General features: G+C 45.5%; 2 protein-coding genes across 3 annotated transcripts; one reads left to right on the top strand and one right to left on the bottom strand.

The window, feature by feature from the left end:
* Positions 1–41,891: 41,891 nt before the first annotated feature.
* LOC123427429 (mechanosensitive ion channel protein 1, mitochondrial-like) lies at positions 41,892–48,930 on the top strand. 2 transcript variants are annotated; one of them, XM_045111474.1, is made up of 8 exons: positions 41,892–42,053; positions 43,391–44,153; positions 44,601–44,872; positions 45,449–45,549; positions 46,330–46,437; positions 47,384–47,605; positions 48,211–48,343; positions 48,555–48,930. In XM_045111474.1, exons 2-7 carry the CDS (start codon positions 43,411–43,413, stop codon positions 48,313–48,315), a joined length of 1,551 nt encoding a protein of 516 aa, XP_044967409.1. In that variant the 5' UTR covers positions 41,892–42,053; positions 43,391–43,410; the 3' UTR covers positions 48,316–48,343; positions 48,555–48,930. The 2 variants fall into 2 exon arrangements, with proteins under 2 accessions (XP_044967409.1, XP_044967410.1); XM_045111475.1 differs by having other exon boundaries at positions 41,895–42,053; positions 43,396–44,153.
* A 1,878-nt stretch (positions 48,931–50,808) lies between these two features.
* On the bottom strand, positions 50,809–53,147 carry LOC123427428. Its single transcript, XM_045111473.1, has 2 exons — positions 51,389–53,147; positions 50,809–51,046 (listed from the first exon to the last, which is right to left on the bottom strand). The coding sequence occupies exons 1-2, from the start codon at positions 52,817–52,819 to the stop codon at positions 50,927–50,929; spliced, it is 1,551 nt and encodes a 516-aa protein (XP_044967408.1). The 5' UTR covers positions 52,820–53,147; the 3' UTR covers positions 50,809–50,926.
* Between the last annotated feature and the right edge of the window lie 18,942 nt (positions 53,148–72,089).

Here is a 72,089-nt window from a genome sequence, read left to right as displayed (position 1 = left end):
TTTGCAAGGTTTACATGAAGAGGGAGAATGCTGACAACTGGAATTCTGGCCTGAAAGTGGAGCAAAGTTGAGATACCTATTCTGCGCAACTCCAAACGCCGTAAAAATCAACGAGGATTTTTTTCCGGATTTATAAAAAATACTCGGTCGAATAAGTTCCAGAGGGGCGCCACGGGTTGGCCACAAGCCTGCACGACGCGACCACCCCCCAGGCCGCGCCATGAGGGCTTGTGGGCACCCGCTGGCCCACTTGCCCCCCTCTTCTGCTATATGAAGGGTTTTGTCGAGGAAAAAATCAAGGATGAGCTTTTTCGTGGTTTCACCGCGGCCACGAGGCGGAACTTGAGCAAAACCGATCTAGAGCTCCGGCAGGACGATCCTGCCGGGGAAACTTCCCTCCCGGAGGGGGAAATCGTCGCCATCGTCATCACCAACACTCCTCTCATCGGAGGGAACTCGTCATCATCAACATCTTCATCAGCACCATCTCATCTCCAAACACTAGTTCATCTCTTGTAACAAATCTCCGTCTCGCGACTCCGATTGGTACTTGTTAGGTTGCTACTGTTGGAATTATGCCCTAGAGGCAATAATAAATATAGTTATTATTATAATTCCTGTATCAAGATAATCGTTTATTATCCATGCTATAATTGTATTGAATGAAGACTTATATACATGTGTGGATACATAGACAAAACACTGTCCCTAGCAAGCATCTAGTTGGCTCGCTAGTTGATCAAAGATAGTCAGGGTCTTCTGATTATGTACAAGGTGTTGTTGCTTGATAACTGGATCACGTCATTAGGATAATCACGTGATGAACTAGACCCAAACTAATAGACGTAGCATGTTGATCGTGTCATTTTGTTGCTACTGTTTTCTTCGTGTCAAGTATTTGTTCCTATGACCATGAGATCATATAACTCACTGACACCGGAGGAATGCTTTGTGTGTATCAAACGTCGCAACGTAACAGGGTGACTATAAAGATGCTCTACAGGTATATCCGAAGGTGTTCCTTGAGTTAGTATGGATCGAGACTGGGATTTGTCACTCCGTGTGACGGAGAGGTATCTCGGGGCCCACTCGGTAATACAACATCACACACAAGCCTTGCAAGCAATGTGACTTAGTGTAAGTTGCGGGATCTTGTATTACGGAACGAGTAAAGAGACTTGCCGGTAAACGAGATTGAAATAGGTATGCGGATAGTGACGATCGAATCTCGGGCAAGTAACATACCGAAGGACAAAGGGAATGACATACGGGATTATATGAATCCTTGGCACTGAGGTTCAAACGATAAGATCTTCGTAGAATATGTGGGATCCAAGATGGGCATCTAGGTCCCGCTATTGGATATTGACCGAGGAGTCACTTGGGTCATGTCTACATAGTTCTTGAACCCGCAGGGTCTGCACACTTAAGGTTCGACGTTGTTTTATGCGTATTTGAGTTATATGGTTGGTTACCGAATGTTGTTCGGAGTCCCGGATGAGATCACGGACGTCACGAGGGTTTCCGGAATGGTCCGTAAACGAAGATTGATATATAGGATGACCTCATTTGATTACCGGAAGGTTTTCGGAGTTACCGGGAATGTACCGGGAATGACGAATGGGTTCCGGGTGTTCACCGGGGGGGGGGGGGGGGCAACCCACCCCGGGGAAGCCCATAGGCCTTGGGGGTGGCGCACCAGCCCTTGGTGGGCTGGTGGGACAGCCCAAGAAGGCCCTATGCTCCAAGGATAGAAAATCAAAGAGAAAGAAAAAAAAGGAGGTGGGAAAGGAGAGAAGGACTCCACTTTCCAATCCTAGTTGGACTAGGATTGGAGGAGGACTCCTCCTCCCTTGGTGGCGCAGCCCTTGGGGCTCCTTGAGCCTCAAGGCAAGCCTCCCCTCCCTCCTCCTATATATATGGAGCAATTAGGGCTGATTTGACACAACTTTTCCAAGGCAGCCCGACCACATAACTCCGCGGTTTTTCCTCTAGATCGCGTTTCTGCCGAGCTCGGGCGGAGCCCTGCCGAGATTAGATCACCACCAACCTCCGGAGCGCCGTCATGCTGCCGGAGAACTCATCTACCTCTCCGTCTCTCTTGCTAGATCAAGAAGGCCGAGATCATCGTCGAGCTGTACGTGTGCTGAACGTGGAGGTGCTATCCGTTCGGCACTAGATAGTGGAACGGATCGCGGGACGGTTCGTGGGATGGTTCGCGGGGCGGATCGAGGGACGTGAGGACGTTCCAGTACATCATACGCATTCACTAACCCTTCTGCTGTGCGATCTACAAGGGTACGTAGATCGGAAATCCCCTCTCGTAGATGGACATCACCATGATAGGTCTCCGTGCACGTAGGAAAATTTTGGTTTCCCATGCGACGTTCCCCAGCAGTGGCATCATGAGCTAGGTTCATGCGTAGATGTAATCTCGAGTAGAACACAAAAGTTTTTGTGGGCGGTGATGTGTGTCTTGCTGCCCTCCTTAATATTTTCTTGATTCCGCGGTATTGTTGTATTGAAGCGGCTTGGACCGACATTACTCGTACGCTTACGAGAGACTGGTTTCATCGCTACGAGTAACTCCGTTGCTCAAAGATGACTGGCAAGTGTCGGTTTCTCCAACTTTAGTTGAATCGGATTTGACCGAGGAGGTCCTTGGATGAGGTTAAATAGAAATTCATATATCTCTGTTGTGGTGTTTGCGTAAGTAAGATGCTATCCTACTAGATACCCATGGTCACCACGTAAAACATGCAACAACAAAATTAGAGGACGTCTAACTTGTTTTTGCAGGGTATGCTTGTGATATGATATGGCCAACGATGTGATGTGAAATATTGGATGTATGAGATGATCATGTTGTAATAGATAATATCGACTTGCACGTCGATGGTACGGCAACCGGCATGAGCCATAGGGTTGTCTTTAAACTAACGTTTGTGCTTGTAGATGCGTTTACTATTTTGCTAGGATGTAGCTTTAGTAGTAATAGCATGAGTAGCACGACAACCCCGATGGCGACACGTTGATGGAGATCATGGTGTGGCGCCGGTGACAAGAAGATCGTGCCGGTGATTTGGTGATGGAGATCAAGGAGCACGTAATGATGGCCATATCATGTCACTTATGAATTGCATGTGATGTTAATCCTTTTATGCACCTTATTTTGCTTAGAACAACGGTAGCATTATGAGGTGATCTCTCACTAAAATTTCAAGACGAAATTGTGTTCTCCTCGACTGTGCACCGTTGCTACAGTTTGTCGTTTCGAGACACCACGTGATGATCGGGTGTGATAGACTCAACGTTCACATACAACGGGTGCAAAACAGTTGCACACGCGGAACACTTGGGTTAAGCTTGACGAGCCTAGCATGTGCAGATATGGCCTCGGAACACATGAGACCGAAAGGTCGATCATGAATCATATAGATGATATGATTAGCATAGGGATGCTTACCACTGAAACGATACTGAACTCACGTGATGATCGGACTTGAGCTAGTGTAAGTGGGTCATGAACCACTCAAATGACTAGAGAGATGTACTTTTTGAGTGGGAGTTTAGCAAGTAATTTGATTAAGTTAAACTCTAATTATCTTGAACATAGTCTAAGTCCACTTTGAATATATTTGTGTTGTAGATCATGGCTCACGCGACAGTCACCCTGAATTTTAATACGTTCCTAGAGAAAGCTAAGTTGAAAGATGATGGAAGCAACTTTGTAGACTGGGCTCGTAATCTTAAGTTGATCCTACAAGTTGGGAAGAAGGATTATGTCCTTGATGCTGCGCTAGGAGATGAACCACCCGCTACGGCTGACCAAGATGTTAAGAACGCTTGGTTAACACGTAAGGAGGACTACTCAATAGTTCAATGTGCGGTCTTGTATGGCTTAGAGCCGGGACTTCCACGTCGCTTTGAACGTCATGGAGCATATGAGATGTTCCAGGAGTTGAAGTTTATCTTTCAGAAGAACGCCCAGATCGAGAGGTATGAGACCTCCGATAAATTCTATGCTTGCAAGATGGAGGAGAATTCGTCTGTCAGTGAACATGTGCTCAAAATGTCTGGGTGCTGAAACCGTCTAGCCGAGCTGGGGATTGAAGTCCCGCAAGAGGCTATCACTGACAGAATTCTTCAATCACTGCCGCCAAGCTATAAGGGCTTTGTGTTGAACTACAACATGCAAGGGATGAACAAGTCACCCGGCGAGTTGTTTGCGATGCTGAAAGTCGCAGAGTCTGAACTTCGTAAAGAACATCTAGTGTTGATGGTGAATAAGACCACTAGTTTCAAGAGAAACGGCAAAGGCAAGAAGGGTAATTCAAAGAAGAGCGGCAAGCCTGTTGCCAATCCGACGAAGAAACCCAAAGCTAGACCTAAGCCTGAAACAGAGTGCTACTGTTGCAAGGGTATGGGTCACTCAAAGCGCAACTGCCCCAAGTATCTGGCTGATAAGAAGGCGGCCAAAGAAAAATCAGGTATATTTGATATACATGTTATTGATGTGTACTTAACCAGCTCTCGTAGTAGTGCCTGGGTATTCGATACCGGTTCTGTTTCTCATATTTGCAACTCGAAATGGGAACTTCGGAATATCCAAAGGCTGGCGAAAGATGAAGTGACGATGCGCGTAGGAAATGGTTCCAAGGTTGATGCAATCGCCGTCGGCACAGTTTCACTTCAGTTACCATCAGGATTAGTTATGAACTTGAATAATTGTTATTTAGTGCCTGTGTTGAGCATGAACATTATATCTGGATCTTGTTTATTGCGAGACGGTTACTCTTTTAAGTCAGAGAATAATGGTTGTTCTATTTCTATGAGTAACATCTTTTATGGTCATGCACCCAATGTGAGAGGATTGTTCATATTGAATCTTGATAGTGATAATACACATATACATAACATTTAACCAAAAGAGTTAGAGTTAACAATGATGGCACCATATTTTTGTGGCACTGCCGCTTAGGTCATATTGGTGTAAAGCGCATGAAGAAACTCCATGCCGATGGACTTTTGGAGTCACTTGACTTTGATTCACTTGACACGTGCGAACCATGCCTCATGGGCAAGATGACTAAAACTCCGTTCTCCGGAACAATGGAGCGTGCCAGTGACTTGTTGGAAATCATACATACCGATGTGTGCGGTCCGATGAGCGTAGAGGCACGCGGCGGATGTCGTTATTTTCTCACCTTCACTGACGATTTGAGTAGATATGGTTATGTCTACTTAATGAAGCACAAGTCTGAAACATTTGAAAAGTTCAAGCAATTTCAGAGTGAAGTTGAAAATCATCATAACAAGAAGATCAAGTTCCTACGGTCTGATCGTGGGGGTGAATATCTGAGTTTCAAGTTTGATGCTCACTTAAGACAATGTGGAATTGTTTTACAGTTGACACCGCCTAGAACACCACAGCGTAATGGTGTGTCCGAAAGTCGTAATCGTACTTTATTAGAGATGGTGCGATCTTTGATGTCTCTTACCGATTTGCCGTTATCGTTTTGGGGTTATGCATTAGACACGGCTGCATTCACTTTAAATAGGGCACCATCAAAATCCGTTGAGATGACACCATACGAACTGTGGTATGGCAAAAGGCCAAAGTTGTCGTTTCTTAAAGTTTGGGGATGTGATGCTTATGTCAAAAAGCTTCAGCCTGAAAAGCTGGAACCCAAAGCGGAAAAGTGCATCTTCATAGGTTACCCAAAAGAGACAGTTGGGTACACCTTCTATCTCAAATCCGAGGGCAAAGTGTTTGTTGCTAAAAATGGAGCTTTTCTCGAGAGAGTTGAGTGGGAGGAAGATAGAACTTGATGAGGTTATCGAACCTCTCATCCCTCTGGATGGTGGTGCAGGGCAAGGGGAAACCCCTGTCGCTGCGACGCCGGTTGAGGAGGAAGTTAATGATGATGATCATGAAACTCCGGTTCAAGTTCCTATCGAACCACGCAGGTCGACGAGACCACGTGCTACTCCAGAGTGGTACGGTAATCCCGTTTTGTCAATCATGTTGTTAGACAATAATGAACCTGCAAATTATGAAGAAGCAATGGTGGGCCCAGATTCCAACAAATGGCTGGAGGCCATGAAGTCCGAGATAGGATCCATGTATGAAAACAAAGTGTGGACTTTGGAAGTACTACCTGAGGGCCGCAAGGTTATTCAGAACAAATGGATCTTTAAGAAGAAGACGGACGCTGGCGGCAATGTGACCGTTTATAAAGCTCGACTTGTGGCAAAGGGTTTTTCCCAAGTTCAAGGAGTTCACTACGATGAGACATTCTCACCCGTAGCGGTGCTTAAGCCCGTCAGAATCATGTTAGCAATAGCTGCATTTTTCGATTATGAAATCTGGCAGATGGATGTCAAAATGGCGTTCCTTAACGGTTTCTTTAAGGAAGAGTTGTATATGATGCAACCCGAAGGTTTTGTCGATCCTAAAAATGCTAACAAGGTGTGCGAGCTCCAGCGATCCATTTATGGACTGGTGCAAGCATCTCGGAGTTGGAACAAATGCTTTGATGAGGTGATCAAAGCATTTGGGTTTATACAAATAGTTGGAGAATCTTGTATTTACAAGAAAGTGAGTGGGAGCTCTGTGGCGTTTCTAATATTATATGTGGATGACATATTGCTGATTGGAAACAACGTAGAGTTTTTGGAGAGCATAAAGGATTACTTGAATAAAAGTTTCTCTATGAAGGACCTAGGAGAAGCTGCTTACATTCTAGGCATTAAGATCTACAGGGATAGATCGAAACGCCTGATAGGACTTTCACAAAGCACATACCTTGATAAAGTTTTGAAGAGGTTCAAAATGGAACAGTCCAAGAAAGGGTTCTTGCCGATTTTACAAGGTACGAGATTGAGTAAGACTCAGTGCCCAGCAACTGATAAGGATAGAGAGCATATGAGCACCGTCCCCTATGCTTCAGCCATAGGTTCTATCATGTATGCAATGTTGTGCACCAGACCGGACGTTAGCCTGGCCATAAGTATGGCAGGCAGGTTCGAGAGTAATCCAGGAGTGGATCACTGAATGACGGTCAAGAATATCCTAAAGTACCTGAAAAGGACTAAGGAGATGTTTCTCGTGTATGGAGGTGACGAAGAGCTCGCCGTAAAGGGTTACGTCAATGCAAGCTTTGACACAGATCCGGACGACTCTAAGTCGCAGACCAGATACGTATTTATTCTTAATGGGGGTGCGGTAAGCTGGTGCAGTTCCAAGCAAAGCGTCATAGCAGATTCTACATGTGAAGCGGAGTACATGGCTGCCTCGGAGGCGGCTAAGGAGGGTGTCTGGATGAAGCAGTTCATGCCAGATCTTGGAGTGGTGCCAAGCGCACTGAATCCAATAACCTTGTTCTGTGGCAACACGGGTGCCATTGCCTTAGCAAAGGAACCACAGTTTCACAAGAAGACCAGACACATCAAACGACACTTCAACCTCATCCGCGACTACGTCGAAGGGGAGGACGTAAATATATGCAAAGTGCACACGGATCTGAATGTAGCAGACCCGCTGACTAAACCTCTTCCACGGGCAAAGCATGATCAACACCAGAACTGTATGGGTGTTAGATTTATTACAATGTAATTCGCATGATGATGTGAGGGCTAGATTATTGACTCTAGTGCAAGTGGGAGACTGTTGGAATTATGCCCTAGAGGCAATAATCAATATAGTTATTATTATAATTCCTGTATCAAGATAATCGTTTATTATCCATGCTATAATTGTATTGAATGAAGACTTATATACATGTGTGGATACATAGACAAAACACTGTCCCTAGCAAGCCTCTAGTTGGTTAGCCAGTTGATCAAAGATAGTCAGGGTCTTCTGATTATGTACAAGGTGTTGTTGATTGATAACTGGATCACGTCATTAGGAGAATCACATGATGGACTAGACCCAAACTAATAGACCTAGCATGTTGATCGTGTCATTTTGTTGCTACTGTTTTCTGCGTGTCAAGTATTTGTTCCTATGACCATGAGATCATATAACTCACTAACACCGGAGGAATGCTTTGTGTGTATCAAACGTCGCAACGTAACTGGGTGACTATAAAGATGCTCTACAGGTATATCCGAAGGTGTTCGTTGAGTTAGTATGGATCGAGACTAGGGTTTGTCACTCCGTGTGACGGAGAGGTATCTCGGGGCCCACTCGGTAATACAACATCACACACAAGCCTTGCAAGCAATGTGACCTAGTGTAAGTTGCGGGATCTTGTATTACGGAATGAGTAAAGAGACTTGCCGGTAAACGAGATTGAAATAGGTATGCGGATACTGACGATCGAATCTTGGCCAAGTAACATACCGAAGGACAAAGGGAATGACAAACGGGATTATATGAATCCTTGGCACTGAGGTTCAAACGATAAGATCTTCGTAGAATATGTGGGATCCAATATGGGCATCCAGGTCCCGCTATTGGATATTGACCGAGGAGTCACTCGGGTCATGTCTACATAGTTCTCGAACCCGCAGGGTTTGCACACTTAAGGTTCGACGTTGTTTTATGCATATTTGAGTTATATGGTTGGTTACCGAATGTTGTTCGGAGTCCCGGATGAGATCACGGAAGTCACGAGGGTTTCCGGAATGGTCCGGAAACGAAGATTGATATATAGGATGACCTCATTTGATTACCGGAAGGTTTTCGGAGTTACCGGGAATGTACCGGGAATGACGAATGGGTTCCGGGTGTTCACCGGGGGGGGGCAACCCACCCCGGGGAAGCCCATAGGCCTTCGGGGTGACGCACCAGCCCTTGGTGGGCTGGTGGGACAGCCCAAGAAGGCCCTATGTGCCAAGGATAGAAAATCAAAGAGAAAGAAAAAAAAGGAGGTGGGAAAGGAGAGAAGGACTCCACTTTCCAATCCTAGTTGGAGTAGGATTGTAGGAGGACTCCTCCTCCCTTGGTGGCGCAGCCCTTGGGGCTCCTTGAGCCTCAAGGCAAGCCTCCCCTCCCTCCTCCTATATATATGGAGCAATTAGGGCTGATTTGACACAACTTTTCCAAGGCAGCCCGACCACATAACTCCACGGTTTTTCCTCTAGATCGCGTTTCTGCGGAGCTTGGGCGGAGCCCTGCCGAGATTAGATCACCACCAACCTCCAGAGCGCCGTCACGCTGCCGGAGAACTCATCTACCTCTCCGTCTCTCTTGCTGGATCAAGAAGGCCGAGATCATCGTCGAGCTGTACGTGTGTTGAACGCGGAGGTGCTGTTCGTTCGACACTAGATCGTGGGACGGATCGCGGGACGGTTCGTGGGACGGTTCGCGGGGCGGATCGAGGGACGTGAGGACGTTCCACTACATCAACCGCGTTCACTAACGCTTCTGCTGTGCGATCTACAATGGTTCGTAGATCAGAAATCCCCTCTCGTAGATGGACATCACCATTATAAGCCTCCGTGCGCGTAGGAAAATTTTTGTTTCTCATGCGACGTTCCCCAACAACTACTAGTGTTGATTACTCTTTGTAGTTGATGCTAGTTGGATTACTTGGTGGAAGAGGTTATGTTCAGATCCTTGATGCTACTCATTACCTCTCTGGTCATGGATATGATTATGCTTTGTGAGTAGTTACTTTTGTTCCTGAGGACATGGGATAAGTCATGCTAATAGTAGTCATGTGAATTTGGTATTCGTTCGGTAATTTGATATGTTGTATGTTGTTTTTCCTCTATTGGTATTATGTGAATGTCGACTAGATAACACTTCACCATTATTTGGGCCTAGAGGAAGGCATTGGGAAGTAGTAAGTAGATGATGGGTTTCTAGAGTGACAGAAGCTTAAACCCTAGTTTATGCGTTGCTTCGTAAGAGGCTGATTTGGATCCACTAGTTTAATGCTATGGTTAGACTTTGTCTTAATTCTTCTTTCATAGTTGCGGATGCTTGCGAGAGGGGTTAATCATAAGTGGAATGCTTGTCCAAATAAGGGCAGTACCCAAGCGCTGGTCCACCCACATATCAAACTATCAAAGTAACGAACACGAATCATATGAACATGATGAAACTAGCATGACAGAAATTCCCGTGTGTCCTCGGGAGCGTTTTTCCTCCTATAAGACTTTATCCAGGCTTGTCCCTTGATACAAAAGGGATTGGGCCACTTTTCTGCACCATTGCTACTTTTGTTACTTGTTGCTTGCTACGAATCATCTCACCACACAATCACTTGTTACCGACAATTTCAGTGCTTGCAGATATTTCCTTGCTGAAAACCACTTGTCAGATCCTTCTGCTCCTCGTTGGGTTCGACACTCTTACTTATAGAAAGGACTATGATTGATCCCCTATACTTGTGGGTCATCAAGACTCTTTTCTAGCGTCGTTGTCGGGGAATGAAGCGCCTTTGGTAAGTGGAACTTGGTAAGGAAACATTCATATAGTGTGCTGAAATTTATTGTCACTTGTCACTATGGATACTAATCCTTTGAGGGGCTTGTTCGGGGTATCTTCACCTCGAATGGAAGCACAAATAGTTGCTCCTCAACCTGCTACACCTACTGAAAATATTTGCTTTGAATTTCCTTCGGGTATGCTTGAGAAACTGCTGGCTAATCCTTTTACACGAGATGGAACATCACATCCAGACTTGCATCTAATCTATGTAGATGAAGTTTGTGGTTTATTTAAGCTTGCAGGTTTTCCCGAGGATGAGGTCAAAAAGAAGGTCTTTCCTTTATCTTTGAAAGATAAGGCGTTGACATGGTATAGGCTATGTGATAATACTGGATCATGGGACTACAATCGGTTGAAATTGGAATTTCATCAAAAGTTTTATCCTATGCATTTAGTACATCGTGATCGAAATTATATTAACAATTTTTGGCCTCGTGACAGAGAAAGCATCGCTCAAGCTTGGGGGAGGCTTAAATCAATGCTATATTCATGCCCCAATCATGAGCTCTCGAGAGAAATTATCATTCAAAACTTCTATGCTCGGCTTTCTCATGAAGATCGCACCATGCTTGACACTTGTTGTACCGGTTCTTTTATGAAGAGAGATATTGACTTCAAATGGAATTTATTGGAGAGAATTAAACGCAACTCTGAAGATTGGGAGCTTGAAGAAGGTAAGGAGTCAGGTATGAATTTCACGTTTGATTGTGTTAAATCCTTTGTTGAGACAAATACCTTTAGTGAATTTAGCGCTAAGTATGGACTTGACTCTGAGATAGTAGCTTCATTGTGTGAATCCTTTGATGCTCATATTGATCTCCCCAAAGAGAAGTGGTTTAAATATCATCCTCCTTTAGAAGTCAATGTAGTTAAACGCACTCCATTGAAGAGAAAGTCATTGCCTATAATGATCCTGTTGTTCCCAGTGCTTACATTGAGAAACCACCTTTCCCTGTTAGGATAAAGGATCATTCTAAAGCTTCAACTGTGATACGTAGAGGCTATATTAGAACACCTACACCCCCTGAGAAAATTAGAGTCGAACCTAGCATTGCTATTATCAAAGATCTTCTGTCCGACGATGTTGAGAGACATAATATTCACTTCTGTGAAGATGCAGCTAGAATTGCTAAACCTCACGTTAGAGACAAACATAGGCCTGTTGTTGGCATGCCTGTGGTTTCTGTTAAGATAGGAGGTCATTGTTATCATGGTTTATGTGACGTGGGCGCTAGTGTTATTGCAGTACCTCAATCCTTATACGATGAAATCAAAGACGAGATTGCACCTGTTGAGATAGAACCTATAGATGTCACTATTCAGCTTGCCAATAGAGATACTATCTGCCATGTGGGAATTGTTAGGGATGTTGAAGTCTTGTGTGGTAAAACGAAGTATCCTGCTGATTTCCTCGTTCTTGCTACCGCACAAGATAGCTTTTGTCCCATCATATTTGGCAGACCCTTCCTCAATACTGCCAATGCTCATATTGATTGTGAGAAGCAAACTGTCACTATTGGCTTTGAAGGGGTGTCACATGAGTTCAATTTCTCTAAGTTTGGTAGACAACTTCATGAAAAGCAGTTGCCTAGTAGGGATGAAACTATTGCCTTAGCTTCTATTGTTGTGCCTCCTACTGATCCCTTAGAGCAATACTTGCTTGAGCATGAAAATGATATGCATATGGATGAAAGGGATGAGATAGATAGGGTTGTCTTAGAACAATATCCTATCCTTAAGAATAATCTGCCTGTTGAACTGCTTGGGGATCCACCCCCACCAAAGGGTGATCCTGTGTTCGATCTTAAACAGTTGCCTGATACTCTTAAGTATGCCTATCTGATGAAAAGGAGATATATCATGTCATTATTAGTGCTAGCCTCTTAGAGCATGAAGAAAAGAACTTACTAAAAACTCTGAGGAAGCACCGTGCTGCTATTGAATATACTCTTGATGATCTTAAGGGAATTAGTCCCACTCTATGCCAGCACAATATTAAAATTGATCCTAACTTCAAACCAGTTATTGATCATCAAAGGAGATTAAATCCTAAGATGAAAGAAGTAGTGAGAAAAGAAATACTAAAGATCCTGGAAGCAGGTATCATTTATCCTGTTGCTCACAGCGATTGGGTGAGTCTAGTGCATTGCGTTCCTAAAAAGGGAGGCATTACCGTTGTCCCTAATGATAAGGATGAATTGATCCCACTGAGGATTATTACTAGCTATAGGATGGTGATTGATTTTAGGAAATTGCATAAAGCCACTAGAAAGATCATTACCCTTTGCCTTTTATCGACCAAATGCTAGAAAGATTGTCTAAATACACACAATTTTGCTTTCTAGACGGTTATTCTGGTTTCTCCCAAATACCAGTTGCACAATCTGATCAGGAGAAGACCACTTTCACCTGCCCTTTCGGTACCTTTGCTAATAGACGTATGCCTTTTGGCTTATGTAATGCACCTGCCACCTTTCAAAGATGTATGATGACTATATTCTCTGACTTTTGTGAAAAGATTGTTGAGGTTTTCATGGATGACTTCTCCGTTTACGGGTCTTCCTTTGATGATTGCCTCAGCAACCTTGATCGAGTCTTGCAGAGATGTAAAGACACCAATCTTGTCTTAAATTAGGAGAAGTGCCACTTTATGGTTAATGAAGGCATCGTCTTAGGACATCAATTTTTTGAAAGAGGTATTGAAGTCGATAAGGCTAAGGTTGATGCAATCGAGAAAATGCCATACCCCACAGATATCAACAGTATAAGAAGTTACCTTGGTCATGCTGGTTTCTATAGAAGGTTCATTAAAGACTTCTCTAAGATTTCTAGGCCTCTTACCAATCTCTTGAAAAAGGATATTCCTTTTATTTTTGACGATGATTGTGAGGAAGCCTTCGAAATACTTAAGAGGTCTTTGATAACTGCACCTATTGTTCAACCACCTGATTGGAACTTACCTTTTGAGATCATGTGTGATGCTAGTGATTATGCTGTTGGTGCTGTTCTAGGGCAAAGAGTCGATAAGAAGTTGAATGTTATTCACTACGCTAGTAAAATTCTAGACAGTGCCCAGAGAAACTATGCCACTACGGAAAAGGAATTTTTAGTAGTCGTGTTTGCATGTGAAAAGTTCAAGTCTTACATAGTTGATTCCAAAGTCACTATTCACACTGATCACGCTGCTATTAAGTACCTCATGGAGAAGAAGGACGCTAAACCTAGACTTATCAAATGGGTTCTCTTGCTACAAGAGTTTGATTTGCACGTTGTCGACAGAAAGGGTGCTGATAACCCCGTAGCAGATAACTTGTCTAGGTTGGAGAACGTTCTTGATGACCCACAACCTATTGATGATAGCTTTCCCGACGAGCAATTGAGTGTCATCAATGTTTCACGTAGTGCACCGTGGTATGCTGATTATGCAAACTATATCGTTCCCAAATATATACCACCTAGTTTCACGTACCAGCAAAAGAAGAAATTCTTCTTTGACTTGAGACATTACTTTTGGGATGATCATCACCTTTATAAGGAATGAGTAGATGGTGTTATTAGACGTTGTGTACCTGAACATGAACAGGGACATATCCTACAAAAGTGTCACTCCGAGGCCTACGGAGGACACCATGCGGGAGATAGAACTGCACACAAGGTATTGCAATCAGGTTTCTATTGGCCCACTCTCTTCAAGGATGCCCGTAAGTTTTTCTTGTCTTGTGACGAATGTCAAAGAATAGGTAATATTAGCAAACGTCAGGAAATGCCTATGAACTATTCACTTGTCATTGAACCATTTGATGTTTGGGGCTTTGATTATATGGGACCTTTGCCAAAATCCAACGGGTATACTCACATCTGAGTTGTTGTTGATTACGTCACTAAGTGGGTAGAAGTTATCCCCACTAGTAGTGCTGATCACAACACCTCTATCAAGATGCTCAAAGAAGTTATCTTCCTTAGATTTGGAGTCCCTAGATATCTAATGACCGATGGTGGTTCACACTTCATTCATGGTGCTTTCCGTAAAACGCTTGCTAAGTACGATGTCAACCATAGAATTGTGTCTCCCTATCACCCTCAGTCCAGTGGTCAAGTAGAGCTAAGTAATAGAGAGATCAAACTGATTCTGCAAAAGACTGTCAACAGGTCTAGAAATAATTGGTCTAAGAAGCTCGATGATGCACTGTGGGCTTATAGAACTGCCTTAAGAATCCCATGGGCATGTCTCCGTACAAAATGGTGTACGGTAAAGCATGTCATTTACCTCTTGAGCTAGAGCATAAAGCTTATTGGGCAATAAAATAGCTCAACTTTGATTTCAAACTTGTCGGTGAGAAGAGGTTATTTGATATTAGCTCGCTTGATGAATGGAGAACTCAGGCATATGAGAATGCCAAGTTGTTCAAAGAGAAGGTTAAGAGGTGGCATGATAAGAGGATACAAAAGCGTGAGTTCAATGTAGGTGATTATGTTTTGCTATATAACTCTCGTTTAAGATTCTTTGCAGGCAAGCTTCTCTCTAAATGGGAAGGTCCCTATGTTGTTGAGGAAATATATCGTTCTGGTGCTATCAAGATAAAAAACACGGAAGGTAATTGTCCGAGAGTTGTAAATGGGCACAGAATCAAGCATTATATCTTAGGTACTCCCATAAATGTTGAAAGCAATATTATCAATACCATAACTCCGGAAGAATACCTAAGGGATATTTATCAGCCTGTTTCAGACTCCGAAAACGAAGAGGTATGTGATTCGGTAAGAATACAGAGTCCAAAACTTTTCCAGTAGGAAATTTTCTCTATTTTGGAATATTTGAAAAAATACAAAAATTGGAAGTAGTCCGGAAAGTGCACGAGGAGGCGACAAGCTTGCACGGCACGGGCCCACCCCCTGGCCGCGCCGTGAGGGCTTGTGGCGACCTCGTGCGCCTCTCGGACTCCGTTTTCATGCTGGGTACTCCTTCTGGTCTGGAAAAAATCATTATATAATACTTCCGTTTGGTCTGACCCCTACATCACGCAGATTTCCTCTGTTTTTTGTTTCGAGACTGTTTTCTGCCGCAGATGTAGGTCAAGATGTCGTCCCAGGAATGTGGGGGGGAGAACAACCTCCGTCAAATCTATGGAGAAGTACATGCTGATCTGAAAAGGATGGAGGTCATGGAGGCTAATGAGAGGCTACCTAAAGAAACCAAGAGCAAAGCTAAGGAGAAGGATCAGCCATGGGACGAAGTGCAATCTATGCTCAACAAGGAAGAAGTTGAAGAAATGGATTTCCTCCAACCCTACCTCCACCTACCGTCTCCATCTTTGATTAAACTCTTAAGGTTTTGTGAAACAAATCGTGCTCGCAATACTTGTCTCACTCGTGAAGTTGTTTTGCTGGAAAAACATATCGCAGATCTCCAAGGTATAAATCAAAGTTTAATGGCCCTCTTGGAGTCAAAGATTGCAACAACTCCACCTTCACCACCAAAGGAAGACAACTGAGCATTGGTATGGGCAATCCCCTTGGCTTGTGCCAAGCTTGGGGGAGTTGCCCCGGTATCGTATCACCATCACATCTTTTGCCTTTACCTTTGTTTTAGTTTGTTCCTTTTCAGTTTTCTTTTTCTCTAGTAGTTTAAAAGTCTTAGTGTTTTAGTCTTGAGTTTTGCTTTGTGTCACCCTCGATGTATTCGATCTTGTGAGCCATATAATAAAGAGTGTCTTAGTTGAAGGGCTTTGCCTCTTGCCATGATCAAAAGAGTGAGAGTAGAACAAAAGCATGAAAGATCATGTAATGATCTTATGGGAAGTGATGGCTTCACATATAAAAAGAATGAGGATTGAAACTTGTTGAGGGTAGGCAAACGTAGACCTTGGTTTAAGCTTCTGTCACTCTAGCAACCCATCATCTACTTACTACTTCCCAATGCCTTACTCTAGGCCCAAATAATGGCGAAGTGTTATGTAGTCGACGTTCACATAACACTACTAGAGGAAAAACAACATACAACATATCAAAATACCGAGCGAATACCAAATTCACATGACTACTATTAGCATGACTTATCCCATGTCCTCAGGAACAAAAGTAACTACTCACAAAGCATAATCATATTCATGACCAGAGAGGTAATGAGTAGCATCAAGGATCTGAACATATAATCTTCCACCGAGTAATCCAACTAGCATCAACTACAAAGAGTAATCAACACTACTAGCAACCTTACAAGTACCAATCGGAGTCGCGAGACGGAGATTGGTTACAAGTGATGAACTAGGGTTTGGAGATGAGATGGTGCTGATGAAGATGTTGATGGTGACGAGTCCCCTCCGATGAGAGGAGTGTTGGTGATGACGATGGCGACGGTTTCCCCCTCCAGGAGGGAAGTTTCCCCGCCAGGATCGTCCTGCCGGAGCTCTAGATTGGTTCTACTCAAGTTCCGCCTCGTGGCGGCGGCGAATCCATGAAGAATCTCCTCCTTGATTTTTCCTTGGAAGAAACCCTTCATATAGCAAAAGAGGGGGGCCAGTGGACCAGCAGGCTGCCCACAAGCCCTCATGGCGCGGCTTGGGGGGGTGGCCGCGTCGTGCAGGCTTGTGGCCAACCCCTGGCGCCCCTCTAGCACTTCTTCGGCCTAGTATTTTTGATAAATCAGGAAAAAAATCCTCGTTGATTTTTACGGCGTTTGGAGTTGCGCAGAATAGGTATCTCAACTTGCTCCACTTTCAGGCGAGAATTCCAGTTGCCGGCATTCTCCCTCTTCATGTAAACCTTGCAAAATAAGAGAGAAAAGGCATAAGAATTATACCATGAAGTGAAATAACAGCCAAAGAAGCGACAAATATCAACATGAAAACATGATGCAAAATGGACGTATCACACCCCAAGGCGTAAATCTGATGACTCGGATTGGCGAAAGAAGAAGCTAAACACGCCGACTGTGCGAATTTCTTTTGGGCCGCCACTGCCAAAGTCATCCATGCCTTCCCATCTCGGCTTATGTTCATATGAATCATGGGACGGGTATAATTCACAGGCACACAACCAGTCTTATGCTAATTCACCTCGCCAAGTTTATGCAGCTCCAAGAGAATCAAGCTCGCAACCATATGTCAAAGACCGGCTCAATCATGGATCGGCCAGGAGCTCATGGAGGAGGAAGGAGGTGGTAAAGCAGGTCTACCAAGTGAAAAGAGATGGCCGCAAGGATGATGTTTCAAACCCAACTCCAAGTAACCAAAAGCCAGCTAAGTTCATGTTGGCTACAAAGGGAAAGAAAGTGAAGCGAGTAACTTTCAAGGACCCAGTCGCCGAGTATGGGTAGGTCAAGACGGAAGTGCCTAAAGTTATGAAAGAGCTACCAATGTATAAAATAAGATCACAACCGGGATGCCCACTCGACTTATCACATTATCGAGTGTGGCAACTGAAGCGGCTAAGCGCCGGAGAGTTGGAGAAGAGGAACATGGCGTGGATACCCAAGCGAAACTCTCAAGCCAATAAGGATGCACGAGCTTCTCTTACAAAACCGGCAGGAGTAAAGGAGGACAAGAAGAAAGCCGGCACGCGAAACCATCAATTTTCATCTCACTATAGGAGACTCCATGCGATGCATCATCCATGTTCTTCAACCGTACCATCAAAGTTGATGCCCTACAATTTATATCCAACCGAAACATCTGATTTATTTCGGCAATTCATACTTTGGTGGACAGGTTCTCCGGGTCCTTTAAGATGAGGACACACAACCGATATTTCCATATCATCCCAAGAGGGCATCGTGTTGGCGAGGCTGGCATCTGGTTGATGGTGTTCTTCATAGTTTATCTCATACCTAAAATCCGATGCTCAGTTTTATCAATACTTATGAGGATGTCTCGACTAGAGTTGGCCACTATCAATGATCTAGTGCACCAGATGGACGACTGAAAGAAACATATTTTCCTTATTTACATGATCTGAGTTAATAGATCACGTAGGTTGAACCAAAGGGATGCATCCACGGAGGCGCTTGTGTTATCAACACAACAAATATCTGAAGAAGCCTTACCGGGATGACACCCAGCCAGAGAAACTGGCTAATATAAGATTACTGCCCTAAGCATGTGAGTGGACGATGGAGTGTTGACATCGTCCTAAGAACAAACGTGTGCAAATTATTTTTGGCACACAAGCTTTGCCGAAAAATAGGGGGGCATGTGTTGACACCAGATTTTTGCACGGAAGAAAATCTTATTAAGATGGATTCAAATTAAGAAGTGCTCCACATGGAAAAAGTTTTTTGGTGTTGACATGAACATTTTTTAAGTTTGGGGCCATCGTTGTCCGATCTCATCTCGAAGGCCGAAATTGTGTTCGAAGTGCTGAGATTTCATATTCAAAGTACTGTTCAGATGATTAAGCCCATAAGACAGCTTCATATGGAATTTCTTTAACACAGATTATCTTCGTCTCGTCGAAACGATCGATTTTGATATATAAATCATCTCAATACGAACTCGTATGCGAAAATTAGAGCCATCGGAGTGCGACCCTACCACGAGGACAAAAATGGCGCGCCCAATCACACACATGTCACGTACGTAGCGCCACTGAGTCAACTACAGGACCGAATATGTCTGAAAGTTAAAGATGACCTCGTGGAGTATTCAAGATGGCCTTATTTGGAAAATTGATCAAGAGAAGAATTGTTCGTCTCGTTGAACCGATTGATTTTGATATATAAATCATCTTAATCAGAGGTCGTATGCAGATTCTATGGCCGCGCAAGGAGCAAGACATGACTTTGGGTCAGTTTCGGGTTGAATCCGAGTTATAGTGGAATTAGGACTCTAGGACGTGATTTGGTGTAATCTGTTGGGTAACGTAGCATAAATTCAAAAAAAAATCCTACGCATATTCAGATCTTCCTATGGAGAGACCAGCAACGAGAGAGGGGTGAGTGCATCTTCATACCTTTGAAGATCGCTAAGCGGAAGCGTTGCTAGAACGCGGTTGATGGAGTCGTACTCGCGGCGATTCAGATCGCGGTGTGATTCCGATCTAGTGCCGAACCACGGCACCTCCGCGTTCAACACACGTGCAGCCCGGTGACGTCTCCCGCACCTTGATCCAGCAAGGACGAGGGAGAGGTTGGGGAAGATCTCCGGCAGCACGACGGCGTGGTGTCGATGGAGAGACGAGGTCTCCCGGCAGGGCTTCGCCAAGCACCGTGGGAGAGGAGGAAGAAGGGGGGCAGGGCTGCGCCGAGGGAGAGGGAAAACTGTGTGCAAAACAGCCCCAAAACACCCCACTATATATAGGAGGAGGGAAGGGGGCTGCCACCCCTAGGGTTCCCACCCTAGGTGGTGTGGTAGCCCCCCCCCCCCGATGGGAGGTGCGGTGGCCAGGGCAAGGGGAGGGGGTGGCGCACCCCTAGGTGGGCCTTAGGCCCACCAGCGCCTAGGGTTTCCCCCTCTCCACCTGTTGCGCCTTGGGCCTCCTTGTGGGAGGCGCACCAGCCCACTTTGGGCTGGTTGCCCTCCCTCTTTTGTCCCATGCTACCTCTTCGGGCTGGTGGCCCCTCCCGGTGGACCCCCGGGACCATTTCCGGTGGTCCCGGTGGTCCCAGTACATTACCGGTGACGCCCGAAACATTTCCGGCGTCCAAAACCATCCATCCTATATATCAATCTTTACCTCCGGACCATTCCGGAGCTCCTCGTGACGTTCGGGATCTCATCCGGGACTCCGAACAACTTTCGGTAACCTCGTACAACAATTCCCTATAACCCCAGCGTCATCAAACCTTAAGTGTGTAGACCCTAGGGTTCAGGAGACAGGCAGACATGACCGAGACACCACTCCGGCCAATAACCATCAGCGGGGTCTGGATACCCATGGTGGCTCCCACTTGCTCCACGATGATATCATCGGATGAACCACGATGTCAAGGATTCAATCAATCCTGTATACAATGTTGGGGAACGTCGCATGGGAAACAAAAAAAAATTCCTACGCGCACGAAGACCTATCATGGTGATGTCCATCTACGAGAGGGGATTTCCGATCTATGTACCCTTGTAGATCGCACAGCAGAAGCGTTAAGAAACGCGGTTTATGTAGTGGAACATCCTCACGTCCCTCGATCCGCCCCGCGAACCGTCCCGCGATCCGTCCCACGATCCGCTCCGATCTAGTGTCGAACGGACGACACCTCCGCGTTCAGCACACGTACAGCTCGACGATGATCTCCGCCTTCTTGACCCAGCAAGAGAGACGGAGAGGTAGATGAGTTCTCCGGCAGCGTGACGGCGCTCCGAAGGTTGGTGGTGATCTAATCTCAGCACGGCTCCGCCGGAGCTCCGCAGAAACGCGGTCTAGAGGTAAAACCGTGGAGGTATGTGGTCGGGCTGCCGTGGCAAAAGTTGTCTCAAATCAGCCCTAAAACCCCACTATATATAGGAGGGAGGGAGGGGAGGAGGAAGCCTCAAAACCTAAAGGTTTGGCCGAAATTGGAGGTGGAGGAGTCCTACTCCAATCCTACTTGGAGTAGGATTCGACCTTCCCACTTGGAAACTCTTTCCACCTTGTGTTTTTCCTTCTCAATCCTTATGGGCCTTAGTGGGAACTTATTCCAGCCCACTAGGGGCTGGTTTATCTCTTCCCATAGCCCATGAGGCCCCTTGGGGCGTTACACCCCTCCTGATGGTCCCCGGCACCCCTCCCGGCACTCCCAGTACACTACCGATGAGCCCGAAACTTTTCCGGTAATGCACGAAAACCTCCCGGTAATCAAATGAGGTCATCCTATATATCAGTCTTCGTTTCCGGACCATTCCGGAAACCCTCGTGACGTCCGTGATCTCATCCGGGACTCCGAACAACATTCGGTAACCAACCATATAACTCAAATACGCATAAAACAACGTCGAACCTTAAGTGTGCAGACCCTGCGGGTTCGAGAACTATGTAGACATGACCCGAGAGACTCCTCGGTCAATATCCAATAGCGGGACCCGGATGCCCATATTGGATCCCACATATTCTAAGAAGATCTTATCGTTTGAACCTCAGTGCCAAGGATTCATATAATCCCGTATGTCATTCCCTTTGTCCTTCGGTATGTTACTTGCCTGAGATTTGATCGTCAGTATCCGCATACCTATTTCAATATGTTTACCGACAAGTCTCTTTACTCGTTCCGTAATACAAGATCCCGCAACTTACACTAAGTCACATTGCTTGCAAGGCTTGTGTGTGATGTTGTATTACCGAGTGGGCCCCGAGATACCTCTCCGTCATACGGACTGACAAATCCCAGTCTTGATCCATACTAACTCAACGAACACCTTCGGAGATACCTGTAGAGCATCTTTATAGTCACCCAGTTACGTTGCGACGTTTGATACACACAAAGCATTCCTCCGGTGTCAGTGAGTTATATGATCTCATGGTCATAGGAACAAATACTTGACACGCAGAAAACAGTAGCAACAAAATGACACGATCAACATGCTACGTCTATTAGTTTGGGTCTAGTCCATCACATGATTCTCCTAATGATGTGATCCCGTTATCAAGTAACAACACTTGCCTATGGCCAGGAAACCTTGACCATCTTTGATCAACGAGCTAGTCAACTAGAGGCTTACTAGGGACAGTGTTTTGTCTATGTATCCACACAAGTATTGTGTTTCCAATCAATACAATTATAGCATGGATAATAAACGATTATCATGAACAAAGAAATATAATAATAAATAATTATTATTGCCTCTAGGTCATATTTCCAACAGTCTCCCACTTGCACTAGAGTCAATAATCTAGTTCACATCACCATGTGATTTCAACGAATCCAACACCCATATAGTTCTGGGGTCTGATCACGTCTTGCTCGTGAGAGAGGTTTTAGTCAACGGTTCTGAAACTTTCAGATCCGTGCGTTCTTTACAAATCTTTATGTCATCTTATAGATGCTGCTACTACGTGCTATTCGGAAATGCTCCAAATATCTACTCTACTATACGAATCCGTTTCACTACTCATAGTTATTCGGATTAGTGTCAAAGCTTGCATCGACGTAACCTTTACGACGAACTCTTTAACCACCTCCATAATCGAGAAAAATTCCTTAGTCTATTTAGTTACTAAGGATAACTTTGACCGATGATCAGTGATTCAATCCTGGACCACTCTGTGTACCTCTTAACAGACTTGCTGCAAGGCACACATCAGGTGCGGTACTCAGCATGGCATACTTTAGAGTCTACGGCTAAGGCATAGAAGACGACCTTCGTCTATTCTCTTTATTCTGCCATGGTCGGGTTTTGAGTCTTACTCAAATTCACACCTTACAACACAGTCAAGAACTCCTTTGCTGATCTATTTCGAATTCCTTCAAAAACTTGTCAAGGCATGCATCTTGTTGAAACTTCTATTAAGCGTTTTGATCTATCTCCATTGATCTTGATGCTCAACGTTCAAGTAGCTCAATCCAGGTATTCCTTTGAAAAACTCCTTTCAAACAACCTTTTATGCTTCACAGAAATTCTACATTACTTCTGATCAACAATATGTCAACCACATATACTTATCAGAAATTCTATATTGCTCCCACTCACTTCTTTGGAAATACAAGTTTCTCATAAACCTTGTACAAACCCAAAATGTTTGATCATCTCATCAAAGTGTATATTCCAACTCCGAGATGCTTGCACCAGTCCATTGAAGGATCGCTGGAGCTTGCATACTTGTTAGTATCTTTAGGATCAACAAAACCTTCTGGTTGTATCACATACAATGTTTGCTCAAGGAAACCGTGGAGGAAACAATGTTTTGACATCCTATGTGCAATATTTCAAAAATAATGCAACAACTACTAACATAATTCTAACAGACTTTTAGCATCGCTACGAGTGAGAAAGTCTCACCATAGTCAACTGTTTGATCATGTCGGAAACATCTTTGCGACAAGTCGATCTTTTCTTAATAGTGACTTATCACCATCGTCGTGTGTCTTCCTTTTAATGATCCATCTTTACTCAATAGTCCTACGACCATCAAGTAGTTCTTCCAAAGTCTACACTTTGTTTTCATACATGGATCCTCTCTCGGATTTCATGGCCTCCAGCCATTTGTCGGAATCCGGGCCCACCATCGCTTCTTCACAGCTCGTAGGTTCATTATTGTTCAACAACATGACCTCCAAGACAGGGTTACCATACCTCTCTGTAGTAGTACGCGACCTTGTCGACCTACGAGGTTTGTAGTAACTTGATCTGGAGCTCAATGATCACCATCATCAGCTTCCACTTCAATTGGTGTAGGCGCCACAGGAACAACTTCCTGTGCCCTTCTACACACTAGTCGAAGTGATGGTTCAATAACCTCATCAAGTTCTATCACCCTCCCACTCAATTCTTACGAGAGAAACCTTTCCTCAAGAAAGAACCCGTTTCTAGAAACAAACACTTTGCTTCCGGATCTGAGATAGGAGATGTATCCAACTGTTTTGGATATCTTATGAAGATGCATTTATCCGCTTTGGGTTCGAGCTTATCAGACTTAAACTTTTTCACATAAGCATCGCAGCTCCAAACTTTCAAGAAACGACAGCTTAGATTTCTCTAAACCTTAGTCTATACTGTGTCATCTCAACGGAAATACGCGATGCCCTATTTAAAGTGAATGTGGTTGTCTCTAATGCATAACCCATAAACGATAGTGGTAATTCGATAAGAGACATCATAGTATGCACCATATCAAATAGGGCGTGGCTAAGACGTTCAGACACATCATCACACTATGGTGTTCCAGGTGGCATGAACTGCGAAACAATTTCCACATTGTCTTAACTGCGTACCAAAACTCGTAACTCAGATATTCATCTCTATGATCATATCGTAGACTGTTTATCCTCTTGTCACGATGATCTTCACTCTAAAATAGCTTTGAACTTTTCAACATTTCAGACTTGTGAAGCATCAAGTAAATACTCCTGTATCTACTAAAATTGTCACTGAAGTAAGAACATAATGATATCCACTGCGTGCCTTAGCACTTATTGGACTGCACACATCAAAAATGCATTACTCCCAACAAGCTACTCTACTTGTTTCATGTGGCATGTTTTGCATGTCTCAAGTGATTCAAAATCAACTGAGTCCAAACGATCCATCAACATGGAGCTTCTTCATGCATTTTACACCAACATGACTCAAGTGGCAGTGTCACAACTAAGTGGTACTATCATTATTACTTGTTATCTTTTGGCACTAATATTATGAACATGTGTAACACTATGATCGAGATTCAATAAACCATTGAGGGTAATTATTCAAGAAAATAGAATAACTATTATTCTTTTAAATGAATAATCGTATTGCAACAAACACGATCCAATCATGTTCATGCTCAACGCAAACACCAAATAACAATTATTTGGGTTTCACCACCAATCCCGATGATAGAGGGAGCGTGCGACGTTTGATCATATCAACCTTGGAAACACTTCCAACACGTATCGTCACCTCGCCTTTAGCTAGTCTCTGTTTATTCCGTAGCTTTCATTTCGTGTTACCTATCACTTAGCAACTGAACCGGTATCCAATACCCTCGCGCTACTAGGAGTACTAGTAAAGCACACATCAACATCATGTATATCAAATATACTACTTTCGACTTTGCCAGCCTACTTATCTACCAAGCATCTAGGGTAGCTCCGCCTCAGTGACCATTCCCCTCATAACAGAAGCACTTAGTCTCGGGTTTGGGTTTAGACTTGGGTCTCTTCATTAGTGCAGCAACTGTTTTGCTGTTTCACGAAGTATCCCTTCTAGCCCTTGCCTTTCATGAAACTTAGTGGTTTTACTAACCATCAACCATTGATGCTCCTTCTTGATTTCTACTTTCTCAGTGTCATACATCACGAATCTCTCAAGGATCATTGTATCTATCCTTGATATGTTATAGTTCATCACGAAGCTCTCATAGCTTGGTGGCAGTGACTTTGGAGAACCATCACTATCTCATCTGGAAGATTAACTCCCACTTGATTCAAGTGATTGTCGTACTCAGACAATCTGAGCACACACTCAACGATTGAGTTTTTCTCTTTTACTTCATGGACAAAGAATCTTGTCGGAGGTCTCATACCTCTTAACAAGGGCAGAAGCATGAAATCACAATTTCATCTCTTTAGAACATCACTCATGTCCCGTGACGTTTCAAAACGTCTTCGGCGCCACGCTTCTAAGCCATTAAGTATTTTGCACCGAACTATCGCGTAGTCATCAGAAACGTGTATGTCGGATGTTAAGAACATCCATAGACGACGCTCGAGGTGCAGCACACTGAGTGGTGCATTAAGGACATAAGTCTTCTGCACAGCAACGAGGACAATCCTTAGTTTTACAGACTCAGTCCGCAAAGTTTGCTACTATCAACTTTCAACTAAATTTTCTCTAGGAACATATTAAAAATAGTAGAGCTATAGCGCAAGCTACATCGTAATTTGCAAAGACCATTAGACTATGTTCATGACAATTAGTTCAATTAATCATATTACTTAAGAACTCCCACTCAAAAAGTACATCTCTCTAGTCATTTGAGTGGTACATGATCTAAATCCACTATCTCAAGTCCGATCATCACGTGAGTCGAGAATAGTTTTAGTGGTAAGCATATCTATGCTAATCATATCAACTATACGATTCATGCTCGACCTTTCGGTCTCATGTGTTCCGAGGCCATGTCTGCACATGCTAGGCTCGTCAAGCTTAACCCGAGTGTTCCGCGTGTGCAACTGTTTTGCACCCGTTGTATGTGAACATTGAGTCTATCACACCCGATCATCACGTGGTGTCTCGAAACGACAAACTGTAGCAACGGTGCACAGTCGGGGAGAACACAATTTCGTCTTGAAATTTTAGTGAGAGATCACCTCATAATGCTACCGTTGTTCTAAGCAAGATAAGGTGCATAAAGGATTAACATCATATGCAATTCATAAGTGACATGATATGGCCATCATCATGTGCTTCTTGATCTCCATCACCAAAGCACCGGCACGATCTTCTTGTCACCGGCGTCACACCATGATCTCCATCAACGTGTCGCCATCGGGGTTGTCGTGCTACTCATGCTATTACTACTAAAGCTACATCCTAGCAATATAGTAAACACATCTGCAAGCACAAACGTTAGTTTAAAGACAACCCTATGGCTCCTGCCGGTTGTCGTACCATCGACGTGCAAGTCGATATTAACTATTACAACATGATCATCTCATACATCCAATATAACACATCACATTGTTGGCCATATCACATCACAAGCATACCCTGCAAAAACAAGTTAGACGTCCTCTAATTGTTGTTGCATGTTTTACGTGGTGACCATGGGTATCTAGTAGTATCGCATCTTACTTACGCAAACACCACAACGGAGATATATGAATTGCTATTTAACCTCATCCAAGGACCTCCTCGGTCAAATACGATTCAACTAAAGTTGGAGAAACCGACACTCGCCGGTCATCTTTGAGCAACGGAGTTACTCGTAGCGATGAAACCAGTCTCTCATAAGCGTACGAGTAATGTCGGTCCGAGCCGCTTCGATCCAACAATACTGCAGAATCAAGAAAAGACTAAGGAGGGCAGCAAAACGCACATCATCGCCCATAAAAACTTTTGTGTTCTACTCGAGATTACATCTACGCATGAACCTAGCTCATGATGCCACTGTTGGGGAACGTCGCATGGGAAACAAAAAATTTCCTACACGCACGAAGACCTATCATGGTGATGTCCATCTACGAGAGGGGATTTCCGATCTACGTACCCTTGTAGATCGCACAGCGGAAGCGTTAAGAAACATGGTTGATGTAGTGGAACGTCCTCACGTCCCTCGACCCGCCCCGCGAACCGTCCCACGAACCGTCCCGCGATCCGTCCCACGATCCGCTCCGATCTAGTGCTGAACGGACGACACCTCCGCGTTCAGCACACGTACAGCTCGACGATGATCTCAGCCTTCTTGATCCAGCAAGAGAGACGGAGAGGTAGATGAGTTCTCCGGCAGCATGATGGTGCTCCGGAGGTTGGTGGTGATCTAATCTCAGCAGGGCTCCGCCGGAGCTCCGCAGAAACGCGATCTAGAGGTAAAACCGTGGAGGTATGTGGTCGGGCTGCCGTGGCAAAAGTTGTCTCAAATCAGCCCTAAAACCCCACTATATATAGGATGGAGGGAGGGGAGGAGGCAGCCTCAAAACCTAAAGGTTTGGCCGAAATTGGAGGTGAGGAGTCCTACTCCAATCCTACTTGGAGTAGGATTCGACCTTCCCACTTGGAAACTCTTTCCACCTTGTGTTTTTTCCTTCTCAAACCTTATGGGGCTTAGTGGGAACTTGTTCCAGCCCACTAGGGGCTGGTTTATCTCTTCCCATAGCCCATGAGGCCCCTTGGGGCGTTACACCCCTCCTGATGGTCCCCGGCACCCCTCCCGGCACTCCCAGTACACTACCGATGAGCCCGAAACTTTTCCGGTAATGCACGAAAACCTTCCGGTAACCAAATGAGGTCATCCTATATATCAATCTTCGTTTCCGGACCATTCCGGAAACCCTCGTGACGTCCGTGATCTCATCCGGGACTCCGAACAACATTTGGTAACCAACCATATAACTCAAATACGCATAAAACAACGTCGAACCTTAAGTGTGCAGACCCTGCGGGTTCGAGAACTATGTAGACATGACCCGAGAGACTCCTCGGTCAATATCCAATAGCGGGACCCAGATGCCCATATTAGATTCTACATATTCTACGAAGATCTTATCGTTTGAACCTCAGTGCCAAGGATTCATATAATCCCGTATGTCATTCCCTTTGTCCTTCAGTATGTTACTTGCGTGAGATTCGATCGTCAGTATCCGCATACCTATTTCAATCTCGTTTACCGACAAGTCTCTTTACTCGTTCCGTAATACAAGATCCCGCAACTTACACTAAGTCACATTGCTTGCAAGGCTTGTGTGTGATGTTGTATTACCGAGTGGGCCCCGAGATACCTCTCCGTCATACGGACTGACAAATCCCAGTCTTGATCCATACTAACTCAACGAACACCTTCGGAGATACCTGTAGAGCATCTTTATAGTCACCCAGTTACGTTGCGACGTTTGATACACACAAAGCATTCCTCCAGTGTCAGTGAGTTATATGATCTCATGGTCATAGGAACAAATACTTGACACGCAGAAAACAGTAGCAACAAAATGACACGATCAACATGCTACGTCTATTAGTTTGGGTCTAGTCCATCACATGATTCTCCTAATGATGTGATCCCGTTATCAAGTAACAACACTTGCCTATGGCCAGGAAACCTTGACCATCTTTGATCAACGAGCTAGTCAACTAGAGGCTTACTAGGGACAGTGTTTTGTCTATGTATCCACACAAGTATTGTGTTTCCAATCAATACAATTATAGCATGGATAATAAACGATTATCATGAACAAAGAAATATAATAATAACTAATTATTATTGCCTCTAGGGCATATTTCCAACATACAATTCCCTTTGTCTGTCGGTATAGAAATTGCCCGAGATTCGATCGTCGGTATACCTATACCTTGTTCAATCTCGTTACCGGTAAGTCTCTTTACACATTCCGTAGCACGTCATCGTGTGACTAACTCCTTAGTCACATTAAGCTCATGATGATGTTCTACCGAGTGGGCCCAGAGATACCTCTCCATCACGCGGAGTGACAAATCTCGATCTCGATTCGTACCAACCCAACAAACACTTTCAGAGGTACCCGTAGTGCACCTTTATAGTCACCCGGTTACGTTGTGACGTTTGATACACCCAAAGCACTCCTACGGTATCTGGGAGTTGCACAATCTCACGGTCGAAGGAAAAGACACTTGACATTAGAAAAGCTTTAGCATACGAACAATACAATCTAGTGCTATGCTTAGGATTGGGTCTTGTCCATCACATCATTCTCCCAATGATGTTATCCCGTTATCAATGACATCTAATGCCCATGATCAGGAAACCATGATCATCTATTGATCAACGAGCTAGCCAACTAGAGGCTTGCTAGGGACACATTGTGATCTATTTATTCACACATGTATTACTGTTTCCTGTTAATACAATTATAGCATGAACAATAGACGATTATCATGAACAAGGAAATATGATAATAACCATTTTATTATTGCCTCTAGGGCATATTTCCAAGAGTCTCCCACTTGCACTAGAGTCAATAATCTAGTTACATTGTGATGTATCGAACACCCATGGTATTATGGTGTTGATCATGTTTTGCTCGAGGAAGAGGTTTAGACAACGGGTCCGCGACATTCAGATCCGTATATACTTTACAAATCTCTATTACTCCACTATGGACATGGTCCTGTATGGAGTTGTAGCAGCGTTTGATGTGCTTGGTCTTCCGGTGAAACCTGGGCTCCTTGGCTATGGCAATGGCCCCAGTGTTATCACAGAAGAGCGTCATTGGACCCGACGCGCTTGGAATCACTCCAAGGTCGGTGATGAGCTCCTTCATCCAAATTCCTTCATGAGCCGCTTCTGAAGCAGCTATGTACTCCGCTTCACATGTAGATGCTGCCATGACTTCTTGCTTGCTGCTGCACCAGCTCACTGCCCCACCATTCAAAACATACACGTATCCGGTCTGTGACTTAGAGTCATCTGGATCTGTGTCGAAGCTAGCGTCGACGTAACCCTTTACAACGAGCTCTTCGTCACCTCCATAAACGAGAAACATCTCCTTAGTCCTCTTCAGGTACTTAAGGATATTCTTGACCGTTGTCCAGTGTTCCATACCGGGATCACTTTGGTACCTCCCTACCAAATTTATGGCAAGGTTTATATCAGGTCTGGTACACAGCATGGCATACATTAGAGAGCCTACGGCTGAAGCATAGGGGACAGTACTCATCTTCTCTCTATCTGCTGTCGTGGTCGATGACTGAGTCTTACTCAATCTCATACCTTGCAAAACTTGCAAGAACCCTTTCTTTGAGTTTTCCATATTGAACTTCTTCAATATCTTGTCAAGGTATGTACTTTGCGAAAGACCTATGAGGCGCCTCGATCTATCTTTATAGATCTTGATGCCTAATATGTATGTAGCTTCTCCAAGGTCCTTCATTGAAAAACTCTTGTTAAAATAGGCCTTTATGCTCTCCAACATCTCTATATTATTCCCCATCAATAATATGTCATCGACATACAGTATGAGGAAAGCTACAGAGCTCCCACTCACTTTCTTGTACAGACAGGCTTCTCCGTAAACCTGTATGAACCCAAACGCTTTAATCACCTCATTTAAGCGAATGTTCCAACTCCGAGATGCTTGCACCAGCCCATAGATGGAGCGCTAGAGCTTGCACACTTTGTTAGCACCCTTAGGGTCGACAAAACCTTCTGGTTGCATCATATACAACTCTTCCTTAAGGTTCCCGTTAAGGAACACTGTTTTTACGTCCATTTGCCAAATTTCATAATCATAAAAGGCGGCAATTTCTAACATGATTCGGACTGATTTCAGCTTCGCTACGGGAGAGAAAGTCTCTTCGTAGTCAATTCCTTGAATTTGTCAAAAACCCTTTGCGACAAGTCGAGCTTTATAAACGGTTACATTACCGTTTGCATCAGTCTTCTTCTTGAAGATCCATTTATTTTCTATGGCTCGCCGGTCATAGGGAAAGTCCACCAAAGTCCATACTTTGTTCTCATACATGGATGCTATCTCGGATTTCATAGCTTCAAGCCATTTGTTGGAATCCGGGCCTGCCATCGCTTCTTCATAGTTCGAAGGTTCACCGTTGTCTAACAACATGATTTCCATCACAGGGTTGCCGTACCACTCTGGTGCGGAGCGTGCCCTTGTGGACCTTCGCGGTTCAGTAGTAACTTGATCCGAAGCTTCATGATCATTATCATTAACTTCCTCTTCAGTTGGTGCAGGTGCCACACGAACAATTTGCCGCGCTGTGCTACTTCCCTGTTCGAGAGGGGGTGTAATTACCTCATCAAGTTCTACCTTCCTCCCACTTACTTCTTTCGAGAGAAACTCTTTCTCTAGAAAGGATCTGTTCTTGGCAACAAAGGTTTTTACCTTCGGATCTAAGATAGAAGGTATATCCAATAGTTTCCTTAGGGTATCCTATGAATACCGTTTCTCCGCTTTGGGTTCGAGCTTTTCTGGTTGAAGTTTCTTCACATAAGCATCGCAACCCCAAACTTTAAGAAACGACAACTTAGGCTTCTTGCCAAACCATAGTTCATACGGTGTCGTCTCAACGGATTTAGACGGTACCCTATTTAAAGTGAATGCTGCAGTTTCTAATGCGTATCCCCAAAATGATAGCGGTAAGTCGGTAAGAGACATCATAGATCGTACCGTATCTAATAAGGTGCAATTACGATGTTCAGACACTCTGTTGCATTGCGGTGTGCCAGGCGGCGTCAGTTGTGAAACGATTCCACACTTCCTTAGGTGTGTGCCAAACTCGTGACTCAAATATTCTCCTCCATGATCAGATCGTAGACACTTAATTTTTCTGTCACGTTGATTCTCGACCTCACTCTGAAATTCCTTGAACTTTTCAAATGTCTCAGATTTGTGCTTCATCAAGTAGATATACCCATACCTACTCAAATCATCGGTGAGAGTGAGAACATAACGAAAGCCACCGCGAGCTTCAACATTCATTGGACCACACACATCAGTATGTATTATTTCCAATAAGTCGGTTGCTCTCTCCATTATTCCTGAGAATGGAGTCTTAGTCATCTTGCCCACGAGGCACGGTTCGCATGTGTCAAATGATTTAAAGTCAAGAGACTCTAATAGTCCATCAGTATGGAGCTTCTTCATGCGCTTAACACCGATATGACCAAGGCGGCAGTGCCACAAGTATGTGGGACTATCATTATCAACTTTACATCTTTTGGTACTCACACTATGAATATGTGTAACATCACGATCAAGATTCATCAAGAATAAACCATTCACTGGCGAAGCATGACCATAAAACATATCACTCATATAAATAGAACAACCATTATTCTCTAACTTAAATGAGTAGCCGTCTTGCATTAAGCAAGACCCTGATACAATATTCATGCTCAAAGTTGGTACTAAATAACAATTATTAAGTTTTAAAACTAATCCCGATGGTAGATGTAGAGGTAGCGTGCCGACGGCGATCACATCGACCTTGGAGCCATTCCCGACGCGCATCGTCACCTCGTCCTTGGCCAGTCTCCGCTTATTCCGCAGTTCCTGCTTTGAGTTGCAAATGTGAGCAACAGTACCGGTATCAAATACCCAGGAGCTACTACGAGCGTTGGTAAGGTACACATCAATAACATGTATATCACATATACCTTTAACGTTGTCGGCCTTCTTGTCCGCTAAGTATTTGGGGCAGTTCCACTTCCAGTGACCCTTTCCCTTGCAATAGAAGCACTCAGTCTCAGGCTTGGGTCCATTCTTTTTCTTCTTCCCGGCATCTGGCTTACCGGGCGCGGCAACGGCTTTGCCGTATTTCTTGAAGTTCTTCTTACCCTTGCCCTTCTTGAAACTAGTGGTCTTGTTGACCATCAACACTTGATGCTCTTTCTTGATTTCTACTTCTGCAGACTTGAGCATCGAGTACAACTCGGGAATGGTCTTCTCCATGCCTTGCATGTTGTAGTTCAGCACAAAACCTTTGTAGCTTGGTGGGAGAGACTGGAGGATTCTGTCAATTATAGCATCATCCGGAAGTTCGACTCCAAGTGAAGTCAGACGACCGTGTAACCCAGACATTTTGAGTATGTGCTCACTGACAGAACTGTTCTCCTCCATCTTACAACTAAAGAACTTGTCGGAGACTTCACATCTCTCGACACGGGCATGAACCTGAAAAACTAGTTTCAGCTCTTGGAACATCTCATATGCACCGTGTTGCTCAAAACGCCTTTGGAGCCCCGTTTTCAAACTGTATAACATGCCACACCTAACCAGAGAGTAGTCATCACTCCGCGTTTGCCACACGTTCAGAATGTCCTGGGCTGCTGCGGGAGCGGGAGGGTCTCCTAGCGGCGCATCAAGGACATAAGCCTTTTTAGCTACTTCAAGGATGAGCTTCAAGTTGCGAATCCAGTCCGCATAGTTGCTACCATCATCTTTCAGCTTGTTTTTCTCTAGGAATGCGTTGAAATTGAGGTTGACGTTGGCCATCTACAATATTTATAAAAGACAACTTTTAGACTAAGTTCATGACAATTAAGTTCATTTAATCAAATTAAGTATGAACTCCCACTTAAATCGACATCCCTCTAGTCATCTAAGTGATACATGATCCATGTTGACTAACCCATGTCCGATCATCACGTGAGACGGACTAGTCACCATGGTGAACAACTCCATGCTGATCGTATTCAACCATACGACTCATGTTCGACCTTTCGGTCTCTTGTATTCGAGGTCATGTCTGTACATGCTAAGCTCATCGAGTCAACCTAGGTGTTCCGCGTGTGTAAATCTGGCTTACACCTGTTGTATGCGAACGTTAGAATCTATCACACCCGATCATCACGTGGTGTTTCGAGACAACGATCCTTCGCAACGGTGCACACTTAGGGGAATACGTTCTCGAATTTTTTTAAGAGGGATCATCTTATTATGCTACCGTCGTTCTAAGCAATAAGATGAAAACACATGATAAACATCACAATGCAATCATATAGTGACATGATATGGCCATTATCATCTTTGCTCTTTCGATCTCCATCTTCAGGCATCGCATGATCATCATTGTCACCGGCGTGACACCATGATCTCCATCATCGTGTCTCCATGAAGTCGTCACGCCAACTACTACTATCACTACTACTATAGCTAACCGTTAGCAATGAAGTAAAAGTAGTAAGCACATGGCGTTGCATCTCATACAATAAATTAAGACAACTCCTATGGCTCCTGCCGGTTGTCATACTCATCGACATGCAAGTCGTGAAACCTATTACAATAACATTATCATCTCATACATCATACATGCAACATCACAACTTTGGCCATATCACATCACAAGTCAAACCATGCAAAAACAAGTTAGACGTCCTCTAATTGTTGTTGCAAGTTTTACGTGGCTGATTTGGGTTTCTAGCAAGAACGCTTTCTTACCTACGTGACAGCCACAACGATGATATGCCAAAGCTATTTACCCTTCATAAGGACCCTTTTCATCAAATCCAATCCGACTAGAGTAGGAGAGACAGACACCCGCTAGCCACCTTTATGCACGGTGTGCATGTCTGTCGGTGGAACCAGTCTCACGTAAGCGTACGTGTAATGTCTGTCCGAGCCGCTTCATCCCACAATACCGTCGGAAAATAATAAGACTAGTAGCGACAAGCAATTGACAAATCATCGCCCACAACCTTTTTTGTTCTACTCGTGCATATAATCTACGCATAGAAAACCTGGCTTCGATACCACTATTGGGTAACGTAGCATAAATTCAAAAAAATTCCTACGCATATTCAGATCTTCCTATGGAGAGACCAGCAACGAGAGAGGGGTGAGTGCATCTTCATACCTTTGAAGATCGCTAAGCGGAAGTGTTGCTAGAACGCGGTTGATGGAGTCGTACTCGTGGCGATTCAGATCGTGGTGTGATTCCGATCTAGTGCCGAACCACGGCACCTCCGCGTTCAACACACGTGCAGCCCGGTGACGTCTCCCGCACCTTGATCCAGCAAGGAGGAGGGAGAGGTTGGGGAATATCTCCCACAGCACAACGGCATGGTGTCGATGGAGAGACGAGGTCTCCCCGCACGGCTTCGCCAAGCACCGTGGGAGAGGAGGAAGAAGGGGGGCAGGGCTGCACCGAGGGAGAGGGAAAACTATGTGCAAAACAACCCCAAAACCCCCACTATATATAGGAGGAGGGGAGGGGGGTGCCACCCCTAGGGTTCGCACCCTAGCTGGTGCGTCAGCCCCCCCAGATGGGAGGTGTGGCGGCCAGGGCAGGGGGAGGGGTGGCACACCCCTAGGTGAGCCTTAGGCCCACCAGCGCCTAGGGTTTCCCCCCTCTCCACCTCATGTGCCTTGGGCCTCCTTGTGGGAGGTGCACCAGCCCACTTTGGGCTGGTTGCCCTCCCTCTTTTGGCCCATGCTACCTCTTGGGGCTGCTGGCCCCTCCCGGTGGACCCCCGGGACCATTTCTGGTGGTCCCGGTGGTCCCGGTACATTACCGGTGACGCCCGAAACATTTCCGACGTCCAAAACCATCCATCCTATATATCAATCTTTACCTCCGGACCATTCTGGAGCTCCTCGTGACGCCCGGGATCTCATCTGGGACTCCGAACAACTTTCGGTAACCTCGTATAACAATTCCCTATAACCCTAGCATCATCGAACCTTAAGTGTGTAGACCCTACGGGTTCGGGAGACAGGCAGACATGACCGAGACACCTCTCCGGCCAATAACCATCAGCGGGGTCTAGATACCCATGGTGGCTTCCACTTGCTCCATGATGATCTCATCGGATGAACCACGATGTCAAGGATTCAATCAATCCCGTATACAATTCCCTTTGTCTGTCGGTATAGAACTTGCTCGAGATTCGATCGTCGGTATACCTATACCTTGTTCAATCTCGTTACCGGTAAGTCTCTTTACTCGTTCCGTAGCACGTCATCGTGTGACTAGTCACATTGAGCTCATGATGATGTTCTACCGAGTGGGCCCAGAGAAACCTCTCCGTCACGTGGAGTGACAAAACCCGATCTCGATTCGTACCAACCCAATAGACACTTTCAGAGGTACCCGTAGTGCACCTTTATAGTCACCCAGTTACGTTGTGACTTTTGATACACCCAAAGCACTCCTACGGTATCCGGGAGTTGCACAATCTCACGGTCGAAGGAAAAGACACTTGACATTACAAAAGCTTTAGCATACGAACAATACGATCTAGTGCTATGCTTAGGATTGGGTCTTGTCCATCACATCATTCTTCCAATGATGTGATCCCGTTATCAATGACATCTAATGCCCATGATCAGGAAACCATGATCATCTATTGATCAACGAGCTAGCCAACTAGAGGCTTGCTAGGGACACATCGTGATCTATTTATTCACACATGTATTATTGTTTCCTGTTAGTACAATTATAGCATGAACAATAGACGATTATCATGAACAAGGAAATATGATAGTAACCATTTTATTATTGCCTCTAGGGCATATTTCGAAGATAATCTTCTTGTAAGGAAAGACTAGATGAATCATTTGCTTGTACAGGAAGTCCACATGCCTCTTATATATATTGGAGGTGATGGACGATTCAAACAACACGCAATCGAACAAATCAATCTACTACTTTTTACCTTTACCTTTATCTCTCTCCCTTGTTCTTCTTCTTTATCGTTCTTCATTTGGAGGGCACCGATCCACGAGGCCCTAGGGGCGGCCAGGCCAACCTAGGGCAGCCCATAGCCGCCGCACTCCCTAACGGGGTCCCTCCCGGGCGTGTGGGGCTTCGGGTCTCCAAAAGCACCCGTCGATTTCTTGCGCATCGCGATGTCGGTCGGGTCTCCTTCGATGTGAGATACGGTGCATCACCCCCGACGTCGAGGATACACAGTGACGTGTTCGTGTGTCAACACTAGTGAAAGGACGTGGATGTCGCCTAGAGGGGGGTGAATAGGCGCTTTATAATAATTACGGTTTAGGCTTGAACAAATGCGGAATAAAACTAACGTTTAATTTGTCAAGCAAAAAACCTAAAACAACTAGGCTCACCTATGTGCACCAACAGCTTATGCTAAGCAAGATAAACAACTAAGTGATAGCAAGATATATGACAAGAAACAACATGGCTATCACAAAGTAAAGTGCATAAGTAAAGGGTTGAGGTAAGAGATAACCGAGGCATGTGGAGACGACGATGTATCCCGAAGTTCACACCCTTGCGAATGCTAATATCCGTTTGGAGCGATGTGGAGGCACAATGCTCCCCAAGATGCCACTAAGGCCACTGTAATCTCCTCACGCCCTCGCACAATGCAAGATGCCGTGATTCCATTAAGGGACCCTTGAGGGCGGTCACTGAACCCGTACGAACAAGGTTGGGGCAATCTCCACAACTTAATTGGAGGCTCCTAACAATACCACGAAACTTCACCACAATGGCATATGGCTTCGAGGTGACCACAAATGCTCGGAGCAATCTCCACAACTTAATTGGAGACTCCGACGCTCACCCGGAGCTTTACACCATAATTATTGAGCTCCGAGGCACCACCAAGCTTCTAGGGTACCAAGTACCCAAGGGTAATAAGCTTCTCAACTTCTCACTTCCACTTATCACCGTGGAGAACTCAAACCGATGCAACTAATGCAATGGCAAGAACGCATGGAGTGGTCAAGTCCCTCACACTCAAATCCCTCTACAACAACAAAAGCTATGGAGAAATACGAGAGGAAGAACAAGGAGATCACAAAGAACTCCAAGATCAAGATCTAAGGGGTTCCGCTCACATAGAGGAGAAAGTGATTGGTGGAGATGTGGATCTAGATCTCCTCTCTCTTTTCCCTCAAGAACTAGCAAGAATCATTGGAGGGATTGAGAGTTAGCAAGCTCTAAGAAGGTCAACAATGGGGGAAGAACATGAGCTTAGCGGATGGATAAGGTCGAATGGGGAAGAATACCTCCTTTATATAGTGGGGGAAAGACTCCAACCGTTACCCCCACTCACAGCCCGACCGAGCGGTACTACCGCTGCTAGGAGCGGTACTACCGCTGCCAGAACGTCCGAGGGAGCGGTACTACCGCCCGGGATCGGTAGTAAAAAATTACTACTGCTCCAAGGGCGGTACTACCGCTGGATACTGAAAGTGCCATAACTTTCGCATACGAACTCCGAATCGAGCAAATTCAAGCTTGTTGAATTCGTGACGACTAAATCTTAAGAACATGCAATTATGAGAATGCCAATGATATAGAGATGTGAGACCTCTATGAATGAATAACTGACAAAAACTTCCAACATAAAAAACATTATAGAAGATGCATATGGACTCCATTTTCGATAAACTCGAGCTTGTCATGAAGATGACCATAAGCTCTAAAACTCACAAGGAGAAACACCAAACAAGAACCAAGATATGATGCAAGGATGCAAATGGTTTGAGCTCTCAATGAACGATACTATTAAGCTACTCACTTGAGAGCCCCCCTTGACAGTACGACAAACTATCCTACAATAGAAAAACCTATCGAGGGCAAACCTATACCTTGCACCTAGTCCTCTTGAGCTAGATGATGATGATCTTGGATTTCTCAAGATGGACCACCTTTCTTGATTGCTTCCCCATACTCACTATGGGTGAGCCACTCTTCAACACATTCTTCACAAGTCCATTGCCACCACAATGGACGGGAAGCTTGAAGCATAATATCGTCGTGATGCTCCACTTGAACTTGCACACCGCAATCTTGATGACGGTCACCACTTGATGTCATCCTTCATAGGTTGAATGAGATCTTCCTCTTGACGCAAACCCATGGAAACACACCTAACCCCACACAGAACTCTCACGAAGACATGGGTTAGTACACAAAAGCGTTATGGACAATGCTTACCATACCATGGGATCACTTGCTCCTTCTCGGTACATCTTGTACGCTTTGTGTGTTGATCATCTTGATTTACTCTCTGCTTAGTCTTGATCAACCTTGTGTCTTTATGACCAATCTTTGGAAAATACTTTGAATACCACCTTGGTCATCATATAAACTCCTTGAAACTAACAAATGGACTTCAAGAAGTGCCTATGGACAAATCCTTCGAATATAACTTAAGGCAACCATTAGTCCATGGGATTGTCATCAATTACCAAAACCACATATGGAGAAATATGCTTTAACAACTACTGATAAAGGTCAGTGAGGAATGTTAGGGTTTAAACTAATTCATGTAATTAGAGATAATGCTTCCTTGTATAAACTGACGTCGGTTTGGGTATGTCAACTGTTCGACACACCCACGCTCCCACGATCGGACGCGTCCATTCGTGGCCAGTGTTCTCCCCTCCGTTTCTAAATATAAGTTTTCTTAAAAAATCTTTCCATTAAAAAACTACATACGTATGATATTTTAGAGTATAGATTCACTCATTTTGCTTCGTATATAGTCTCCTAGTAAAATCAACATTTGTGTGTGACAAGAACATGCATAAGCAGATTACGCGAGCCCCAATGTCGTCTCCTTCCCCTGTCAGCCGCTCCTTCACAGGGGCAGCGGTAGGTGTTAGTGCACGCGCCGCCTACCCGCACGTGCACTCCAAAATTGAAGGCACACGTCGCCCGTCACGAGAGGCAGCGGGCAAGGGAGAGGGACACGACGGAGTAGTCTACGTGCCACCACCGCGGGATGCAGGCGGAGCCCAACGAGGACGAGCAACTCCTTGCATGGGTCTACCTTCGGTCCCTCACGACGGCGGAGACGGACGCTCGTCGCCTACAACGGAAAAACGCGAAGACGCTCCTAATTGCTATTGAGCAGTTGGAGCGCGAGGCGAAGGAGGCAATGGAGGAGGTGGCTCTGGTCGTGAAATTGAAGCGGCACCAAGACAGGGTTGTGACGACCTACAAGCATAGGGATGGCAACAGAGTTTGAGGGTAGTATTTCACCCAATTTATTGATTTGACACAAGGAGGGCCAAGCAATATTTATGAGCCTTAGCAGTTGATTTGTCAATTCAACCACATCTGGAAAACTAAATATCTGCAGGAAAACGTTTAATAGCATGACAATATGATAGTTTGATAATAGTGGTAACATTAACAATAGTAACAGTAACAATACCAGTAGTAGTTTTGTAGTGATTGTAACAACAACATCAGTAGTAAGTTAGCTAAATCCAATATGAGAAAGGCATAGGCATTGGATCAGCGATGGATATTTGTATAAATGGATGACATTCATCATATAACAGTCACAACCTAGAGCCACACAAAACTAGCTGTAATTCATCAATGTAACGTAGGCATGTATTCCGTAAATAGTTATATGTGCTTATTATAAAAACTTGCATAACATCTTTTGTCCAACCCTCATGTGGCAGTGGGGTCCATAAGGAAAACTAAGGTATATCAATGCCTCCTTTTAATAGAGAATCGGAACAAAGCACTAACACATCGTGAATACATGAACTCCTCATACTACGGTCATCACGGCGGGGGTCCTAACTATTGTCACTCTGGGGTCTATGGATCATAACACATAATAGGACCATACAACTTGCAAGATAAGATCCAAAACACTCTCATATTCATAGAAACATGATAGTTCCAGATTTGAAATCATGGCACTCGGCTACGATCCAAAACACTCCTCATACTAGGTCATCACCGGAGGGGGTCCACGTGGGATGCCAATAATACGCTCCCAGACCGGGATACGATCAAGTTTGTATTCATCAACACATGTAACGTCATCATACTCTTTCATAACAACGTCGACGTATGGGAACAACTAAGGGCCACCGTTCATCACACAATTCCAGTCTCCTAGACACATAAACTGGCCAAGAAAGAGATTTGGCTTGAGAGCCTTGAAGACCATTCCTTGCGCCAGCGTCCACGCGTTCCTCATCGCCATAAACATGGCAACATGGCTGAAGGGTTTGAGAGTATGAACCCTAAAAATTACGAGCCACCTTGTTTCCTCAATCAAACCTTCAATCTCACCTAACAGAACAAGCTCATCCTCTTCTTCCCCATGGAGATTCACGCCCGAGAACCTGTCCTCCACGTTTGCCTCAGATCCGCGCATATCATGCCCATCTCTGCTTCCAAATGTGGCGACTGTCGGTGCCTTCCCATTGCTTGTTTTTGCCATGCGGACGGACAAGAGCAATCTAGACCACTCGGGGATCACGCCAGATCAGTCCACGACCAACCCGAACGCAATAATTGATGAGGGACACGAGGTAGATTTGAAATCCTAGCGGTGTGCCGCTAGGGGAAACCAGGAACCGTAGCTGCCCACGGGCAAAGGACTTCGGTTTGTCGAGTATCATATACTGTCTTTCGTGACAACGGGTTTCCATGTATGTAATCCTTGTATCATCAATGAAAAAAAAATATTTCGATCAAATCTTTGTGAAACAAGGTGAACACTTGCCCATGTCGGCTTCATGGCGGGCTGCTCCAAGAGAAAATTTGGGCTTCGTGGCCTTGGATGCATGATCCAGAAGGCCGAATCCCTCAGAGAAAAGAAAAGGAAGGAAAAGGGAAAGAAAATCCGAGCACGCACCGCACGACGCAGGGGGTGGGGCACGGAGGAGGTCCCACCCGCAGCCTCTCCACGACACCCCCTCGTTTCCTGTCCCGCAAGAAAGGCAAGCAGAGAGCAAAGGAAAATAAACCAGCGCAGCCCCCGTCGCCGTCGAGGCCTCCTCACGCCTCACACCCCCCATCCCACGCGGCCACGCCCCTCCGGGCCAGGTGTTGAAGCACCGCGGCGGGGACGAAGCAAGCGCGCCGCCGGCTCCCGGTCTCCTCCGCCTCTGCTCCCAAGCGTAAGCCCTCTTCGAATCACTGAGGCGCGGCTGGACCTCCCCTTTCCTCGATGCGGGTTCTTACTGTAGTTGGCGCGGCCGCAAGTAGTAGCCAGCGCCTTCCCCGTGCGCCGCGGGCTCCGTTTCCGGCGTGCGTTTCGATGCGAGTTTTGTTGCTGTTACTGACGCTCTTCCGCTGGTTCTGTGTCGCCCGATTCGAGGGTTTGTGCAAATGTATCATCCGGGGTTCAAGTAAGGATTGTTGATGCCTAGTTCGTTCGCTCGATTCCGACTGGAGACCCGAATTTCCCCCCCTATGACTACCCTGATTTTGATTGTGCGGAAGAATTACAGCCGCTGCGGTTTGGAAATTTTGGGTGCTTGTTGATACAAGCTATGTCAAGGATCACTTGCGTGGTCACTCTGCAATGTAGTTTTTGCCGTGCCTTGTTAGAAGATTTTGCCCCATCATTTGGTGCAAACGGGGTTTGCTGTTACGGTCGGGATGGATAGCGTGGTTTTCAGTTAGAGAAACAGGGATGGGTGTACTTCTGTCATGCGGGTGTTGATAATTAGTAGTTTCATACACATTGTTTCTCTGCCGGTCAAGTTCAAGTGAGAGTTGTGTTATGGTTTATCCTCATTTCTTTTAGTCATCGTTACCATTTCTGTTGCTTTAATTATGTTTCCAGCTGTTTGATGTGGACTTTTGTTTGTAACTGCTGCTCTTCCGCCAGTTTGATTTGGTGTTGCCTTAAGGTTTTATGCAAACATAGCATCCGGGTGGAGTAAGAATTGTTGGTTTATGGGTTGTTTATCCTATTCCAACTGGAGACCTGAATTTTCCCTCTGATTAATCTGATTTTGGTTGTGCTGACGAATTATTGTTGCTGTGATTGGGAAATTTGGAGTGCTTATCGTCAAAAGCTAAGCTATGGCAAGGATCGCTTTAGTGATCGCACACCCATTTGATTCAAATCACGGAGTTTGCTGTTATGGTTTGAGACAACAGCATGGTTAACAGTTAGAGAGGCAGATGACATCTGTCCTTTATCTTTTGATGTTTGAATACCTATGGTTTGCCGAACTCTTTGGCACCATGAAATTGAAGTTCTCATGATTGAAAATTTTCGGATTTAGCATCCATAGTTATTTTCTGGCCCTACAAAACTTAATGAAGTTTCAGGTTGATATGTATATGTTGATAACTAGTAGTTTCATACATCGATGCTCTGCTGTTGAATTATGGTTTATCCTTTGTCAGTTAGTTGCCGTTAACAGAGTTTGGTAGTAGTCTTGTTTTCTGCTTTAATTATGTTTATTCTCCATCTTTCATGTTAATTGCTTTCATATTTCAGGACAGTTTCTTTAGTGCACAATGTCTGGGTGTACAGCAATCTTGCGGCGGTCATCTCAGAATCTTATGGAGTTATCAATTGGGTCCATATCTTCTGGTGCCTCTTTGAGGGGATTCAGCAGCTGTGCAAGGGGCAGCATAAAACCAGGCAATTCAGTTATTGGGCAGATGAAGGCAATGGATCGTTTTCCTCCAATCAATGGTGTGTCAAGAGCCAGTATAATCCCACTTGCTGCTCATATGGGCACTAATTGGTTGAATACTTCAAAGCCCAGTTTTAATCCATTGCCAGGACCTTTAGGTGTTTCCAGCATCCGCCGTGCATACTCATCAGACACTGGAATTAAGCCCGAAGTCCCAATTGTTCCTCCCACTGAAAATGCCGAGGTTGTTACTGGAGGCACCACTTGGATGGACATGTTTGAAAATGCTCGCAGCACCACCATTGATGCTACGGCTGATGCAGGCAAGAAAGTTAAGGAGATGACTGATGCGGTAACACCACACGTGCACCAGTTTTTTGAGACATATCCAGATCTTGAAAAGGTAGTTGTTCCACTTGGAGGAACATTATTTGGTACACTGATGGCATGGTTCGCCATGCCTATCATCTTCAAGAGGCTTCATAATTATGGGTCCCAAAACCCGATATCAGCACTTTTGGGGAACTCAATCAATACAGATGCTTCATATGGCACCAGCATTTGGAGTGCATTGGAGGATCCTGCAAAATACTTCATCACATTTATGGCATTTTCAGAGATGTGAGTTTCTATTTAACTTACCTTGCACAACTTTGCCATTGTCTTATCATGTTGTGGTGTTATTTAAAACTTTTCTTATATGTGTTGCCATTTAATCTGGACTGGTGTATTTCATTTTGGATCAAATTGGCGCAAGTTTAATTGTAGTATGGTGACGTCCGTCTTGTCCCTCTGTTTTGCAAAAACAAGAGAAGCAGCTGCTACTTTTAAAAAATTCTCTAGATTGGCCATATTTCTTTAATATTTGAAAGAGAAACGTTCTACCAAAACTGAGGATGCTTTGTTGCCTATTTTTTTCTTAATGATACAACAGTACACATTCATTTATATGCATTAATAGTATGGATGCTTATGCTTATGCTTATGCTTAAGTTTTAGCCTGATAAAAAGTGGCATATTATGTTCTGGGGATGTTCATCATTTCTGATGTTTTCTTTCATTCATCAGGGCTGCAGTGATCGCACCAAGTGTATCACCTTATTTTCCACAAGCATTGAGGGGCGCATTTGTGCTATCTGTTGTCTGGTTTCTTCATAGGTGGAAAGCAAACTTTATCACTAAAGCTATGGCCAACCAAACTGCCTTAGTTACTGACAAAGCCAGGTTATCAGCTTTTAACCAAGTTTCATCATTGGGACTGATTGCACTTGGTGTAATGGGTCTTGCCGAGGCTTGTGGTGTAGCTGTTCAATCAATATTAACTGTTGGTGGTGTGGGAGGTAATATTCAAAGCTTTTTTGAGGAATAATTGTGATATGCCCATTTGATAATGCATTCAGCAATCATTATCTGCACTAGAAAAACATCAAGATTTAATAACCAAATGTAGTAAAAGTAAGCGCTAAATAATTGTGTATTTTATCCTGTTGGTTCTTTGACTGGAATAGTTTAGTATCTTCCTTTTCTTTCTGAAAGAATCTTTTACTTAGATTTTTTTCATTGAACCCGCATTTTGTTTCGTTTGCCTACTGTGCTGTGCAAACTAGTTTTCACGAATGAGATGTGGTTTTTTATGTATGTTAGAACAATATGATACAAGAATGGAGCCGTGTTGGAACTTTTGGTCCTTACCAATAGCTGCATAATATTTATCTTCTATAACTCATTTATAGTTATGCTACGCATGCTATAATGCAGAAATCTTGTTAATGAATATTACAGTCTTCAGCAATTTGCACGTAAATACTACAGCATGCACTATTTCTACCTGTGTGCGAGGACTCTTCATATTTCTTGATTCAGTAGTCAATACTCCAAACAAAACTAAAGTCCTTTTACATTTATGTGCACTGCAGGTGTTGCTACGGCTTTTGCTGCTAGAGATGTCCTGGGTAACGTGCTGAATGGGTTCTCCTTACAATTTTCTAGGCCATTCTCAGTTGGAGAATACATAAAGGTGCCTTGTCATATATTGATATATATGTGATTACTGGACATATATTGTTAGAGCTTGGACCATGAGTGTACCATACTATGAAATTTCGTTGACCTGGGACTGCATGTGTAATTGTTTTATCTAGTATACGTAGATGTTGATAAATGGCAAATGTTTGCTGTGTGGTAGGCACAAGTTGGTGCTAGTAAGTTGTAAAACCATATAACATTTAGTAATATGAGCTCATGATTATCAAATGCCCTAGGAGGGTAGGAGATGTTGCTTAAGCTTGAGATATGTGCTTGATGCATTCCCTGAGGAAAAATAGAGCTACTGAGTCATGGTAGTTGAGAGGCTTTGCGAAAGGAATAAACAAAGTTGACCTGAGACATGAAAACCCACTTATATACAGTTATGACCCCACATGTTTGTTTTAATGAATAAATACACTTCCCTAAATGACTAAGGTTATGAATATGTCTAGTATCTCACGTATGTTAGATGTGTCCCTGAGGTGCAAGTGTTTCATCTGTGTATCCTGCTGTGAGTGCAAGTGTTTCATCTGACTAAGATTATGAATATGTCCCTGAGATGCAAATGTTTCATCTGACTAAGAGTCTAAGACTATGAATATGTCTAGTATCTCATGTATCTTCTCGAGTCAGAACGTTACCTTATTTCTCAATGTAGTTTATGTTTGCAGATAATCATACGTGACCACATGCCAATTATTATCTTTTATTGTTTTATATAATCATGTAGCATATATAGACTCCCTAAGTAAAATATTTTCCTTTGCAGGCTGGGTCAATAGAAGGCACGGTAGTCGAAATAGGACTTACTTCAACTTCAATGATGAGTCCAGAAAAGCTTCCTTTTACAGTACCCAACTCTCTGTTCTCGAGTCAGGTATCATCACATCCTCTACTGGATGCTATATTCAGAAACAACACATATTATGCCCAACATGGTGTGCACCATCTTACATTTTCTTCCCATTTTGCTGGTCATATTCTGTTTTTCTTGGTTCAAATTTTTTTGCATGTTTTTTTTATCACTGGATGGTATTGATATCACTATGGTATTCTGAATTTCTTCTAGTTAGCAATCTGTGCTGCAATGTTCTGTCACATGGATTGGTTAAGGCAACTTGATTCACTTTGCATATTTAGATGTATGTAAATGACCCTGGAATCATCTGTGTGTGATATTGAACTGCTTCAAATAGTAACACCCTTGACATATTTACCCAATGCGACAATCATTAGACACACCATAAAGGCATAAATTCCGAAATGCCTAGGAAGCACGCAAACGAGAATTTGTGGTAAATGGTAACCTTGCACACGTATCACACGCAATGGCAAAAAAAAAAAAAGATCAGCTATAGTAGTTTTCAGTTATATCTCAAGCATGACAAATTCAGAACTTCGCGTCTACAGTATTTACCAGTTACACTGCTAAAGCTTACTATTTACTAAAATTCAATTTGTTAGGGTTTTCTCCAGACCACAACATGTGGGGACTTTTCGCACTGAGACTGGGTACAGCCTTTTTAGAAGTTCAGGATTTGTTTGAATTGAACTTTGTACATTTTATAGCCTTATTGCAGCTGTAATGGAGTAAAACACGTGAATTTTGGGGATTGAAATCAACTTTGGATGATGCATTTCCTCTACGAAGTTTGGAGTAGGAAAAGTTCGCTCAAATATTTTTGTCCATTTTATTAGTTAAACTATCCCAGAAAGACGACAAATGTCAAGAATAATGCTGTTTAGATTTTTTCAGACGATTATAGGATTATCAGTATCATGGCGACCTACCTTCTCTCATGTGGTTCTTTGAATAATTGCAGATTATAGTGAATAGATCACGAGCTCAGTGGCGAGTAAGTGTGACCAAGATTCCTATAAGACTTGAGGATATTGAGAAGGTTCCTGCTGTAGCAGAGGAGATAAAGGCTATGTTAAGGTCCAACCCAAAAGTTATCTTGGAAACAGATGCTCCTTACTGCTACCTCTCAAGATTGGAAAGTTCATATGGAGAGCTTGTGATAGGGTGCATCCTCCAAAAAATGGTGCGTTCAATTTCTTTCATTCAAAGTTATTATGTTTGATTTCAGCGAGGCATTTGTTTGGATGATAAGGTGAAGAAAGTAGTGGCTAATTCTCACAGTAAGCACCGGATAAAAGGTCAAATGGTTAACCTGGCAACATTTGTGTACATGGATGTTTTTCCTTGACACGGGTTAGTGGTTGAGAGTAGAAGAAAACACATGACTTGAAATTTTATGTAACCCTTTGGGTTGGCACCTTTAGCATAAATTGGTGATCAACACTTAGTAGATTGCATCGCATCATCTCAAACTGTTCTGTTGAAACCAACTTGTAAGCTGCTGTTGATGCTGCTGTTCTGGAGTTGTGCTGCAACAAGACTAAGAAATATGATGATCCAAAATAGCGTGTCTCATCGAAATAAGCATAACATAACACGTTTTTCTGTCAGTCTGTCCAGCTTAACCAGTTTGATGTTCACAGTAACTTTATCCACAATTCACCACAAGGGCGTAGCCACATAGAACAATTGCTTTTGCTGTTCTGTAACCTGCTGTACTAGTGCAAATTTAGAATACTCATTATTGTCCTTTTTTCTCTCTGACATGAATCTCTTGCACATTTTCAGAGAAAGGAAGAGTTGATTTATGCAGAACAGGACATTCTTTTGGGAGCTGCCAGGATTATTAAGTCACATGGCGTTGAATTTGGAAGCACCACACAGTGCTGCTGATTCTGATGTTGTCTCAAACTCAAGTAGGGTAAGTCAATATTTGGCTGCTTAGCTTACCACCGATGTGAGTTTGGCAGTTTGCTCATTTCAGTTGGTACGATGTTCTGAACAAACATGATTGATTGGATTAACCATTTTTACTCATTTCTATCCTTCTTTAGTAGAGTTTGGCTGCTTATCACAGTTTTGAATAAGTTAGTTTTGTAAAGGAAATGACGAGGTAATTGTATCTTTGGCAGGTGAACGTCGTTAGCCTGGAGCAGTACATATGCGGTGGGTAGAGGAGATTTTGCTTGGTGTGCGAAGGCAGGGATCTCTTTCGGAATCAAGGTGGGACTTTTGTTGATGTGCTAAATTTGGCGACATGCATCATCCGTTGCCGGAGAATATATTACTGTCAAGCGTTAAAACATTTTGCGACGTACGTTGATTAGTGAGTAGGTTTTCCACGATTCGTCGGTGTGTTCAAGTCGTGGTAACTTCAAACACATGCAGTGGCATGATCCACATGAGGGCCCGGGATTTGGCCTTGGAACTCTAAATGCTGGAACATCGACATGCGTGCAAGTATTGTTTTGACGCATGGATAGGCGTGATAGACACCTTTGTCCTGAACCGGTGTGTCGGGGACCATGTTGACACGCGTCGTTCGGTTTTTATTTCTAGATCTGGCTACCCTTGAATTGATGCCCCGGTAGTCCTATGCATATGCTCGTTAAGTAGCCTGTTTGTACTCTGTTCAGTACGTAGTACCACAGTAGCACACGAGTAATTGAAGCATGTGTCGTTTGGGATCAAAAGGATAGCCGCCCAGCAGCAGTCTGCTGATGCCATGCTACGTTAGCACAGGGATGGCATAAAAATACTCATCAAGTTGGGCAACGCCTTTCGCTCTCGTTTCTAGGACTAGGATGGAATCGGGAGCGACATGAATCACGGGAGAACGTTGGCATGTGACCTCCTTTTCATGGCCATGTGCGTGCCGACAAGTGTAAATGGTTTTTGGTTGTGGCGGTGCGCCACCTGTTGAACCAGCTTCAGCGAGCATTTATAGCTCTGTTGCTGATAGTTCGGAGGAATCAATGAACACTCTCTGCCCTGTTTGGATCCTAGGGTTAGAGTTAGATTGGGTTAGAGTTGAGCTATCTAACTCTCAAAAATTCAAACAGATAGGGTTAGAGTTTCCAAGAGGTGCCTTTTTGGTTAGACTTAAGTGGGGACCAAACAAGAAAGAAAAAAATTCACATCCAACCGCACAAGATCCCTCCCACCAACCCCGCTCCCGTCGCTCCCTCCCTTCTCACCATCCCGTCTGCCCCGTCCCAGCAGCGCCGCGTCCCGCCAGCAGGCCGCCGCGCCGTGCCCTGCCCCGCCCCAGCCGGCTGCAGCACCGCCCCGCCCCGCCCCCGCCGGCTGCACCCCGCCCCGCCCGCCGGCCGTCGCGCCCTGCCCCGCCGGCCGTCGCGCCCTGCCCCGCCGGCTGCAGCACCTCGCCCCGCCCCGCCCCCGCCGGCTGCACCCCGCCCCGCCCGCCGGCCGTCGCGCCCTGCCCCGCCGGCCGTCGCGCCCTGCCCCGCCGGCTGCAGCACCTCGCCCCGCCCCGCCGGTTGCAACACCACGCCGCGCCGCGCCCCGCCGGCTGCAGCACCCCGCCCCGCCCCGCGGGCTGCAGCGCCCCGCCCCGCCCGCCGCGCCGCACCCCGCCCCGCCCCGCCCCGCCTCGCCGGCTGCAGCACCGCCCCGCCCCGCCCCAGCCGCCGTCTGCAGCACCCCACCCCACGCCGTCCGCCACAACCACACAACGACCGGCCACACCAAATCCGACACTGAACATGAACAAAAGTAGCCAAATGATTGGGAAAGAGCATTTATTATCAATCTAACCCTCTCATCCAAACACCTCTTGGGTTAGAGTTAGTTCAGGGTTAGTTGAGGGTTAAAATCTAACTCTAACCTCTAACCCGGTTAGAGTATCCAAACAGGGCCATCACCTTCATTATGCTCGGGGGATGGGGGCTGGTAGATTTGGTCGTCCCTGCTGCCAGAAAGCGTGCCAAACCCCTACACATGCTGTCGCCGGACGTGCTTTCGCGTTTTGCCCGTCAAGGCCGAGGCAAGCCACGCCGGGTGCCAGAAACGAAGTAAAAACCGACGCGCTGACCCACAATTTGACACACGAACACAGCCCCACACACCAGAACCGTGAGGAAATCCTCCTGTTGCCATCCCATCACCCCGGCCCCCTTGTGAGTGTTTGCCGAACGCCTGGATCTGGCCACCAAAGGCTGGAACCAAGCTTTCCCCAAGTCCAAATCCAAGGTCCCACAACACACACCACCACGCCTTTTAGCACAGCGAACCTGCATGCATGCCCTGCCACGTCCCCGTCAACTGTGTGGGAGATGCAGCGGTGCGATGTATAGGAAGTCTAGCCAAAGCTTCGAGTTCTTCTCGTGCCTGGTGACTCGTGAGGCTCAAAGCAGCAGCACGGTAGGCAGGAGATGGCCAAACGAGGCCCTTGTTTGTTATACGTACCTCCAGCAAGAATACAAGAAGAGAGAAAAAAATGATATTGAATCGTCCTACAGTATTTTCCTAACAGGCTAGTCCGCTAGACTACTTGGCTGAACTCGCCGTCCCTGCATACGCCCACGTCGATGGTCATCGTCTTCTTCCCCTCCTTCCCCACCTTCGGCGACGACAGCACTCTACAGCAATTCCTCCTCGGCGACTGCACAACATCCGTGTGAGCTATATACGTCAGTAAACAAACTTGCCAAAGCCAATAGTATAAGCAATGTTTCGGCACACATCAGCAATCCTTAATAAACATACTAGTACTATACTGCAACATTCGCGCAGGCAGTCAACTAAAAATAGTTCGCAATTACCAGCGGAGACGTGATCTCCTACCATTGATGGGTTTTTTTAACTATCTGGTATTGCAATTGCAATTCTATGTTTGGATGTATAGTTAAGTGTGTCCTCCTTTTTAATTACCAGCAGTTGGGCCATTTGTATATGCTTAAAAGGGAGGGAATCGAGTTTAAGGGAACGAGAGAAAGGGGATTACCCGGTCCCATATCCCGGGGTCGGGCCTCTTGAGCACGACGATGTGATCGAGATGCGCGTCCGGGTCGGTGATGTTCCAACGGCACGCGGGCCGCGTCTCGTTCGCGGGGCGCCACCGGTCGTAGCGCGTCACCGTTGTCTCCCCGCCGAGCGCGGCCTCCGCGCCGCGCGCCGACGACAGGTAGTACACGGCGGGCTTGTGGCACGGCGTGCGCGCCAGGGGCCGCGTGTTGAACGCGTACGCCGTGTAGTCGGCTCGCCGGTACCAGTTGAGGAACGTCCGCGCCGGCATCTCCATCTCCCGCGGCGAGGTCACCCCCCTCGACACCAGCACGGCGAACCCCCACGCCACCGACACCGTCCACCGGTTGGCCCCGTCGTAGCAGATGGACTGCTGCATTATCCCCGCCGGGTCCAGCTTCACGGGCCCGTTGAACAGCCTCCGCACCGCCGCCGGCCGCGCGGGCGCGTTGGGGAAGAGCGGCTGCACGACGTCCAGGTGGTGCAGCGTCACGATCGGCGCCACCGGGTGCGCCGCCAGGAGGCCCAGGAGGTCCCCGTAGACGTCGTACTGGTGGAACCCCGGGTGCTTGGTGAGCGGCACCCCCAGCTCCGCCATGCACGCCTGGATCCGGTCGTCGCTCCCGTAGAGCGCCGGGTATCGGCGGATGCAGCCGTCCTGAATCCGCGCGAGCGCCTCCGCCAGCGGCCTGCTGATGGCGAACCCGCCGCCGCCGTACGCCATCCCGTAGGAGAAGTAGATGTTCTGCAGGTGGCTCTCGGAGAGGGAGCCGATGTAGTAGGGCTGGCGGTGGTCGAACTTGTTGAGGACGGTGAGCAGGTTGTCCGGGAAGAAGACGGTGTCGTCGTCGCCCATGACGAACCAGCGCACGCCGGGGAGGCCGAGGCGGAAGGTCTCGGAGACGATGCGGGATATGCGGATGGCGGAGCGGTGGCCGCGGCGGTGCGTGTAGGGGAAGGCGGAGGTGTCGGAGGAGATCTTGATGGCCGGGAGCCCCGTCCGCGCCGTGGACATGTTGGACTCCCGCACCTCGCGGTCCAGCCAGACGTAGCCGCGCATGGCGCTGCGCGGGCGCCACCACACCTTGATGTACTCCTTGCGCTTGTCCCAGAACCGCGACGACGCCGCGATGCCGAACACCACGTGCTGCAGCGTCGTGGCCGTGGACGCCGCGGCCTTGTTGTCGACCACGGCCGCGGCGGTGCGGTTGGTGGAGACGCGGGAGGTGACCGCGGCGGAGTCCGGCGGGCAGGAGGCGGCGGAGGACGAGGAGGCGGCGGAGGCGAGGAGGAGGTGGAGCGTGTAGAAGAAATAGAGGGCGGTGAGGGGGAGGAGGAGCAGGAGGAGGAAGCGGAGGAAGGAGCCGGTGACGGTCTCCTTGCCGCCGCCGCCGCCGCCGCCCCCCTTCATTCCTGGCGCCGCCGTGCCCGACCTCGCAATGCTGACCTCCTCTTCCTTCCTCGGCGGTCCGGGTGGGATATGCTGACCGCGACAGGTATCGGGGAGGGGAGTGGGGTTCTGGCGAGTGAGATTTGGGAGATTTACATGGGCGGGTCGCGTGGGCAGCAGCCACGGGAGTGTGCCAGGTCGCCCATCCCCTCCGCGTGTTGCTCTGCTTCTGGTTCCCTTCCTTGTGTATCTATCTCTCCCTCGCCGCAATCTCTGTCTCACTCTCTTCTCCTTCTCTCTTGTTCTAGCATCGGCTTGGCCTTGGACTGGGATTGAGTGGGGGTTTCGGGTGCGGTGGGGTGGGTGGGGCGGCGCCTTTTCGAGGTTTCTCCCGTGCCGGTGCTGCACTGCCTGCCTGCCTGCATGTCCCGTCGCTAATCATGTTCACATTTATTTTAATCTTTTTAGTGGAAAGTTAAGATTTATTTATTCCCCTCCAAAAAGCCTACTATCAATTTTATTTATGGCAAGGTGCTGCCTGAGGATGGATGATTGGTTGCTGTGATGACGTCCAGATTACAGAAGCGCGGCGCGTTCGTCAATTGATCTGCAGATTTCGGCCTGCCTGGTTGGGTAGATTTCGGGGAGGTGCATTGATGCACCAGCTGTTGCTGTACCGGCTATATTTGTGTTAGAGCATCTACAAGGTACAAGGACTTGACAAATCCGATCTTGATATAACAACGTATTTGGATGAATTCTTATATTTCGCTTCAGCATCCATGTATTTTAATTCATGCAAATTCATGTAGCTTGTAGATAACAAATGTTTGGTAACGAAAATAAATATTTCTTTCGTTCCTAAATATTTATCTTTGAGAAAATCTAATTGGTAGCATGCGCACGGCTGCGTTGCCCTGCCGCGGGCGGATCGATCCGTTTAATCTAAACATATCGTGTGGGACCGTTAGATTAGGGAGGGAAAAGAGTTTTGCATTCTACAGATAACGTACGATTTCATTTCTTTTCATGTTTAAAACTTTTAAAAAACTATCTACAAAACCGTTAATTCAATTGATGATCCGTGTTCACCATTGGCTTTCTCGCGACGAGTTCTTCGAAACTAGATCCCATGTCGATATATTTCGTCAACTATTTTTTCATTCATACTTGTCATATTTTTTTACCCATTTGCCATATTATTAACCACTTGCTTGCCTTAAAAAAATAACTTGATTGTCACTTTTTAATGTTGTTTCGTATAAAAATCTTGTAAAATATTTCATTATACATGATATAAAAGCATGTCATTGATTGTGTTTGCCAATTTAAAATATACCAACTTATCATAACGAGGTAGGATAAAAATGACAAGCACAAAAAATATACGTGGCAAGTAAGTGGTTAATAATATAGCAAGTGAGTGGAACAATGTGACAATTACGGAAGAAAAAATAAAGTTTGTCGAAACATGTTGACATGGGATCTAGTTTCGAAGATCATGTCGCGACAAAAGCCAATGGTGAAAACAGATCATCGATTGAATTAACGGTTTTAAAGATAAACATTTTTGAATATCAAGCATTGGAGAGAATCTTTACGTCTATATTTAGGTGCATATGCATGCGAGGCGCCGCATCTCGTGAGTTGAATCCCTCTTTTTAAAGATTCAACTACGGACCACGTAAGAAGCAATATTACACTTTAAATTATGTCTATATACATCCGTATATAGTCCGTAATGAAATCTCTAAAAGATAAATATTTAGGAACCGAGGGAGTAGTATTTACGTAAAATTTATTTAAAGTGCACAACTCAATCATCGTTTTTTTATATTTCCATTATAGGTTCATATATAGTCCCAAGATCATTGAGTAGTTGCGTATGCACATGATGATCTGAAAGATTCTGATACACTTGTAAAAAAATCATAATCTGAGCTGCATCTTGATCTTTCGAGATTTAATCTGAGCATTCCTAGAAATCCTCTGGCGTCTCCAATAACCAACAACTTCTCCATGTCCAAGAAATCGAAGAACTCATCTTGACATTTGGTCAAGTTTTGTTAGCCCATAGTCCTCGTTCGACGAATCGTCAAAATTGATCGTTTTCATGGAAAAAAGTCACAAAAAACCAGGTCGGACAATGTGTCCAACACATAGAGTGCAACGAGGAGCTCGGGAGTTGCCGAACATATCGCGGTGGCGTCCGTGCCGGCGACGACGTCCCGGGCTACGAGGATGGGAGACATGTGTGTTGTGCCGGTGTTGACGACGCACACGCTTGGAATGGTCGTGGAGCACGCGACACGACGAAGATGCGAGACCGACGTCACGGAGGAGGAAGAAGAGAGGAGAGAGTAAATATATGCGGTAGGTTGAGGGGGTTGATTTGGTGCAAATTGCGGTGGGTCGGGCTGTCAGATCCAATATGAGGCACACACCCGTACGCCCCTATATCCGTCCCATATTGGGGCTGGATATAAGAGATGCCAATCATTTCAGACGTTTGAGGCTTATTTAAGACGCTCGTCTAGGTCGCATTTTCGTGATCGGTCAATGATCGGACCATCCATCTGAACAGTTGAAACTGGTTTGAAGCGTGCGACTATAAATGCTCGTAGAGCATGTATAGCCGGACTTAGCAAATATGACTTACTAAACGTCCACGAACGCAGTGACCGACCGTGCCCCTTATTTGTCCGTTCGCGCATCCATATTCCTCATTTTCTTTCTCATATGTGTGATCACTTGCACATGATTGATGAAAAGAAAGAGAGAAAAATGAAAGAGTGAATAAAAAATGTGGTCTCGGATGGGGTGGCTTCCTACGTGGCGGACTGACCGAACGCGTCCGGCCACATCCGCGAGCCCTTATATCTTTCCTATATTTGTCCTTAATATGAGGGTTCACAAACAGAGTTGATGTATAGAGATGATACGACGGATCTCGTTGGATCATTTTTTTCCTCTTTTCTCGTGTTCGATCATTGATTGGTCATGTCTACGGGCGTATGAAAGATTATTTAAGACGCACGACTATAGATACTCTTACGAAGCACAGTAGGTGCTTTCAGGATGGGAGTGCTCTGATGTGGAGGGAAGACCTCTCTCTAGGTTATTTTTTTCTTTTTTGAATTGAGACGTCGTTCGTATGTAATAAAAAGTGGCAGCGTCTTGCGCAATTTATATCCGAAAACACACACAAAAACCGAATTATAAAGTGAAATTCCTAAAGTATAGTGTCGAAAAACCGTACTCCGAAGGCAATGAGGACTTTATAGCATTTCTGAAAAAAAAAATCAAAATTTTCGGTGATGTGCATGTAATGGGAGAGCCGTTTGTGCCAATGATGAGGTGACTAGGGTGACTTCGTAAATTTTCAAGATAATATGCCGGCTCAGTCTTTCAATGGTGCTCATAAAAATAAAGTATGTAAATATGTTTATGTGATAAGTGTATACGCGTGTATATATTTGTGTTTGTACCGTGTTAAAAAAACAGAACAAACGGACATGTCCAATGTGAGGAGTGCCTACCACCTTTGCCATGGCTGATCATGAAATGCAGTTCGGTGGTGGTGCTTCTGGCTCAAGCCCGGGTGGATCGAGGATAACATTGAGCTTAATTTGGCAAGCAAATGTCTTGCAAAAAGTAAAAAATCAATGTCCGGAAAGCGTGAACTCAAGCGTTGGCAATGACAAAAAGTAAAGTTGTTCATCACCAGCAAACGCGCGCGACTTATCCCATTTGCGGCATGCAGGAATGCAGGATGAGTCTTCGTTTCATGCCTTGTCCGTCTATGCGACAGCATGCGCCTATTCTGGCCGCTTTCCGACGGAGAGAATGTCACAATTTAGAATATTTATTCTAAATAGTTGCATCTACATCCATGTATTATGTTTCAAGTTTCATTTAAATTTAAAATAGGGATGATGAAATCCCAAGCACCAATTTAATCCTCGGAGGGACCGAATTGCCGCCATAGTCTTTGTCTTTGACCTCAGATCCGTAGGTCGTTGTCAACCAATTCGTCATCCATGGAGCTTTCCCGACCAGGCCCTTTGCGCCACTAGAACGGGGTGAGCAGGAGAATCTCCCCCCTACCCCAGCACCCCTTGCGCATCCTAGCACCGATCCTCAGCATAGCTATGAGGTCCTTACTGCTGCCCATGTCGCCGTCGTCGATGTAGGGCACAACCGTCACTCCTGAGCATGGGATTGAACTCCTGGAACACCTAGAAACCCAATTGTGTGCCATGCTTACTTCCCCGTGCACCGCAGCGCCGCAACCACGCTAACCCGAGCTCCGGTTGTCGCCCTCGTCGTTGTTGTCGTCGTTTTAGACCTCCCTGTTGTCAGCCAATTGCACCACTGGACGCGGCGCACACCTAGCCACCCGTAGCATCTCCCCGCGTGCCAAATGGTCGCAGGAGGAGCGATTCCGGCGAACCTCCGCCATTTGTGGTGGTGGTCATCGGTCTGAGCCACTCATCGATTGATGGGGTTATAGCCCTAGGGTAGGATCATAGGCCTGACCTAATAAGTCCTACCCAATGGCACCTCATTATTAGCTTGAGGATCACAAGACACCTACCGACTGGATTAAGACAACCTCTGGTCCACTCGGTAGAGAACCACTCAAAGGATTATCTTATACTCGACGTCCGGATTCCACTCGGTGAAGACCAGAGCCCAGTCGACATAGAAGTCCAGAAGCCACTCCAGCGAGGCTAACGGTCAGACGTTAGACTACTGTAGTTAATGTCATTTATGGCATACGTTGCATTCAATCTCACTTATTGCACCCTTGAAGGTTGGACACTTATGAGGGGCAACACACTCTATATAAGCCACCCCTCCCCTCTGGCACAAGGGTTCGCATTCTGTAACACCTGCATTCCACTCGACACAAAAGCTCCAGAGCACTGAGACGTAGGGTTGTTACCTCCACCGCAGAGGGGCCTGAACTCATACAACCTTGCAGTAGCTAGGACTCTGCCTCTACTTTCGTACCCTACACATCTACTGTCAGGCTTATACCCACGACAGTTGGTGCCCATCGTGGGGCAGGCGTCTAGGCGACTTCCGGCAAGTTTGCATTTTTTTCTCCTTCACCATGTCTCCCGGCGGTGATTTGTGCCTAGGTCACGAGATCGTTTTCGGCACACTCGTTGATCCCAGTTCGCAAACGATGATTTGGCACACTCGTCTTCGTCGCCGACGATTCGGCATGGCTTCGGGAGGCGCCTCTTGATGTCGAGGCGCTTCCAGTTCGCGAAGCAACGTTCTTCCGCGCTAGTTCGTGCTGAGTTCTTCTTCGGCCACCGTCGACTCCACCGTCGACTGTGCTCCCCATCGCACGTTGCAACAAGCGATCCGGTCGCTCGCGGCTCCAGCGCTGGGTGCGTCATGCACTCGCGCGTCAAGCGTCTTCGCCGCAGGTGGCGGCCATCGAACCTGCTACACCTCCGTGTGCTGCATCTCACTCGGTGTCAGATCCATCTGGCTCTTCTTCCGAGTGCGAGAGCTGCAGCCGTGTGGCGGAGATCTTCATGGCCGGCTCACACGAGAGCCCGTCAAGGACCAATCGGGATAAGCGGGAAACCGGAGAGACTTTGGGTGCATGTCATCATCCGTGTCGTCCAGCATCTGGTCGGCATTCTCATCATGACAACATCGAGGTATTCCGCACGCCTGTCCTCAATTTGGCTGCGGACGCAAGGATTGCAGACTCCATCCAGCCGTCAAATTCAGAAGCGGGCAGAGGGGTGCAGCAGATCCGTGCCCTGTTGTAGGAAGCGCAGCAACAGAATTCCGTTGTTTCTCAGTCTCACAACAGACTGCACAACAATTCCGTCCGAGCAGACACAGTTCGGTCGGTTTACAGCCCAGGTTCTCCCCAACATCGCAGAGGAGGAGATCACCGAGAAGATCAACACAGAGACCAGGGGTGAAATCCGCTTCCCCCCGGTTCAATCGCGAGGATCGCCATCACTCACGCTCTCCTTCGCAGAGTGGTTCATACGCGGCCCGGCGCAACGACGAAAGGCGATCGACGGGTGATGACCGCGACCAAAGGCGTGATGTAAGGGACTATCTCACTCAGAAGAGAGTTGATAGAGGCCGAGCCCATCGTGAAGGATACGACGATGATCGTCCGACTGGAAGTGGCTCTGTCATCTCTGGCCCCGAGTGTTTCAGCCGAGCAATCCGCTCCGCTGATATTCCCCTCAACTTCGGGTTGGCGGCCGGAATAAGCAAGTTCACTGGAGAATCCAAGCCAGAAACATGGCTAGATGATTATCGAGTGGTAGTTCAAATCGGCGGCGGCAATGAAAACGACGCAATGAAGCACTTGCCCGTGATGCTGGATGGTTCGGCCCGTGCTTGGTTGAATCAACTAGTTCCATCAAGCATATACTGCTGGGCAGACTTGGCCCGAGTGTTCATCAAGACCTTTGAGGGCACTTGCAAGCGCCCTGCTGGTCTCTTCGAGCTACAACATTGCATCCAGAAGCCGAGTGAGTCTTTGCGCGATTTCATCCAGCTCTGGACCACTCTCCACCACACGGTGGAGAACGTCACTGAGCATGAGGCAGTCTGCGCTTTCAAAGCAGGCGTCAGGTACCGAGAGTTGTACATGAAGTTCGGTCGGACAGGAGATATGTCTATGAGCAAGATGATGGAGATAGCAACCCGCTATGCCAATGGAGAAGAAGAAGAAGACCGCCTCCAGAGCGGCAAAGGCAAAGCAGTCGACGGAGATGCCAATTCCAACCGAAAGCAAAAGGAGAAGGTGGAGCGCACACCACCGGAAGAAGCGGCCGCTCTAGGAGCGGGAAAGTTCAAGGGAAAGGCCAAGAGCCGATTCCCCCAAGAAATTCAAGAAGCAGTCGGGACCAAATATGTTTAGGCACTATGGATGGAGGGAGTGGTTTCAACATCATGTATGCCGACACTCTCAAGGGGATGGGGATTCCGATGTCCAAACTCAATGACATCAATATGCAGTTTCATGGAGTGATCCCAGGGAAGAAGGCCAAGTCACTCGACCAGATCGCGTTAGATGTCGTCTTCGGCTTTGACAAGAACTTCCGCAAGGAGAAACTCATGTTCGAGGTGGTGGACTTCCAGAGTGCCTACCATGCATACTTGGTCGTCCAGCATATGTACGTTTCATGGCCCGACCATGTTACGTTTATTTGAAGATGAAGATGCCAGGGCTGAAGGGAGTCATCACCATCACTAGCGATCGGCAGAGAGCAGAAGAATGTTTGCAGCAGGGCTCCAAGATCGCGGACCAGCAGATGGCAATGGCGGTGCTCGATGAATACCGACAAACAACAGATTCCGCCGAACTGATGTGCTCAAAGAAGCCAGCTTCCGAGTCTGCATTCCAGTCGGCAGGCGAAATCAAGAAGGTCAGCATCCACCCAACGGATCCCACCGCTGCCCCAACTAACATGTCAACAACTCTTGACCCTAAATAGGAAGCTAAGCTCATCCAGTTCCTCTGTGAGAACTGGGACATCTTCGCATGGAAGCCCGCTGACATGCCTGGTGTACCCAGGGAACTGGCTCAACATCGACCGAGGGACGACCCCAAAGCTCGACCTGTCAATGAACATCTGCGTCGGTCCGCCACGCAGAAAAGGAAAGCAATCGACGAGGAAGTGGCTAAGCTCCTAGAGGCCAAGTTCATTCGCGAAGTTTACCACTCCGAGTGGCTCACGAATGCTGTCATGGTGCCTAAGAAGGACAAGTCACTCCAAATGTGCATCGACTTCAAGCATATCAATCGGGTCTGCCCGAAAGACCACTTCCCACTCCCCCGCATGGATCAGATTGTCGACTCGACTGTGGGATGTGAGCAATTGTCTTTTTTAGATGCTTACTCTGGGTACCACCAGATCCGTCTGTATGGCCCAGATGAGATAAAAACAACCTTCATCACCCCGTTTGGGTGCTTCTGCTACATCACTATGCCATTCAGTCTCAAAAATTTAGGAGCCACTTTTATGCGCATGATTCAGAAATGCCTCCTCAACCAGATCAGTCGGAACGTGGAGGCATACATGGACGATATTGTAGTCAAGTCACGCAAAGGTTCCGACATGCTGACTGACTTGGCTGAAACGTTCGCCAACCTTCGAAGGTACGACATCAAGCTCAACCCAGCCAAGTGCACATTCACAGTCCCCAACGGCAAGTTACTTGGTTTTCTCGTTTTCGAATGAGGAAGCAATGTTAACCCCGAAAAGATCGGGGCAGTCGTCCGAATGAAAGGCCCTGTGCGAGTGCACGACGTCCAGAAGCTTACATGATGTTTGGCAGCATTAAGCCGATTCATATCTCGACTCGGAGAGAAAGCCTTACCATTATACCGACTCATGAAGAAGTCATATACCTTCGAGTGGACTCCCGAATCAGAAGTTGCATTCGTCGAGTTAAAGACTCTGCTATCCACCCAGCCAGTTCTTGTTGCTTCGTACAGCAAAGAGCGACTGCTCTTATACACAGCGGCTACAAAACAAGTTGTCAGCATAGTCCTGACAGTCGAGCGAGAAGAGGAATGCAAGGCTTACAAGATTCAGCGCCCAATATATTATGTTTCTGAGGTATTGACTCCTTCCAAGCAGAGATATCCCCACTATCAGAAGCTTCTTTATGGGATTTACATGTCTGCAAAGAAGGTAGCTCATTATTTTCAAGATCACTCGGTGTGTGTGGTCAACGATGCCCCATTGTCAGAAATCCTCCACAATCGGGGTGCATCGGGCCGAGTGGCGAAATGGGCAATGGAGCTATTATATTGTGACATAAAGTTCGAAGCCAAGAAAGCCATCAAGTCTCAAGCTCTGGCAGATTTCATGGCTGAATGGGTGGAACAACAACAACCAGCCCCTACTCACTCGGCACACTGGACTATGTTCTTTGATGGCTCGAAGATGCTGAGTGGTTCTAGTCCAGGCGTGGTTCTTATATCCCTGAAGGGAGACAAGCTCAGTTATGTATTGTAGATTCACTTTGATTCCTCTAACAATGAGGTAGAGTATGAAGCTCTCCTTTACGGGTTGCGTATGGCCATCTCACTCGGAGTCCGACGCTTGATGGTATACGGTGACTCGGATCTAGTGGTTAATCAAGTAATGAAAGAGTGGGATGTGAGAAACCCTGCCATGACTGGATACTGCAATGCAGTAAGAAAGCTTGAGAAAATGTTTGAAGGTTTGGAACTTCATCACATTCCTCGATTGAAGAATCAAGCTGCTGATGAATTGGCAAAAATCGGATCCACTCGGAAAATTGTTCCCAGTGATGTTTGTTTGGAGCACATACACACCCCTTCGGTCGAGGAAGATCCATTCACTGAAGAACCTCCTTGGCCTACAAGTGCATTTGATCCGACTGAAGTTGAAATCCCAGCAATTGTCGATCTGATCATGGAGACTCGAGTGGTCATGCCCGATTGGACAGTGTCGTATATTGCATATATCCTGAGGCAATAACTATCTGAAGATGAAGACGAAGCTAGACAGATCGTCCGCAGGTCAAAAGCTTTCACGGTCATGGGAGATCAGCTCTATAAGGAAAGTGTGTCTGGCGTAGCCCAGCGATGCATTTCCCCTGAGGAAGGCCGACTGATTTTGGAGGAAATTCACTCGGGAACCTATGGTCATCATGCATCCTCCAGAGTCATCGTTGCTAAGGCATTCCGAGCTGGATTCATCTGGCCACGTGCGGGTGAAATGGCCAAGGAGCTTGTAGACCGCTGTGAAAGATGTCAATTCTACTCCAACAAATCACACAAGCCGTTATCTGCTCTAAAGACAATCCCCCTCATATGGCCTTTTGCCGTGTGGGGCTTGGACATGGTCGGACCCTTCCGTACAGGGCAGGGCGGATTCACTCATTTGCTAGTTGCAGTCGACAAATTCACCAAGTGGATAGAAGCCAAGCCAATCAAAAAGCTAGATGCACGCACTACAATCAAGTTCATGAGAGAAATCACTTTTAGATTTGGGGTTTGACACAGCATCATCACTGACAATGGATCGAACTTCAACTCGGATGAATTCAAGAGTTTTTTCTCCAACCAAGGAATCCGAGTGGATTACGCATCCGTTGCTCATCCCCAAACAAATGGCCAGGCTGAACGAGCGAATGGAATCATACTTCAAGGGTTAAAACCTTGTCTCATGCGAGAGATTGGACACGCTGCAGGTGCTTGGGTTACCGAGTTACCTTCTATGCTCTGGGGACTCAGAACGACCCCGAACAGGTCGACTGGGCGGTCTCCGTTCTTTCTCGTGCACGGTGCAGAAGCTGTCATTCCGAGTGATTTACTTCACAATTCCCCCAGAGTTGAGCTCTTCTCATAAGACGAAGCTGAACAAGCCCGACACGACGGAGTCGATCTCTTGGAGGAGGAGCGCCATATGGCCCTGATTCGATCGATGATCTACCAACAAGACTTGTGACGGTTCCATTCAAGGCACGTCAGGAGTCGGACATTTCAAGCAAGCGATTTGGTGCTCCGAGTGCATCGGCACAGACCGCACAAGCTGCCCCCCCGCCTGGGAAGGACCCTTCATCGTCTCCAAGGTGCTGAACAACGGAGCATACAAACTCTACAATTTGGAGAAAAGGATCAACGAGCCGCGAGCATGGAACGGAGACTTACTTAAGCGTTTTTATTGCCTGATTAACGACTGTTTTGATGTAACAAACAAGATTCCCTAAAGCAATTTACTTGCGAGAAGTTTTGATTACCGCAATATATTTGTTGACTCCGGTCTAGAAAACTTCTCTGAGTGAAGAGCTACCCTCTCACTCGGGGGCTTAGCCGTGAACCAGATTCGCCTAAGTTAAAAAACTTCTCCGAGTGAAGAGTCGCCCTCTCACTCGGGGGCTTAGCCGCGAACCAGATTCGCCTAACTTAACAAACTTCTCCGAGTGAAGAGCCGCCCTCTCACTCAGGGCTTAGCCGCAAACCAGATTCGCCTAAGTTAACAAACTTATCCAAGTGAAGAGCTACCCTCTCACTCAGGGGCTTAGCTGCGAACCAAATTCGCCTAAGTTAACAAACTTCTCCGAGTGAAGAGCTACCCTCTCACTCAGGGGCATAGCCGCGAACCAGATTCGCCTAAGTTAACAAACTTCTTCGAGTGAAGAGCTACTCTCTCAATCGGGGGCTTAGCCGCAAACCAGATTCGCCTAAGTTGAAAAAACTTCTCCGAGTGAAGAGCTACCTGCTCACTCGGGGGCTTAGCCGCGAACCAGATTCGCCTAAGTTAAAAAACTTCTCCGAGTGAAGAGCTACCCTCACACTCGGGGGCTTAGCCGTGAATCAGATTCGCCTAAGTTAAAAAACTTCTCCGAGTGAAGAGCTACCCTCTCACTCGGGGGCTTAGCCGCGAACCAGATTCGCCTAAATTAAAAAACTTCTCCGAGTGAAGAGCTACGTGATAGAACCGCGCAAAGTCATGACGATATCTAAGGCAATGATCATACATATAGGCATCACGTCCGAGACAAGTAGACCGATACTGTCTGCATCTACTACCATTACTCCACACATCGACCGCTATCCAGCATGCATCTAGTGTATTGAGTTCATGACGAACAGAATAACGCCTTAAGCAAGATGACATGATGTAGAGGGATAAATTCATGCAATAGATATAAACCCCATCTTTTTACCCTTGATGTCAACAACACGATGCGTGCCTCGCTGCCCCTTCTGTCACTGGGAGAGGTCATCGCACGGTATGAACCCAAAACCAAGCACTTCTCTCATTGCAGGAATCATAGGTCAAGTTGGCCAAACAAAACCCACAACTCGAAGAGAATTACAAGGATATGAAATCATGCATATAAGACATCAGAAGAAACTCAAATAATATTCATAGATAATCTAATAATAAATCCACAATTCATTGGATCTCGACAAACACACCGCAAAAGAAGATTACATCGGATAGATCTCCATGAAGATCATGGAGAACTTTGTATTGAAGATCCAAGAGAGAGAAGAAGCCATCTAGCTACTAGCTATGGACCCGAAGGTCTATGGTGAACTACTCACGCATCATCGGAGAGGTCATGGTGTTGATGAAGAAGCCCTTCGTATCCAAATCCTCCCTCCTGAGGGCACCAGAACGTGCCCCAGATGGGATCTTGCGGAGACAGAAGCTTGCGGCGGCGGAAAAGTATTTTCGTGGATCTCTCCCGTAATTTTAGAATTTTTGGGAATTTATAGGCGGAAGAGGTAGTGCAGACAAGCCACAGGGGCCCCACAAGCCTGCTAGGCGCGACCCCCCTGCCGCGCCTAGGGGGTTTGTGTCCTCCCCTGGTGGCCTCTGCCTTGGTTCTCACGCCCCCTGCGTATCTTCTGTTCCGGAAAAAATCATTTCGGAAGTTTTATTCCGTTTGGACTCCGTTTAATATTCTCCTCTGAAAAGGGTCAAAAACACGGGAAAACAGGAACTCACACTTGGCACTGAGTTAATAAGTTAGTCCCAAAAAGATATAAAAGGCATACAAAACATCCAAAGTTTGACAAGATAATAGCATGGAACCATAAAAAATTATAGATATGTTGGAGACGTATCAAGCATCCCCATGCTTAACTCCTGCTCGTCCTCGAGTAGGGAAGTTATAAAGAATGAATTTTTGATGTGGAATGCTACCTAGCATATTTGTCCTTTGTAACTTCTTTCATGTGGCATGAATGTTCAGATCCGTAAGATTCCAAACAATAGTTTGCTATTGACATGAAAACATTAGTATTTCAAGCAAACTAGCAAGGTAATCATGAATTTTTGAAATAACAAGGCCAAAGAAAATTATCCCTACAAAAGCATATAGTCTCGCTATGCTCCACCATCCCCACATAACTAATTTAAATCATGCACAACCCAGGTATTGGCTAAGTAATTGTTTTCGCACTCTTACTTTCTCAAACCTTTTTCAACTCTCACGCAATACATGAGCGTGAGCCATGGATATAACACTATAGGTGGAATAGAGTGTGGTGGAGGTTGTGAGACAAAAAGGAGGAGATGGTCACATTGACTCGGCGTATCAAAGGGCCATGGAGATGCCCATCAATAGATATCAATATGAAAGAGTAGGGATTACCATGCAATGGATGCACTTAGAACTATAAGTATGTGAAAGCTCAAAAGGAGAACTAGTGGGTGTGCATCCAACTTGCTTGCTCACGAAGACCTAGGGCAATTTTGAGGAAGCCCATCATTGGAATATACAAGCCAAGTTATATAATGAAGATTCCCACTAGAATATGGTGGTGACAAAACAAGAGACTCTCAATCATGAAGAACATGGTGCTATTATGAAGCACAAGTGTGGAAAAGATAGTAGCATTGTCCCTTCTCTCTTTTTCTCTTTTTTTCATTTGGGCACTTTGGCCTCTTTCCATATCTTTTTTTTGTGTGGGCAACTTTGGCCTCTTTTTTTTATTTCCTCACATGGGACAATGCTCTAATAATGATGATCATCACACTTTAATTTACTCAAAGCTCAATGTTTAGAACGATGATGACTCTATAGGAAATGCCTCCGACAGTGTACCGGGATGTGTAACGATCTAGCTTGGCATATGACGTTGAAAACATCTCGCTAGCTATCTTACGATCATGCAAAGGCAATATGTAAGTGACGGCACAAGTCATGAGACAAAACGATGGGAGTTGCATGGCAATATATCTCGGAATGGCTATGAAAATGCCATAGTAGGTAGGTATGGTGGCTGTTTTGAGGAAGGCATATGGTGGGTTTGTGCATCGATGAAAGTTGCGCGATACTAGAGAGGCTAGCAATCGTGGAAGGTGAAAGTGCATCTATACCATGGACTCACATTAGTCATGAAGAACTCACATACTTATTGCGAAAGTTTTTATTAGTAATCGAAACAAAGTGCTAAACGCATACTCCTAGGGGAAGGGTTGGTAGGTGTTAACCATCGCGCGATCCCGACCGCACCACAAAGGATGACAATCAATAGATCAATTATGCTCCGACTTCCTAACATAGCGGTTCACCATACGTGCATGTGACGGGAATCACTAACTTCAACACAAGTATTTCTAGATTCACAACACCCTACTAACATAACTCTTAATATTACCAAACCCATGTCTCAAAACTAGTTGAGAGGAATCAAACTTCTCTTTCTAATCAATGCACATGAAGATGGAAGTTTTATTGTATCCTCTTTAGGACTATTTTCATAGCTCAAGCCAACTACCAAGTTAATCAGAGAGATCACTCTCAAAAAGATATAAGTGAAGATTGAGAGTTCTTATTTCTCCAAAATATAACACCACCGTGCTCTAAAAGATCTAAGTGAAGCACATATAGCAAAGTTACCTAACTCAAAAGATATAAGTGAAGCACAAAGAGTATTCTAGCAAATTCACGATGAGTGCATGTCTCTCTCAAAAGGTGTGCAGCAAGGATGATTGTGACACAACAAAAAGAAAAGACTCCTATGATACAAGACGCTCCAAGCAAAATACATATCATGTGGTGAATAAAAAGCAAAGCTAAATTCATTGGGTTGCCTCCCAACAAGCGCTATTGTTTAACGCCCTTAGCTAGGCATAAGGTGATAGAATCACGTATCGTCGTCTTTGGTGCTCAAACCATAAGTAGCCCTCATCATGGATTCACAAGGCAATCTTATTTTCTTTCTAGGAAAATGTTCCATGCCCTTCTTTAAAGGAAATTGAAATCTAATATTCCCTTCCTTCATATCGATGATATCACCAATAGTCCTTAGGAAAGGTCTACCAAGAATGATAGGACATGTAGGATTGCAATCAATACCAAGCATAATGAAATCCACGGGTACATAGTTCCTATTTGCAATAATAAGAACATCATTGATCCTTCCCATGGGTTTCTTAACAGTAGAATCCGCAAGATGCAAATTAAGAGAGCACTCATCAATCTCATTAAAGCCTAGAACATCACATAAAGACTTTGGAATCGCGGAAACACTAGCACCCAAATCACACAAAGCATTGCATTCATAGTTTTTGATCTTGATTTTGATAGTAGGTTCCCACTCATCACGAAGTTTTCTAGGAATAGAAACTTCCAATTCAAGTTTCTCTTCAAGAGATTTTATCATAGCATCGACGATGTGATCAGTAAAGGCCTTGTTTTGGCTATAAGCGCGTGGAGAGTTTAGCATGTATTGCATCAAGGAAATACATTCAATCAAAGAGCAATTATCATAATTGAATTCCATGAAATCCAAAGTAGTAGTTTCATTACTACTTAAAGTTTTGATATCCTCTACTCCACTTTCAATGCTTTTAGCATCAAGATAGATAGACTCGAATCATTGGGGCGTTTTTCAACCAAGGTGGATTCATATACAGCCCCATCATCATTAGGTTTGACACAAGAAAACAAATATTCAATGGGAGTCACACCAAGCACTTTAAAATATTCGTGATTCTCATCACGAGAACACGCCTTTTTAAGCCATTCATGTCTAGCACGAATATGGGCAGTTCTTTCTTTACTCCCATTCATGGAAACACGCATAGCTTTCAAAGTTTCATCTATATTGATCTTGAGAGGAGCACATCTAACTTTCAAAGCATCAATATCAATAGACATTCTATCAACGCTCCTAGCCAAATCATCAATTTTGAGTAGTTTTCCTTCTATGGACGCATTGAAAATCTTGAGTAGTTGATAAACTCTTTAATATTACTCTCTAGATCAGAGGGTAATTTATTGTAATTTCCATGGGCATTGTTGTAGGAGTTGCCAAAGTTATTAGAGGGATTACTAGGAATATAGTTTCCTCTAAAAGCATTGTTGTTGCCAAAATTATTCCTACCAACAAAATTAACGTCCAAGCTCTCATTACTACTCTCAACCAAGGAAGACAAGGGCATATCATTTGGATCTAAAGGAGCACCTTTACTAGCAAACAATTTCATTAACTCATCCATCTTAGCACTCAACGAGTTAATTTCTTCTATAGCGTGTACCTTTTTACTAGTAGGTGACCTTTCAGTGTGCCACTGAGAATAGTTTGTCATGATATTGTCTAGGAGTTTTGTGGATTCTCCTAATGTGATTGCCATGAAGGTTCCACCGGAGGCGGTGTCCAAGATATTTCTAGAAGCAAAATTCAAACTAGCGTAGAAGATTTGTATAATCATCCAAAGACTCAAGCCATGAGCGGGACAATATCTAATCATTAATTTCATTCTCTCCCAAGATTGTGCAACATGTTCATGATCAAGTTTCTTAAAATTCATGATATCGTTACGGAGAGAGATAATCTTAGCCGGCGGAAAATACTTGGATATATAAGCATCTTTGCACTTGTTCCAAGAATCAATACTATTTTTGGGCAAAGATGAAAACCAAGTTTTTGCTCGATCTCGCAATGAGAACGGAAATAGCTTCAATTTAATCACATCATTATCCACATCTTTCTTATTTTGCATATCGCAAAGCTCAATGAAGGTATTAAGATGGGATGCGACATCTTCACTAGGAAGGCCGGAGAATTGCTCTTTCATAACAAGATTCAACAAAGCAGCATTGATTTCATATGATTCCGCACTAGTGGCGGGAGCAATCGAAGTACTAATAAAATCATTATTATTAGTATTCGAGAAGTCACAAAGTTTGGTGTTTTCGGTCATGGTGACTTCAGCAAGCAGACAAGCACACAAGCGAACAGAAAGCAAGCGAAAGAAAAGGGCGAATGAAAAAGGTAAATATTTTTGTAAATTTTTGTTTTTCAGAAGTGGGGGATAGGAAAACGAGAGGCAAAAAAGTAAATGCAAGAGATGAGTTTGCGACACTTACTTGGATAAGCTTCACTTAGAATAATCCCCGGTGCCAGAAATTGACACGTTGACGGGAGACTATTCTTGACTTGATCCTCCCCGGCAACGGCGCAAAAAATTCTTCTTGCTACCTCTTGAGCTTGCGTTGGTTTTTCCCTTGAAGAGGAAAGGGTGATGCAGCACAGTAGCAGTAAGTATTTCTCTCAGTTTTGAGAACCAAGGTGTCAATCCAGTAGGAGTATCAAGCCAAGTTTCCAAAGTACCTGCGCAAAAACAACAAACTTGCACCCAACGCTACAAAAGGGTTGTCAATCCCTTCACGATTGATTGGAAGGTGAGATCTAAAGGCGGAAAGTGCAACGAAGTAAAAGTGTAAGGCGGAAAATATGATGTGAAGTAGACCCGGGGGCCATAGTGTTCACTAGAGGCTTCTCTCAAAATAGCAAATATTACGGTGGGTGAACGAATTAGTGTCGAGCAATTGATAGAACCGTGCAAAGTCATGACGATATCTAAGGCAATGATCAGACATATAGGCATCATGTCCGAGACAAGTAGACTGATACTGTCTGCATCTACTACTATTACTCCACACATCGACCGCTATCCAGCATGCATCTAGTGTATTGAGTTCATGACGAACAGAGTAACGCCTTAAGCAAGATAACATGATGTAGAGGGATAAATTCATGCAATAGATATAAACCCCATATTTTACCCTTGATGGCAACAACATGATGCGTGCCTCGCTGCCCCTTCTGTCACCGGGAGAGGTCACCGCACGGTATGAACCCAAAACCAAGCACTTCTCCCATTGCAACAATCATAGATCAAGTTGGCCAAACAAAACCCACAAGTCGAAGAGAATTACAAGGATATGAAATCATGCATATAAGAGATCAGAAGAAACTCAAATAAGATTCATAGATAATCTGATCATAAATCCACAATTCATCGGATCTCGACAAACACACCGCAAAAGAAGATTACATCTGATAGATCTCCATGAACATCATGGAGAACTTTGTATTGAAGATCCAAGAGAGAGAAGAAGCCATCTAGCTACTAGCTATGGACCCGAAGGTCTATGGTGAACTACTCACGCATCATCGGAGAGGTCATGGTGTTGATGAAGAAGCCCTCCGTATACGAACCCCCCCTCCGGCAGGGCACCAGAACGTGAACCAGATGGGATCTTGCGGAGACATAAGCTTGCGGTGGCGGAAAAGTATTTTCGTGGATCTCTCCCGTAGTTTTGGATTTTTCGGGAATTTATAGGCGGAAGAGGTAGGGGAGACGAGTGATACGTCCATTTTGCATCATGTTTTCATGTTGATATTTATCGCTTCTTGGGCTGTTATTCCACTTCACGGTACAATACTTATGCCTTTTCTCTCTTATTTTGCAAGGTTTTCATGAAAAGAGAGAATGCTAGCAGCTGGAATTCTGGCCTGAAAGTGGAGCAAGTTTGAGATACCTATTCTGCGCAACTCCAAACGCCGTAAAAATCAACGGGGATTTTTTTTCCGGATTTATAAAAAATACTGGGCCGAAGAAACGCAGAGGGGCGCCAACAGGTGGCCACAAGCCTGCTAGGTGCGGCCACCCCCTGGCCGCGCCTAGGGGGCTTGTGGGCAGCCTACTGGCCCACTGGCCCCCCTCTTCTGCTATATGAAGGGTTTCGTCTGGAAAAAAAATCAGGGAGGAGCTTTTTCATAGATTCGCCGCCACCACGAGGCAGAACTTGAGCAGAACCAATCTAGAGCTCCGGCAGGACGATCCTGCCGGGGAAACTTCCCTCCCGGAGGGGGAAATCGTCACCATCGTCATCACCAACACTCCTCTCATCGGAGGGGACTCTTCACCATCAACATCTTCATCAGCACCATCTCATCTCCAAACCCTACTTCATTACTTGTAACCAATCTCCGCCTCGCGACTCCGATTGGTACTTGTAAGGTTGCTAGTAGTGTTGATTACTCTTTGTAGTTGATGCTAGTTGGATTATTTGGTGGAAGAGTTTATGTTCAGATCCTTGATGCTAGTCATTACCTGTCTGGTCATGAATATTATTATGCTTTGTGAGTAGTTACTTTTGTTCCTGAGGACATGGGATAAGTCATGCTAATAGTACTCATGTGAATTTGGTATTCGTTCGATATTTTGATGTGTTGTATGTTGGTTTTCCTCTAGTGGTGTTATGTGAACGTCGACTACATAACACTTCCATTATTTGGGCCTAGAGGAAGGCATTGGGAAGTAGTAAGTAGATGATGGGTTGCTAGAGTGATAGAAGCTTAAACCCTAGTTTATGTGCGGCTTCGTAAGGGGTTGATTTGGATCCACTAGTTTAATGCTATGGTTAGACTTTGTCTTAATTCTTCTTTCGTAGTTGCGGATGCTTGCGAGAGGGGTTAATCATAAGTGGGATGCTTGTC

Source organism: Hordeum vulgare, chromosome 2H, assembly GCF_904849725.1.
Source record: "Hordeum vulgare subsp. vulgare chromosome 2H, MorexV3_pseudomolecules_assembly, whole genome shotgun sequence".
Taxonomy (NCBI): Eukaryota; Viridiplantae; Streptophyta; class Magnoliopsida; order Poales; family Poaceae; genus Hordeum; species Hordeum vulgare.
This window is presented reverse-complemented; position numbering and strand designations above follow the sequence as displayed.

Excerpts from the sequence above, each read along its gene's own strand:
- LOC123427429 (XM_045111474.1), top strand. The coding sequence starts at position 43,411 with ATGTCTGGGTGTACAGCAATCTTGCGGCGGTCATCTCAGAATCTTATG. Across the intron at positions 45,550-46,329 it reads CAGTTGGAGAATACATAAAG|GCTGGGTCAATAGAAGGCAC; the intron begins GTGCCTTGTCAT and ends TTTCCTTTGCAG. Across the intron at positions 46,438-47,383 it reads ACTCTCTGTTCTCGAGTCAG|ATTATAGTGAATAGATCACG; the intron begins GTATCATCACAT and ends GAATAATTGCAG.
- LOC123427428 (XM_045111473.1), bottom strand. The coding sequence starts at position 52,819 with ATGAAGGGGGGCGGCGGCGGCGGCGGCGGCAAGGAGACCGTCACCGGC. Across the intron at positions 51,047-51,388 it reads ACCCCGGGATATGGGACCGG|TCGCCGAGGAGGAATTGCTG; the intron begins GTAATCCCCTTT and ends GATGTTGTGCAG.